This window comes from Poecilia reticulata, chromosome 7 (assembly GCF_904066995.2).
Source record: "Poecilia reticulata chromosome 7, P_reticulata-male-v2, whole genome shotgun sequence".
Classification (NCBI taxonomy): domain Eukaryota; kingdom Metazoa; phylum Chordata; class Actinopteri; order Cyprinodontiformes; family Poeciliidae; genus Poecilia; species Poecilia reticulata.
The window spans coordinates 10,447,901-10,519,989 of NC_088836.1; the positions used below are offsets into that span (position 1 = coordinate 10,447,901).

Consider the following 72,089-nt stretch of genomic DNA (forward strand, 5'->3'; position numbering starts at 1 on the left):
CCTCCTCCTTCCTTTAATCACAGTCACTGTCACTGATGTCTTGAGTTTCCTTCCTCTCTGTGTCTGCTCCTCTTTTTTGTTAATCCCCGCATCTCTTTCATCCTCCACGTTTTCCTTTTTTTCTGTGCTCATTAGTCTGTCTCAGTAAATTTCTCTCCCACATGCGACATCCACCAGACGCACACACTCTCGCAGACCTCTATCCACTTCTTAACATCCTTGTGCACACAGAGAACATTTAAAGAGCTCATAAACCCAAACTTGTCCACGTAGCAGTCGCCATAAAAACTGATGCTGGGCTACATATTTTAAAGAAGGTGTCTGTTTGGATGCATTTGCTCTGTGTTCTGTATTCAATGCTTTTTTCTGGTTTCAATTTTGTCACATTGATTTTCAACACAACACTTTGCAAAGTATTCATACCTCCTAAACCTTTTCACGTTTTGTCATATTGGGTACACACTCAACAACATGGCAAGTATTAGTCATATACTGTAACACTATATTATTATTATTATTATTATTATTATTATTATTATTATTATTATTATTATTATTATTATTATTATTATTATAATGTAAAGCACTTTGCTGCTGAAATGTGCCAGACAAATAAACCTGAATGATTAATTGACTGATCACCCAAAATAGATTTTCACAATAAACATGGTGGTGGCAGCATCATGCTGTGGGGATGTTTTTCATTAGCCTGGTGAAAAGGTGCATCTAATAAAATATATTGAAGTCATTGAAATGTCTAAAAATCATGGAAACTTCTGCACGGCCCTGTGCATTGCAAGAACGTGTGTGACTCCTACCATGTATAATATGATATTTTGTTTGAGATGTTCACTTTTTTAAAATAATTGTTATTTTTTGATTTCTTATTTCTGATCTTTGCTCACCGGTAACCAGCAGCACCAACTGCATGGTCCAGACGGTGCAGATCCGTTGACATATTCAGATTTATTGTACCTCAGCGTCATGTGAGCTTATAAAAAAAAGAAAACACTCTTGTTAAAAGAACCTAAGCCTTCCATGATTTACGATTCATGTCTAAATCAATTATGTCTCCCATATCCCCACGTCGCTCGTCTTTTACACCCTCAGTCATTCTCTCCTCTGACTTCGCTGCACCCCTCATTACACCTAAAAAGCAAAGGTCAGGAGGTAAACGGGAAAGGCAAGACGAGTTTTCAAAGAAAAGAGACTAGAGAGGAAGCAGAGAACGGAGCTGAGCGACACATCACACGTGATCCTGCAGAGGTAACAAAAACCAATATCAGTGCCTGGCAAAAGAAAGATTTTAACAGAGAAAGAAAATGTGGAAAAGTTAGAAGTTAAACTCTGCAAAACACGAAGTTGGAATGCATGAAGTGTGATTTTCCTCCTGCTTTCCAAGAGAAACTAAACGTAGTGCTGCTGTTGACCTAAAACAATCTCTCCATAGATTTTCTGTGCTCTGAGACTCTGCACTAATAAAAGAATAACAACGAAAGTCTAGCAATTAATAGACAAAACAGTGAGACCTATTAAACATGCTCCAGTTCTTTTAGCTGTTTGGATTTAATAACTGTAATCATACTTGATAGATTTACATCCAATTTTGAGTTGAAGTTTCTCCCAAAAGTAGCTCACAAACTAGTCATTCACCAGTTTGGCATTCCCGTACTTTAGCTGATTTTATCAATTTAAAATAAATGTTCAGGTTATACAGCATTATATTATCTCATATTAAGCATGAAATTTTACAAAAATTGTAGGCATGGTTGGTCTAAAGTCATGTTATCTATAATCAATATCAATGTCACCCAAGAGTTACTCACAAGACGGTATGTTCCCAGCTTTCCCAGGTCTTCAAAGTTTTGGTAAGTTATTGTAGTTGCTTCATGATCAGCTAATAAAGCTGATTAAGTCAACAGTTTCTGCCAACCCTGTTTTACTACTTAGGCTGCATACAGAGATGTTGTTCAGCTGAGAAAACGTCAAAATCTCAATATCACTGCTGTCAAATTCCAGGCTGTCAGCTTTTAGACATCTCTCCGTTTCAACAAACTTGAATGAAACGATTTAGTCATTAGCAGGATTCTGACACCTTCACTGAACCTCACTACAAAAGATTCAAACTGCTTTGAACAGACCGTTCGTGTTTATCCCCTCTACTTTATTATGTTTCTCAGCTTCAGAATACAGGCTGGTGACTTTACTGTTTATTTCTTTCATTTGGTATAACCTTACAGTCCCTTTCCCCCCCACAAACACATAATATATTACACAATTAGAAGGAGAAATTGTCCTCATTTACATTAATAAAGTTAAACCAAAAATAAAAAAAACATTTCTATCGTTGTATTGTAAAATACAATACATGACAATGTTGAATTGGTTACCTCCTCACTAGCTGATTTTTATCTTAAGTTAAACCTGAACTGACAAGAAAAGCCGTTTTAAGAACCGCTATCTAACACACTGCTCTCTGAACTCTGCAATAAAACTCGGATGAAAAACAACATGGACACACATCTGGTGTAACTGTCCGTTTGAAGTCTAGATCTGATACAGAATAGCTTAAACCTTTAATTTATGGCTCTGAGGTTCCATAAACACAAATGAAGGTGTTCTAATAAGTGGTTTAAGCAGAATAAGCTCCAGTGTTATATTTAACGACAGCGGTTGAACCTCCTAAACATGACTGTTCAATTTAATGAGCAGCTTTAGCTGCAAAAACATAAATCTGCTTTTATCTTTTATAGAGGTTTCTAATTGTGTAAATATGCGTTTGTTTTCTCTGACGATGCGATGATTCCTATTATTCTGCCACTGCTGATGAAGCACAGACCACCTCTTTAATCCCCCTTACAGCCTCCGCCCACCTTTAAGTCTGGCTCTTTTTTTTTATTACATCTACCATAACTCACAACCCGACCTGGCCTGTAACATCTTCCTCTTGTAAATGAAGCTTATTTAATCCCCTCTCTGAAGTCTGGGTGATTAATTAAATGCCACAGGACTAAAAAATGACATAGTTTGCATAGTTTACGGCCACTTGCTCTCATTGAGGGACACAAATCAAAGGTGCCTGCAACCACAAAACGCTCTCCATGTGCTCAACTTTTACTCACGTCTGTTACAAATTAAGCTTAAGTGCAGTGATGGAGATAAGCTGCTCATGTGGAAAAACAAACATAAATTCATCGTACATTAATCTTATTATATTATCTTTAAATAATAACTCAATTTTTGGATAAAGATGAGGATTTGTTGATTTATTGCTGCGATACAAATCCAGTGTGTAACAAAGTAAAGACTAAACACAGAAACGTTAAAAGGTTCACAGGTTCATGTTTAAGTTCAGTGGAATCCCATTAAAGTCATTATTAGAAAATCTTACATCTAAGAATAAAATTGCTTTCAATATTTGTGTGGTAAACATAACAGCGGGTTGTTAATAGCATTCAGTCAGAGTCACAGTACAATCTGAGGCTGGACTCGTTCCTCAGCAGACGAACTCTGAGTGGCCATGATGTTGCAGAGGATTGCTTCAAACTTAAATCTCACCTTCTAACTCTTCTGGTCAGAAATTATTTTAAGTCTTGTTATCACTGTGAAACCTGTGGCTGGCTGATCACACAAACCATGTATTATCACTTCATCTCTTCTTCCACCCCATGAGGAGGCTTACTGCTGCAGAAGGCAGCTGATTCAGGCTGTGACTTCATCACTTTCTGAGGTTTCTACTCTTCCATCTGTTTTATAACTTGTAGAATTGGATTTTATCTCAAAGACAAGAGTCAGTTTGAGTTAATGAACATCAAAAAAATATTAAATTACAAAAATTACAGACTTTTTAAACTGTAAAAACCTAAATAAAAACAGAGAGACCAAAATTATTATGAAGCTAAACATGGCAGAGAAATTACTGCAGGACTTAAATTGGTCCTTTGACCAGCCCTGCCTGAGTGTTTTGTTATTCAGCATTTTTATGACCAATAATAATAACAATAACATGGGCAAGTTCAAATCATGGCTTGCAGCAAGATTGTCTTTTTAAAGAGGCATCTTTGCTATTTATCCATAGCTGGTTTTGTACAAAGAGAATCGTGTGGTGAACATGAGCTCAGCCAAAAGGCAAAGGCTCAGTCTGTTCAACACAGAGGGAGCTGAACTAACACTCAGAGGATCTTCAAGCTAAATGATAAAAGGAACAGTACACAAACATATTCTCAGAAACTAAAGAGGAAGAATTTAATTCTTTCTTCACTATTCTAACAATAGAGAACACAGGGAAATTAAGTGAAGATGATGAGACCTGCTGACTACTGATACAATTATTGAAGCATAAACACAAAAGAAAAACAAAAAAAAAACAATCTCATGCTCCATAAAATCATTCAGAAAGAGTGTATAATATTATCTCCTAAATAACTTTTTTCTTAATGTCTAAATGTAAAACATCATGTGCTGCTAATGAATCCTTTACAGTTAACGATTCCTTGGTTTTTAAAGCACAAAGAGGAAAAATAATGATTTTGTTAAACACTGACTTTGTTATGAACTGAATAATTTTCAGATGTTAGATATGCACAGCAAAAAAAAACAACTTAATTTGCTAAGAGAAAAAAAAACAATCTCAGTACAGTGAGATAAAAGGACTCAGGACTTTTCTCTGAGGCTTTACATATTTCAACCTTAACAACCAAACAAAGAGCCTCTGCCAGGGGTTTGCAGCTTGTTGCTGATCCTTAAAGTGTGTGAGGACATCAAAACTTATCCTATTTTACACAGGAGAACAAAGACTCTGCTTTAATCTTTTGTTTTCCTTTTCCATTTTTTTAACATACCAATTGAATTGAGTGCCCTTCCTCACACTTGAACTACATTATTTTCCCTGCACTTATACACACTCACAGACACGCACACACACACACACACACACACACACACACACACACACGCACACACACACACACACACACACACCCACGCACACACACACTCTACAACCCGTCTTCGACCCTCAGGCTAATTTCCTATTTCCATGCGGCGCCTTGTCCTAATCCTTGGTTTGGCTCTGCAAAAATGGCTCCCTGAAGCTGAACCAAACACACACAAACACAGACTTTAGTACACAAACACACACAGAGACGGAGCGCAACCTTCCCATCAGCAGCCCTGAGGGAGCCCTAAAGGCCTTTACAACGTCTGGTCACACATTAAATAAGAATAAATGAATAATATTCTACAATGAAAGGAATTAGGATTCACTTGTTGGTTATTTTTGTATTAACTATGTACTGTCTTAAAGTGATTTTAAAATGATAGAAAAACTCAGCCCTGGAATGTTATTATTTAGCATTAATGTAACCAAAGTTACAGGATCAATGTTTTTATATCAACATTGTTGCATATAATGATTGTTTATATTTTCTAGTTTACTCAAGTCTTATTTTATTAAAAATGCTTTAATAATAATGCATCTTAATGTTTGCCTTTATTATTTGTTTTAGAAATGTTGTTTGATTTTGAAATATATTTTACTTTTACAATTCAGTTTGTTTTTTCTAATCTTGGTAAGTTTTCACCAAGTATGTAGAGTCAGGGTCGGCAGTCAGCAGGTTAGTATCAAAAAGTAAGTACTTGTTTTATCTCAGTCACCTTACAGACGTTTTATCCCTTTAAATCACCATGGGAACCACTGAGTTAAGCATGCCTTAATGCAGATAAAACAACATCACTCTTTTATTGTGATGACTGCATGCATGCAAATAAGCAAAGCATTTTGAATGTTTTAATGTTGAATGAACATTTTTATTTCCCAAATAATATACTAATATCATAATTCAGGCAATACCTTTACTATGTCTAATGATGGATTTGTAGAAAACCATTTTACAATAGTTTTCTCTTCTACTGGTGCAATAATCATATATACAACCAAAAGGGTAAATATGATGTTGTATGCAGCCTAAAGACCCTCTTATTCTATACCTAAGCTAGTTTGATAATTAAAGGTTTTACTGCGCTGCGGTCTTTTTAAAGCAATTTAATCATAAAAACATCCTGCAACATTTAACAACAGTATACGCAGGGCAAACCCAAGTTGCTAAAGATTAAAATCTCTCCCTCTCTAACGCCATGAAATAGTTGTGTGAAAACGGGGTCAGCAGGTAAAAGCCTCTAAAGTAACAGTAGACCAAAATTATTCAATAATCACATTTTATTTTATGTTAACAATACCATCATGCTATGTTTAATAAGGCAGACACGCAGCTGATGACCCTGGAAAAGAGCCACACCTGCACAAAATTACGTACATGTGAAAACACTTTTTAACTCTCCGGTTATAAGTCTTAATCATAAGTCAGTGGAGCAAGCAAAGAGGCAGCTGGGCTTGGAGGCAGCACGTACACACACGTTTAGTTTGCACAAGTCACTCCACAAATGCAGACCAGCGGTGGGCTCCACAGACTCCCCGGGGACTCACAGATTAGCCTTGGCCGAAGCAGCTAATCCTCTCACATACCTACCAACACATTTCCATTTTTCCCCCCCTTTTTCTTTTTCCAAAAATGTGCCAGTGAGTGGAGCATGCTGAAAGCAGCAGAGATCACAATGATAGTGAAATTTATCATGTAATATTTAAAAAAAAATTTACACTCAACAATAAAAAAGCATTTGTCATTTTTACTGAAGGTTTAGTTTAGTTTTTTATGTTAAATCATGAAAATCGGAAACAGCAGCTGAGACAGTAAAAATCCAGTTTAAAAGTTGGGTAAGTTAATTCCTATTTAAGAACGATTTAAATTTTCTTTGTGAAACCTGGAACATGGTCCAGAAAATGCTGCATTTCTTTACCGAAAGCAAAGTGAGGCTTTTTGACAACCATTTTTTTTGTTCTGCACAAAAAAATATGGATTTTTAAAAATAATTAAATAAAAGCACCAAAGTTCATCAGGAAAGCCAGCGGTGAGTCCTAACCACATACACACCCAGTCACAGTAAATTCAGAAGAAGATGTCAGGAATGAATGCTTCTGACATTTGCACTCTCACATGTCAACCCAGAGGAACATCTGTGGAAAATTCATGGCTGCAGCACATGTGTGAGCGCCGTTCAAACTTCTGTTCCTTTCAATCCCAGGAAATAATCATGTCCTCAACTTAGTCATCCAAGAAAAGTGAAAGTCTTATTATAGAGCTGGGTATAAATCAAAAATTTATAAACATCTTTTTATCCACTTTTTTAGTTTTGTTTTGGTTTACAGAGAGTTTTGTTCGAGGATATCTATAAAATGTTTGCCCATAATCTCCAGACTTGCTAAAATTGTTAACATGCAGGTGACAAACAGGTGACCTGTCGCCTGTAATATACATGTTTTTCATTCCTAAAATAGCTGATTTCAAAATGTAGTGAATCTCTGCTCACCTATAATGAAATAAGAACTCAGAGTGCAACATGAGTTTCGGCCAGTATGTGTGGTTTTCAAAGAGCAGAGAAAATCAATCTCTGAACAGGGACACAAAGAAAGACGGAGCCGTGGAAAAGAGGTGAAGGGGTTTGTCTCCAGAGGATTCACTGAAACCACTCTGCTTTACCCTTCACCTTTCTGTTCCTGCTGCCGGTTTATTCAAACCCACGTCAATAAGAAAAGAAAACTCTGCATGCTGATACACAGATGTTTATTCAAATGAGGAAGACTTAAATAACACAAAAGTTTAACATTATAGGTAGCCTTATATTTGATCCTTTGGAACATAAATGTCAAAAGCATGGAGTCTTTGCTGTTGTCTCTTAGAAATGTGTAGGTTTTCCCTTGTTGTGACAGTAAAACCTTAAACTTTAATGCACTTATTGGGATATAATAGACCATTACTAACTACTTTGTATAACTATTATGGCTACACTTAAGATACAAGTTTTCTGGGATATGATTTTTTAATTTTTGCACTTTTAAAGACAAATATTTACAAAAAAATCAAGCAGAAACTCAGATATATTAAATGGAAAATATCTGTAAATTGTTTTTCTCAAGCTATAGAATCTAAATTGGATTTATATCTGGACTGAGTCATTAATTGAAGCAGGCTGTGTGTTTGGGGTCAAACTGCTGGAAGATGAATCTTCTACAGTCAGAACTCCATGCAGCTACACACAGATTTCCCCAAAGACTCTCATGTATTTAGCTCCATTCATCTTACCACCAACTCTGACCCCGACTCTGATGAAGAAAAACATTCCCACAAGCATGATGCTGCCTTCACCATGTTTGACATATTTTCTTTCAAATAATAAATGGTCTAAAATGGGTAGAAATTAGGATAAAATTTAACACTTTGCAGTTTGATTTACCTGTTGACTGATAATTGTTTTTTCTTTAGAGAAATAATCAAAAGGAGAGTCTCTGTTTCCATTGGATCCACACATATTTAACAGAACCTTTACCTGTGTTACAAAATGACTGACTGCATTGTACGTCTCACACTGGACTAAGCCCAAATAGATGAGCACCTGCAAAATTCTCACTAGTCCCAGAAGAGCGATAATTCAGAATGAATTCAGCGTAACATGTGACGCTACTGTTGTGAAAAGTTTACAACAACCACACTTAATTCAGGCAGAAAGCTTGACAACACATAATCACTCCCCTGCTACAACTTTACCACAAGTATCCGATGGTTTTGCAGCAACTAAGCCTCCTGCATAGTAACTAAGAACGGGTCACAAAGTCAAAGGTTAAAACCACTTTGGCTCCTACTGGGAGATTTGGTTTCCTGAGGTTTGTATGGGTGTGTGAGCATGTCTTATTTAGCCACTTCAGCTCTCCATAAAAATCCTCTCCTCCTGCTGACCACTGGCTTAATATCCTGTGTGGTTTGGTATGTCGGTTCACACATGTTCCTTTTTTATTTCTCTTTCTATCCTGAAGCTTTTCTTTCTGTTTCCAGTGATATTTGGTTTTCTTACAATGTATTCCTTATTTTTCATTTTGAACCAAAAAAAAAAACTTAATTTCCTTCTTTGTTCACCTAAATTCTTCTTCTATTGGTGAAAAAACAACATTTTTATTCAGTCACTTAAATTCACTCTATTCATAATTTCGAAACTCCTAGGTCTACTTACAATTACTCTATGAAAACCCTGTGGCAAAATAAAAGCAGATTACAGTGGACTTTCTAAATTGACCAGAAAGAAAGGGATCAGTTACTTTTAAAGCATTATGACTTTTAAACCCCTAAAGAAAGAAAAGGACACTTTTAATTTAAAGGGATTACCACTCTGTCCTCACAAATGGACAGTAGCCAGCAAGAAAAAAAAACTCCAGCCACCCAGTGGGTTTGTGTCTGCTAACAACATTCTGTCCATTTGGCTTCAGGATTAACTCTCAACTCTTTCATTACCTATTGAGGTATTTTTTAAAATATTTAGTCAATTAAAATATTTAAGATGTACATTAAGTTATTGATCCTCAAATGCATTATAAAGAAAACCTTTTCAATTATCAGTGGCATTAAATTTGGACACAACAATTAAGCAACTTCATTTTGCAGAATCCTGCACAGTATTTCTAATAAAAATGTCTTAAACTGGCCTATTGTGCAGTTTGAGATGTTTTATTACTGGTTCAGCAATTTCTAAACCAGTTACAAAACAACAGTAACAAAAACTCTTCTATGATCCAAACTATATCCATTATTTGGGTCTATCTCATAATAGAGATAGTTATGCTCTTATTTTAGCCTCAGTGGCACACTGTTATTTTTTAAACTAGAAGTTAAAAATCTAAACGTGTTTATTTAATCTTACATATTTTTGTTCATTAAACAGATGTTTTTTTTTTGTAAAATGCACATGTTCTGACAAATAAGGAGTGAGAATGTGTTGCGAGATGACATCCATTGTGAGTTGGTGTGTTTCAAATAAACTTAATAAAACCCATGATGCTGATTACTGGAAGAGTTACAAGTGAAAGTATTACAAGTGAATCTGCCCTTTGTTGTCACAGCTATACCTAAAGCATGAGGCCTGTCAGCGAGAGCAAAGACAGAGAGGAGCAGATAAAAAGCAGAAATAGACGAGGAGCGACGTGGTGGGGGACAAAGACTGGATTCCCAGGCAGGTGACAGGTGGAGATGGGGGACAAATGACACAGGAGGACAAGCCGGAGAGGACTGTTGACTCAGAAAGAGGTCGGCTGGGAGGAAAGCCTAGAAGGATCAGCCTGAAGCAGCACCTTCCTCATTAATCACTGCTGGAGAAAACACAAGGGAGGGAGAGGGCTATAAATATAAAGCAGAAAACCCAGAGCTATGACAGGGTGTAAAGACTCAACTTGAAAGTAAAAGAGAGAAATACTTATTACTTACATCAAAACTTTTACTTCAGTAGCGGCAGAGTAAAGCTAAAGTGTAAGAGGTGAAATAAAAGCAGGAGAAAGATTTGAGACTCAGAGAGAAAAGATCAGAGGAAGAGGATGAATGGTGAAGAAAGAGAGAGGAGAATAAAGCTATAGAGGGAAACTGCAAAGGGGTAAAAGGATTAAAAGTAGGAGAATATAAATAAAGATGGAGGCCTCTTGGTATCCATGGAGGTAAATATAGAGAATCTTGTAATATGAGGCCTCCAGTAAAGGGGTCCACTTTTTTCTGCCCTCTTCCCTTCGTTTCTTTTCTACTCTTCTCTCCTTCTACCCCACTTCCTCTTATCCTCTCACTGGTCTTCTCATCTGTGCCCCTCTTTAGCCCAACCTCTTTTGTCCTCTTTCCCCCCCCCACCTCCTTCAACCCGCCACACACATACAGGAATTAACCTGCGAGATTTACATGAGAAAAGGCTTTTTCTTATAGAGCCGATCAGAGGCAGAACAGAATTTATTGCCATGTCTGCCTTTTGACTCTTTGTTGGCTTTAAAACCATCAACAGGAAGATAATATGTCAAACAAATTAGTGTTGCAAATATATTTGACGAGGCATTTACAGTATTAACTGTGACTGTCAGTGATTTACCACAGCCTTATTGGATGCTGACATGTCTAACCAGCTCCTTTGTTGATTACAATGTCTCAGATTTACCACACAAACATAGATTAGAATAAAAAATTCAATCAGATAAGAAATAATATATTTTACTACAATTAGATTAAGGAGTTAAGAAGAAAAGGAAGACATACTTTTGCTATTTAAGTTGAATTATATTATTTACCAGTAGAGGGCAGGAAAGACTCTCTTTTGTAAAATCACCTGAAACAAAACTAAAAGAGAATATAATAATCTTTCAACATTGAACTGTGAACTTTAGACTTTACTGCTCTATTATTGTCCACTAGAAATGAAGGTAAAACTATCTGATTGGACTTTGGTCTAAGGATTCATGAATATTTGTTTTGTTTGTTTCAAAACTTACTGGAATTTAAACAGCTCAGTGTCTTTAAATGCAGTTTTTGACTTAGTGGCTTGTTTTATCTTTTCCATCCATCCATCCATTTTCTTGACACCCTTGTCCCTCAGTGGGGTCAGGAGGGTTGCTGGTGCCCATCTCCACCTAATGTTCTGGGTGAGACGCCGGGTCACCTGGACAGGTTGCCAGTCTGTCACAGGGCAACACAGAGACACACAACCATGCACACACACTCTCACACCTAGGGGCAATTTGGAGAGGCCAATTAACCTGACAGTCATGTTTTTGGACTGTGGGAGGAAACCGGAGTACCCGGAGAAAACCCACGCATGCACAAGGAGAACATGCAAACTCCATGCAGAAAGACCGGGGCTGGGAATTGAACCCAGAACCTTCTTGCTGCAAGGCAACAGCTCTACCAACTGCGCCACTGTGTTTTATCTTTTAAACATAAAAATGTAATACAAATGATAAAGGTTCGCAATTTTATTTTTCTCTGAAAAATCAAGTATGATTTTATTATTTTGAATCTTAATTGTAGAATTTGAAAACTGGGTTAATTTCTCGCATTAACCCTCTCTCCTGGGATGAACCTTATATGTAACATTTTACTACTGAACCTTTTTAATCTCTTCTTGAACAATTTTGGCTTTAACTTAGACACACAGACCCTCGGCTGTTAGAGGTTTTTGTTGTGTGTTTAATCCTGTCACTCCACAACATAATACTGTCACTCAACATTAGAAACCACACTTAGGCACATTCACATGCACACAAACAAACAAACGCATTGTGATATGTTCTCACACTCTTTCATTTTCAACTCAGACATTCAACCTTTCACATCATGTCAACAACCCAAACACTCCTCTGTTGAGTGTGTATTAACTATAACCAGCAGCACACACTTGTTCCCTATTTTTTTTTTCTTGCCCTCACAACTGAACTTGCCTTTATTTGGTGTGTCTGTGTGTTTTAACTATGCTCTCCCCTGCTGAGTGACAAATCTTTTCACCAAAGAGGCAATCAGTCAAGCGCAGAAACACACAAACACCCAGAGACTATGCATTCAATGAAGATGAAACACTACAGTTGCCTCAGAGGTCCAAATTCATTCTCTTTTGGGTTTCCTTCTGAACCTGCAGCCGATACTTGGATGATAGCTGCAAAGTATGTGGAAAGTGATCCAAGCAAGATTAATGCTTTCGTGCGTGGATGCTACACACATAGTAGTTCACATTTAAATGACACATTTGCTATAGTTAGAAGGGCAATCTGTGATTTGGTTCACTCTGCAGGGAGTCTGTTGTCACAGTGAGGTTTCCCATGGATGGAGGCTGAAGGGAAAATCCAGATAAGACTCAGTTTCAAGTCTGACATAGCAGCTACTGAGCAACTCTAATACCTGGCGAGACGCTATTTAATATTTCACAATCAAATTAGATAAAATATCACATTATTGTCACATCGATGTGGGGTTATTTGTTGGCAACAGAAAATACATGGAGAGCAGAAAAGGTTCTCTCTTCAAGAAAAATGGATGCACCATGGATATACAGGGAAAGGATAAATCCAAATGTATTTATAGTACCACAACCACATTTATGATATAGGGAATTATCATAACACATCTATTTGTGGACATAAAAACAATCAGATTAGAAAATGTCTCTCTTTTAGACAGTTAAATATTTGATGTATCCAGTGCCTGGATAATTTTATTATTCCAAAATATACACACACTGGGATTTGTAGAAAATAGTTATTAACTATACATAGCACATGTTTATATTTTCAAAGATTTTTAATTATTTCCTACAAAAAGATAGTAAAATATTTTTTTTATCTCTGAACAAGTTAAACAAAATATATTAAATGTCTTAGAAAATATATTTTTTTCTTTTCTTCAGTTTTATCAATAAGCAAATTTGTTTTCAACACAGAATAAAAGAGTACAATTCAAAATATTCTGGATTTCATCAAATAGTTTAAATAACGGGCTAGTATTGTTAAAATTGAAAATTTACATGGTAAATTCAGAAATAATAAAAACAGTTACATTTTAATGTTACTGGTTTAAAGTAAAAGCAGAGAAGCCTGTCTTAACAGTGATATCAAACTCAGGAAAAAAATTCACGCAATACAGAATATACAGTCTAAATTTACCTAGCTTTCAGGGATGCTTTAGAATTGACGTTTATTTTAGTTCACACCTCCCATTAACCACAAACATAAAAGAAATTTCTTTGATCAAAGCATATTATAAAGAATTGTTAGTTTTGTTCTCTTTGCTCGAGTCTTTAGATTTGTCTTTGACATGCCTCACTCAGCAACGGAGAACTTTGAGATTCTGGTTCTGATGAACTCAAATAAACCCAGATATTTTATTTTGTCTTATAGAAATTCATTGCTGGTCCAAACATAAAGCTGATTATTTCACTATGCATATAATCATAATTACATTCTGGCACTTTATTTTTTTTAAATGTGCAACCTTTTGAATTTAGGTAATGCAGTCAAAAGATGTAAACCACACATAAACTTTTTTTTGTTAAATCTATAGGAAAAATAAAATTTACATCACAAGCTAATATTATGTGGTTCCAGTTTTCACATTGTCTGCACAAAACAGCAGCTCCATCAGAAAGTTGACCACAGCTTCACCATTTGTCTCTTACTTATTGCTGATCGTCCTTCAGAGCAACACTCTGCTAAAACAGTCATTCTGCTGCAACATGTGTTCCTGGTGATGCTTGTGATTAAAGTTATAATTACGCACTTCTGTCCTAAGCAGCTCTCTGATAGCAGACGGCATGTCCACGGTCCACAGCTTAACTATAACGTTGTTTGGAGTTTTCAGTGGCGTAAATCACGAACCACTCGGTGAATGCTGTCAGCAGTCAATCAAATTGTTTTGGTGCCGTGCCCTCCTCGCCATTGCTAGTAGTATTCCTGAAGTAGATATGAAGATCTGAGAACAGCCAGGCTGAGTCATGCCGGATCTACTGATGGAAAATTAATCTGGCTGAGGCGGACAGAGACCGTACTGGTCAGAGGTGGTCTAGTGGAAAAGCACCTAAAGACGTCACACAACAACATTCGAAGAACTGTCTCAATTAAGCTCAGAAGCCTCTGCCATATAAACAAAAAAAAACTAAATGAAGACTTTGGAGTGGCCTAGTCATAGCCCTGATCTGAATTGAGATGCTGTGGTGGCATGTCTTTAAAAAGCCTGTTCATGCTGAAAAACCTTCAACTGTGACAGAATTATAACAATTGTGCAAAGATGAATGGGCCAAAATTCATACACAGCTGTAAAACACTCATTTGAAGTTATTGTAAATTGTTAATTGCTGCTGCTTTGGGTGACCTCATCAGTTAAGTTTATGAGGGAAACACTTTTTCACATAGGACGATGTAGGTTTGGAATTTTTTTCTCCCTTGATAATAGACATTTATTTACAAACTCAATTTTGTGTCTAATTGTGTCACTAATATGCAAATTGTTTTAATGTTCTGAAACACTAGAGTGTAACAAATATGCAAAAAAAGTGGAATCACGAAGGGGGCAAACACTTCTTCACACCGCTCTAAGTGCTTCCAGTCTTTCTAACTTTTGCTCTCATAAATCTACAGATCACACAAAGTCACAGAACCTTTCTTAAACCAGAAGGCTGGAAAAAGCTCTGCTGTGAATTTTGCTTCAAACCTATGAATCAAGCTCCGCTCCTCTGATGATATACTGTAGTAACTTAGAGTTCCTCCCTCCCAGTCAAGAAACACACCTATTTTGTTGCATGTAGGGACTTTGATGTCTGTTTTTGTGTTTTTATGCATGGCTTTGTATCCAGTCTTGGAGCAGAGCAGACTCCAGGACTTGTCATTGCATCCCAGTCCACTATCACGGTCCAAGGTTCTACCCAGATCTTTATATGCCACAGCAATACCCACCATGTCTTCCCATTCCACTTCCCAGTAACAAAGTCTTTGCAGGCCTTTATCACAAAATACCTGGGTCCACTTTAACCTTTCGTCACTTGTGTTGCGCATTTCCAGCTTTTTGACATCATCATCAATTATCGCTTTCTTGTTGTTTTCAGTCAGAACAAGTCGTCTGCTTGCTGTGTTCTTATCAAACATAAGATCTGCTCCATCTGAAAGTGTTCAAGAAAATAAATTAAGATTTGTGAAAATTTAAACATTGACAGTTTCAGAATGTGTACTGTTTTTACCATAGTGAATCCATACATTTATATATTAAATCTGCTAAATCTGGAGAATTATGAGTCGTTAAGTATTTTGAGATTTCTTTATATATAAAATTATATTTACATATCTTTATATTGCCTGTTCAATAACCTTAATATGAATAAGTTCTAACCTTCATTTTCAGATAAACATGTTTCATCTTGTAATTAAAAATGTGAAAGAGTTGAGGGAAAAAAAAAACAGCTTACATTTATTCCAACCAGGTTTTAGACGAAGTTTTCCTTCATAGTTAAAGCTGTGCAGAGTAAGACAAGAAAGATTCATTTATTTTATTATGGGGAAAAAAAATCTGAAAGTTTTTTCGGTTATGAAAGCTCATTATTATCTTATTTACAATGCAATGTGTGTATTTAATTAATCAATTCTTAAACTAAAACATTTACATATTAAACAGCAATTTAAGTAACAGTGGGATCCCACCTGAGTGAAGTTGGCCCCCAAACCTTCTTCAAATCAGACAAAATTGGTGTCAAACGTTTGTGCTGCAAAAATTTTTGTTTGTGTCGCTATCATTTTAAAGATATAAAGAAATGTTTCTAGAGGTCATCCAAGGTCAACCATCCCCCCACCTTCTTCAATCCAGACAAAATGGGTGTCAATCAACTCGACTACGTTTGTGCTGGTTTGTGCAGCTTAACTTTTCGTTTGTGCTGCTTTGGATTTGAAGACATTAATGAAAGTGTAATGGTAAAAAGGTCAACCAGTCCCCCCACTTTTATGAAATCCAACTTTCTTTGTATCTTTAAAATGATAGCGGCACAAATGAAAATTTTTGCTGCACAAACCAGCACAAACGTAGCACAAACATTTGACACCAATTTTGTTTGATTTCATAAAAGTGGAGGGGCTGGTTGACCTTTTGACCTTTACACTCATTAATATCTTCAAAGCCAAAGCAGCAAACAAAAAATGTTGCTGCACAAACTAGCACAAATGTAGCCGAGTTGATTGACACCCATTTTGTCTGATTTGAAGATGGTTGACCTTGGATGACCTTGGATGACCTCTAGAAACATTTCTTTATATCTTTAAAATGATAGCGGCACAAACAAATAAATTTGTGCCCAAACCAGCACAAACGTAGCACAAACGTTTGACACCAATCTTGTCTGATTTGAAGACGGTGGGGGGGCCCAACTTCACTTAGGCTGGGATCCCTCATAAATACCTGATTGCTTTTAAAAAGGCTCTATTCAGACATGGTGCATCATATATTAGATTAAGCTGTTACAAATGTAATAATAGCATTATTTTCTGATTTATTTACTCACTTCACTGTCTCAAGTTTCTTGTCTGGATCCTCAACTATTGCATTGAGAGCCCTCATCCCTTTGTCTCCAGGGTGATTGTAACTCAGGTCCAAGTGTTTAAGAGATGAGAGTCTATTGGACTCAATAGCTTCAGCCAGAGAAATGCAGCCTTTCTCTGACACCTGACATCCTGCCAACCTGCACAAAGACACAATTTTGGATTAGAAAAACAGCTCACTAAAATTTGACAGTGATACAAAAGTTTAATATTTTATATTAGATATATAGATTTATTTCACAGAGTAGAAATTATTTATTGTGATTTTGATGGTTATGGCCTACAAATAATGAGAGTCCAAAATATGATGTCTCTGACCATTAAAATATTGCAGCTTACTTTCTTTTTATAACAATAAATTTATTGATTATTTCCTCATGCATTGCTTCCAATGTGACATTCTTTATTCTTTGAATGTAATTTTCTGTAAAACTCAACTATGGTTTAAATCAGAGGTGCCCAAACTTTTTGTCCGGTGGGCTAAAATCATCATGTCAATAGTAGTTGCGAGTCAAGAAATTCCATCCATCCATCCATTTTCTTTACACCCTATTTATCTGACTATTTTCATAGGACTGTTGTATTATATTGACACTTAACAATAACAAGAATTGTGAACACATAAAATGGCCTTAAATCTTATGACAAACCAGTTTATAAACTCAAAATAGTGGTGTGACGGAGGAGCCGTCACGAGCCGGGACTTAATTATGAGTCCGTGTCAACATGCGCACACACTTACACATAATCGCTAACTTACTTCTGTTGCAGGTTAAACTGATGCGGTTCATCGTGAGTGCACACGCGGTGTTCCTGCTTTAGTTGGCATATCCATCTTAGCCTGTTTTCAGTTCCAAACATTTTTCCGGTTTTGTTTTCAAGCAGAGTTATTTCCGGATTGTGGCACGCCAGGGGAGAGTCATGTGATGACGTAAGGACGTCATCGGAGCATACTGAGTGTTCTCTATTAAATTGATTATTGTATTTTTGACTACAAGTTTTATTGATTTATTTTTCTTATTATTATTGTTATCATTATTTTGTATCCTTTAAGAGTTCATTTGAGTTGGAAGTAATTGTTTGTTTTTGTTTGTTTGGTCTTTCTGTGGGCGGAGCCTGTGGCTTTAAAAGCAGGGCTCTGCGCCACAGGGAGGCAGTCTGTGGCTAGACGCCTGCCATATCACAGTGAAGGTGATGGGCTCTTACATGGAAGGTACTGTTGTCTTGTCTGCTGTTAAACCTGCCTTGGACGTCTTTGTATGCTGCCACTTTTTTGTTCACTTGAACTGAATAAATTTCACCAAAGTGATCTCTGGCCTTGGGCAGTCTTTTTTTTTTGTTTGTCCAAGCATAAGAGAACCCTGTCACAAGTGGCTATTTGTAACACTGGTTGAATTATTACTTTAATTAATAACTCTGAAAAACCTACTTGAGAGTCTCCAGTTTACAGTTCACATGTTTCAACCCATCAGCAAGTCGCATCACTCCAGCATCCATCAAATCATTATGACTCAGGTCCAACACTGTGAGATTTGAGGATGGTTTGGTTAGCACTGATGATGTCAGACCATTGCAAGATTCTTCAGAGAGTTCACACCAACTCAGTCTGTAAAGAGATCCATGAAAACAATCAAGTTAATTTGACAAATCCATGTATGATTTTCTCCTAAAATAATAAAGGATCACAGCAAAGGAACAAAGTATGAGTTTTGTTTTAAACAGTAAAATACAAGTTATTATGTTTGTGTTGTCAAAGTCCCACCTCCAATGGCAAAAGCCCTAACTCTCATGTATAATTTTGTTCACAATGAAGAACGTAATATGAAGCATTATTCTGAACTAATGAAATATAGTAGTCACTACTTGGAAGCAACTTGAGTGTTTTTACAAGAATATTTTATAACTTTCTCTTATTCAAGAGGTGAAGATTAAGTACGTATGTCATTTGAAGATTATGATTGAGTGAGTTTGTTTCATCAAGGTTCAAATTAAACTGATGGAAGGATGGCAATTATACAAAAGTATAAATTTATGCTATCCTTAAAAGTAGTGCCAAGGTAACAACACTTTTTATATGTGACAAACCAAAGGGATTATTGGCAATCATTTAATTTAATGGTCTATAGATTGAGAGTAAATGACACAATTTGCCAAACCAGGTAGCTTTCAATGCTTTACCAAAGTAAGGATGAGATCTTTTTTGCGGGAGTGCGGGGCCAATTACTGGGCCCCTAACAAATCACCGGGCCCCTTACGCGCATCTACTGAGCTGCTGGAAACTGTTGAGCGGGGGGTTGCCGCGTTTGCCTTTTGATTATTACCCAGGAAGCATTTTGGCTAAACCGAGAGTGAAACAGCCATTGGGTCTGACTAGTATATATTCCATTGGGGAAGGTAAGTTTTACATTAAATACACTTTTCTCAATAGGCGAGGGCACACTTTCTCCATCTATAATCAGACATTTAAGCAACTTGAAACCATTCCTCCCTCTCTGGCACCCATCCTCCCTCCCTGGCACCCATCCAGCCCGGCCTGGGGGCCAGCCGCTCCCCCACAGCCCCACGCTCGAACCATGCCAGCAAGCAATCAACACAAGAATCCATGGCTACTGCTCGGAGGTTGGTAGCTAATTTAAAGACTCAGTAGAATTTTTTTCACCGACAAACTGCGATTCAAGACTCAAGTACCAAGGCAAGTTTTTTGCTGGCATTCAAGTTAGCAAAGGCTAGCAAGCCTTTCTCCGAAGGTGAGTTTTTGAAAGAATGCATGTAAGAGACAGCAGATCTCGTGTCCGGAAACCAAAGGCAAGTTTGAAAAAATCAGCCTATCACGCAGGACAGTGACTCGTCTTGTGGAGCTGATTGAGGAAGATATAGTCAGCAAGTTAAACTAAAAGCGGAGTCTTTTAATTCATATTCACTAGCACTGGATGAAAGCAACGACATAAAAGACACTGCTCAGCTCCGAATTTTTATCCGAGGCTTAAATGACAGTTTTGAGATTACGGAAGAACTTTTGAGCATGGAATCGCTGAAGAGGAAAACGTGTGGAGAGGACTGTAGGATCTTGGACTTTGTATATTTGTGGATTAGTTTTTAAATAAGCAATGCAATATTTGTACGTTTTTTTTTTCCTGAGGGGAGCGTTTTAAAGCAGCTACTGGAATAGTTATGGACCGTTTTTACATCAAAATCCTAAAACACTGAATAAATATGACAATAGCTTTGCAAGAGTTTTTATAAAAATACTCACAAAGTGGTGTTTGAGACTTTAACCACTGGCATCATTCCCAGAAGAACTCTCTCTGATTTCAGGTATTTCTTAAGATCAAACACTTCAAGGTTTTCATCTGATGTCAGCAGCACAAAGGTTAAAGCTGACCACTGGGAAGCAGTGAAAGTTTCAAAAGGTTTTTCTTCTGAATTAAGATAATTTTTGATTTCTTGAACAAGGGTGTCGTCATTCAGCTCATTAAGACAGTAGAAAAGATTAAGGTTTTTATCTGGGTCACTGTTGTTCTCTCTGATCTTCTTTTTGATGTACTCTGCTGTTTCCTTACTAGCATCTTTGTGTTTTTCATTCTTATCCATCAGATCTTGAAGTAGATTCTGATTAGATTCCAGAGAGAGACCCACTAGGAACCGAAGGAACATGTCCCAGTCCCCATGTTTACTCTCAAAAGCCTTGTCCACTGCTTTCTTATAAAACTCTGAGGCAGTAAGGTCAGAGGTTGCTGAGGTGGATTCTGTGAACACATTTTCCCCTTTGTTAGTAAATGAGTTGAAGACATGGAGAGCTGCCATGTACTCTTGAATGCTTTGATGGAGAAAGCAAAACATCTTCTGTTGGTATAGATCATGATTTTCTCGTTTGATCTGAGTTAACAACCCAGAGAAAACAGCAGCTTTGGTTACATCAGTCCCACAACTGGTCAAGTCTTCTTCACTAAAGAGAAGGTTCTTCTCCTCTAGTCCTTTGAAAGCAAGTTTTCCCAAAGATAGGATTGTTTCATCATTAGTTTTATCACTGAATGTCTCCATTCCAGAGGTTTCAGAAGTTGACTGATCTGTATTATATTTTACTTTTGTCTGTCTGCGCTGGAGCAAAAAGAAATGTGTGTACATGTCAGTCAGAGTTTTTGGCAATTTATCTTCTTGATTTCTTTGAAAGTCCTCCAAAACCTTTGATGTAATGAAACAGAAAATAGGGATGTGGCACATCATGTAAACTATTCTTGATTTCTTCACATATGACAAGACTTTTTTAGACACATTCTCATCACTGAATTGCTTCATGAAATATTTTTCCTTTTGCTCATCATTAAATCCTCTCACTTCTGTCATTCGATCAACCTTTTCTGGAGGAATGTTGTTGGATGCTGCAGGTCGAGAGGTGATCCAGATTTGAGCTTTAGGGAGCAAATTTCCCAGGATGAGATTTGACAGCAGAACCTTCATTGAGGTTGGTGTTGTGACATCAGTCCATTTATTGATGGTTTTGAACTCAAGATCAAGACGACATTCATCAAAACCATCCAGAACAATCAGAATCTTGTACTTGTCATAGTCAGTTATTTCAGATGTCCTCATTGCTGGGAAGAACTGATGAATCAGATCTTCTAGACTGTGTTCTTTATCTGCTCTCAGATTTAGCTCTCGGAAAGGAAGTGGAAAAATAAAAAATATGTTTTCTGTTGCTTTGCTCTCTGCCCAGTCAAGTATGTTTTCTGTTGCTTTGCTCTCTGCCCAGTCAAGTATGTACTTCATTGAGGCAAATGTTTTTCCTATTCCTGCCACTCCAACAGTAAGGGCAGTTGTAATGTTTTGATTATTTTCAGGTTTGAAGATGTCACAATACTTAATAGTTGTTTCTTCATTTGTTGTTTTGAACTTTGCATCCTGAACTTGCATGGCTTCATTTTGAGCATTCTCTCCTTCTGTGATGTAGAGGTCAGTGAAAACCTCGTTGAGAAGAGCTGAGGTCTTCTGTCCATCAATCCCTTCAGACACACTGGTAAACTGATCTTTTAGTTGACTTTTGAGTTTTCTTTGACTTCTGATATCAGGCTTCTCTGAAAAAATACAATGTAAATAAAAATATAGATTAAATACTTTTGGGGGAAAAAAAGTTATATATTTCCATATATTCTTTTGGCAAAAAATAAAAACACGAACAATAAATGACTACCAATTGCAACCTTTGACCTGTTTCTGTGTGACAAAGGAATGTGTTGTAAAAACTAAACTTGTGCAATTTTGTGTTTATAGGGTTTTATGTAGTAAAAATCCAAGCACACAGCAGGCAAAACCTAAAACTACAGAAGTTTCTGCAGATCACTCAAAATCTACTTGGGATCATAGATTTTTGTCAAGGCAATTTCTTGCTGCTGTGTGTTGAATTAAAATTATGAGTTGTAATGTATACAGCACTGCTTATACATTTTATGGTGCAGACTGTCAGTGAACGCACCAGGAAATTCTGAGTACCTGATATGCAAAGTATGCATGCATGTTGTGTGGACCAATAAACATCAGGAGACAGATAATAAATCCACAATGTAACTCTTCTATGAGAAGCGTGTCATAAGATTCAACTAGTAAAGTGACATCGACTTCTGCACAAAGGAACAGCTCTGTCTTTCACCTTCCAACCTTGAAGAAACACTGATCAAAACTTGTTGGTGCTGAAACTCAACAGTCAGCCTAGCTCAGAGAAAGATGCTGGGAATACACATCTACATAGACTCAGGCTGGTCCTGTAAGAATTGAAAGAGAAACTGGGAGCGCTGATGTACAACTCTTGCAACGCTGAATGGTCAGTTGCTGACAAGTACCCTGGAATGAAAGGGGGAGGATTGCTCTATGTCATCATGGAAGCAGGGCCGGTATCATGTCAATTGTTTTGGGTTCCTTAGGCTCTAATTGCGCAATAAAATAAACTAAAACAGTTTAGTTACAAAACTTAAATCAATTTATGCAATCGGTTTCCCCAATTCATTTGAGCTAACTTGACATGTCGGGTTTTACAGTGTGCATAGATTTCTTTCAGAATTTTATATATATATATATATATATATATATTTATTTATTTATTTTTCCCACATTTGCCTGTTGTGTGAATGTAGCCTCAGTTATTGTTTGTTTAATCTGTCATATGTAGAGTGGAATTGCTGCTTTTTAAATATATTTTGTGTCTATCTTGTTTTTCATCAACTTTCTTCACTTTTAATAAATGAAACATAATTGTCAGTTTTTGAGTTACTTTTACATCCTGAAACCTAAGCACTACACAGTAATTTCTTTGAGACTTATTTTTATTGTATATACATATCCCTTTGGAATGGATTTATCCTTGAAACTCATTGTGAAAGTAACATGGCTAATTAATTTATAAATGTTAATATAATTTTATGTAGTTTTAACTAAAAGTCGAAATTTTTTAATTTTACTGATGACAGTCTAAATATTAGAAAAGACATTTAAGTTCAATCTAATTGCAAGAAATTAGCATCTGCATATCTTACCTCGTATTTCTGTCAGTCGGTCAATGATGCCATTTGGAATTTTCTCAGCAGCTGGAGGCTGAGAGGTTATCCAAACCTGGGCCTCTGGAAGCAGGTTTCCTCTGATAAGGTTTACTAGTAAGACATCGACTGAGGTTGATTCTCTGACATCAGTCAAAGAACTCTCTTTATACTTTTCAAAGTCTAAATGTTGATATGCATCCAGTCCATCCAACAGAAACATAATATTTAACTGAGAATAGTCAGAGATGATGATATTTTTGGTCTCCTCAAAGAAATGATTAAGAAGCTCAAACAAACTGATGTTATTTTTTATCAAGTTGAGTTCTGAGAAGTCAATTAGAAACAAAAGTTCTACAGGTTTTGCCTGGCTATAGACTTTAGCTTTGATCCAGCTGAAAACTGACCAGGTATCATTTTCCTTTATAGCCCATTCCTTTATAAATTTCTTCATGTGAAAAGATTTTCCTATACCAGCTTCTCCAATGGTCAGCACTGTTCTAGTTTTCTTTCCTTTCCCATCTTTGAAGATCTCAGAAGTGGATGTCACTTTTGTAAACTTGTTCTTCTTACTTTCCACTTCTTCAGAGCCTTTTTCTGTTCTGATGATATGTTCTGTTGTTCTGTTGTTTGGATGACTGATTTCATCTTTTTCATCATTGATTTCTTTCAGAAATCTATTTTTCAGACATGATTCTAGCTTCTTCCGTTGCTCATAGGTTTCTAATCAAACAAAGCAAAGTTATATAAGGATGTGAAATCATGTAACTCTTGAATAAAGTCAACAAAAATATAGAAGCTAAATTAAGAGTAATTGATTTAAACAAATATTCTTACCTTGACATTGAACAGTTTTCTCAATATATTCAGAAGGAATCTTATCAACTCCTTTTGGTTGAGAAATGATCCAAATATGAGCATCAGGAAGCAGATTTCCTTTGATCAGATTCGTTAGCAGCACATCCATTGATGCTGCTTTATTCAAGTCTTTAAGTTCTTTGTTGTTTACAAAGTCAAGAGGAAGTTTGCATTCTTCCAGGCCATCAAGAATAAAACATATTTTATTCTTATCATCATTGGAAACCACAGCATTTTTTTTGTTGAAGAAATCATCCAGCAGAGATTCCATGCTTTTTACTTCATTCTTCTTTGTATTCAACTCTTTGAAATCAAAGGTCACTAAAGCCTTTATGTGTTTGTTGGATTTTCCTTTTGCCCAGTCGATCATGAACAATTTTTTTTGGAATGTTTTACCAATTCCAGGAACTCCTTTCATTAGCACTGCTCGCACATTGTTGGAATATTCCTTGATGGAAAATAAATCTTCAAACTTGACTGGATTCTTTTCCCCACTTTCATCAAACTTCACAATCTCTGAGAGTTTTGGGTCATTTTCATGTCGACCCACCTCCTCAAGAATTACTTTCTTCAGGTATTTTTCTTCCTTGGCATCTCCTGTCATTGAAAAAATGTGATATGTGAATAACAGGAATAACAATAACTTCATATTTGAAACACTGTTAAAAACACTATCTTCAGAATTATTGCATAGAAACAATCTGTATTTCTTCCTGGCAACAAGCTAAACTCAGCTAAACAACAATAAGATGCATTGAACTCACCCAGTAAATTAATATGTTTACAAAATAGACATTTTTGACTTGAAACAATTGTCAGATGCAGTAGTGATGTGATCTGTGTCATAAGCAAGGTGGTTAAGATGCCAGTTAAGTGTTGTTAGGCGTATAATAAACATGGTGGGCCTCCAGATTGTACCTGTGCCCTGCGAGGCTAAGCACTGTTTATTTATTATAAATATATTTTTATACAAAGGTAACTGTGATAGGAAAGATAGATTAAGCTTGGTGGTTCACAGTAAACTGGGACTGGTGACCCCATGCATGACGCCGTCATGCACCTCAACACTTTTGTACCTTGCTGTGGACGGCGTCCACTCCCTTTAACACAAAAGTGTGCATTTGGAAGATGCTCTTGTATGGGGGAATTTTTCTGCCATAATTCAAGAGCACACATTTTCAGTCAGAAAACAGACTCTTTTATCCTCAAAACTTTTAATGTAAGCAAAATGTATTTGCTTACATTTTTATTTGGAAAGCAAGACTTCATATCTTTCTTCTCAAAACTTATGATTGTACGCAAAACTTCTTAGACTCCGCTCGGAGCAAATCTTTGCTTACAAAACTCGGTAACACTATATTTGAAGGGGTGTGCATAAAACTGACATGACACTGTCATAAACATGACATAACATCTGTCATGAACATAAAGAAGTCTTTATGAATGTTTTTGACAGTCGTCATGAAGTGTAATTCGGTAAATAATGACACTTTTAATGCAAAGTTGCTCTAAAAGTTGCATTAAAAGTCCATTAAAAGTGCCAACTTTGCATTAAATTATCATAATTTACAAAAGTGTGCAAAGTTGGCACTTTTAATGGACTTTTAATGCAACTTTTAGAGCAACTTTGCATTAAAAGTGTCATTATTTACCGAATGACACTTCATGTCAACAGTCATAAACATTCATAAAGACTTCTTTATGTTCATGACAGGTGTTATATCATGTTTATGTCCGTGTCATGTCAGTCTTATGCACACCCCTTCAAATAAAGTGTTACCAAAATCTCTCTACTCTCTTGGTGGAACTTTTCTGCCATAATCCAAGAGCACACATTTTCAGTCTGAAAACAGGATTTCATGTCTTTTGTCCTCAAAACTTTGAATACTTTTGCTTACATTTATATTTTGAAAGCAGAACTTCATGTCATTCTTCTCAAAACTTGTAATGGTTGTACAAAAAACTTATCCTCACACTCGGACTTAATCTCTGCTCAGACTCTCTGCTTGCTTTTGAAAGCACCTTTTAGCACAGTCGCCTGGCAAACTCTCAGCCAGCAGAATTAAAGTCTTGTACTGGGTGTGTTTGTTTCCTTCTAGCGGGTGTGTCTGTGTAGCTACTATTGATTGTAGCAACCTGCTCCAAACACTGAATGTACAGAGTTGGTTGGATGAAAACCAACTCTGATCTTTCTGATCTTTGCCTAAGATCAGAAGGTTGTTAGTGGTCAGTAGCAAACTGCTGGAGGATGTTTAGTGTAAAAGGAAGCAGAAAGCTGAGGCTGTTGCTTCAAAATAAAATAATCATCCACTGCCATATAAAACTAAGGCGCCAGTGATTCCACAAACTAGAGAAGAACCTCACTGAGCTTTGAACAGGATTGGTCAAAAATTATGTAAAGTTATAAAATGATGTAAAATCATATAACTCTTGAAAACAGTCAACAAAAATGATTATTTTCTGTTCAAGCTAAAGTAAATGTAATTGATTTAGACAAATATTCTTACCTTGACATTGAACAGTTTTGTTGATGTATTCAGAAGGAATCTTATCAACTCCTTTTGGTTGAGAAATGATCCAAATACGAGCGTCAGGAAGCAGATTTCCTTTGATTAGATTCGTTAGCAGCACATCCATTGATGCTGCTTTATTCAAGTCTTTAAGTTCTTTGTTGTTTACAAAGTCAAGAGGAAGTTTGCATTTTTCCAGGCCATCAAGAATAAAACATATTTTATTCTTGTCATCATTGGAAACCACAGCATTTTTTTTGTTGAAGAAATCATCCAGCAGAGATTCCATGCTTTTTACTTCATTCTTCTTTGTATTCAACTCAGTGAAATCAAAGGTCACTAAAGCCTTTATGTGTTTGTTGGAGTTTCCTTTTGCCCAGTCGATCATGAATATTTTTGTTTGGAATGTTTTACCAACACCAGGAGCTCCTTTCATCAGTACAGTTCGCACATTTTTGGACATATCAGGAAGTTTGGAAATCAGAGATTTATTGGTAAATAAGTCTTTGAGCTTGACTACGCTCTTTTTCCCACTTTCAAACGTCACCATCTCAGAGAGTTTTGGGTCATTTTTATGTCGACCCACCTCCTTAAGAATTACTGTCTTCAGGTCACTTTTTTCCTTGGGATCTCCTCCTGTAATTTTTAAATTAAATATATGTGAACAACAGGAATAATCATAACATATTTGATACACATGATTGACAACACTCTTCAGAATATATTTTCAGCAATAATCCACACTAATAACTCATATTTCCTCCTGGCATCCAGCCATCAACATCAAGTATTCAGAATTAATGTATAGAAACAATCTGTATTTCTTCCAGGAAACAATTTAAACTCAGCTAAAAAGTGATAAGATTCACTGAGTGTCACCCCAGCAAATTATTAGTTTACACTATGGACATTTTTGTCTTGAAACATCAACTATTGTCAGGGGCAGTAATGATAAGATCTGACAAATACTGGTTTAAGTATCACAAGATTTGAGGCTTTATACAGGTCCTTCTCAAAAAATTATCATATTGTAATAAAGTTAATTATTTTCCATAATGTAATGATAAACATTAAACTGTCATATATTTTAGATTCATTGCACACCAACTGGAATATTTCAGGTCTTTCGTTGTTTTAATACTGATGATTTTGGCATACAGCTCATGAAAACCCAAAATCCCTGTCTGAAAAACTTTGCATATTTCATCCGACCAATAAAAGAAAAGTGTTGCAATACCAAAAAAGTCAACCTTCAAATAATTATGTTCAGTTATGCACTCAGTAGTTATACTTGGTCAGGAATCCTTTTGTAGAAATGACTGCTTCAATGTGGCGTGGCATGGAGGCAATCAGCCTGCAGTTCTGCTGAGGTGTTATGGAGGCCCAGGATGCTTCGATAGCCTTAAGCTCATACAGAGTTTTTCGTCTTGCGTCTCAACTTTCTCTTCACAATATCCCACAGATTCTCTATGGGGTTCAGGTCAGGAGAGTTGGCAGGCCAATTGAGCTCAGTAATACCATGGTCAGTAATACCAGTGGTTTTGGCACTCTGAGCAGGTGCCAGGTTGTGCTGAAAAATGAAATCTTCATCTCCATAAAGCTTTTCAGCAGATGGAAGCATGAAGGGCTCCAAAATCTCCTGATAGCTGCTGCATTGACCCTGCCCTTGATAAAACACAGTGGACCAACACCAGCAGCTGACATGGATCCCCAGCTGTCAGCTGGTGTTGGTCCACTGTGTTTTATCAAGGGCAGAGTCAATACCTGTGGGTACTTGACACTGGACTTCTGGCCTTTTGGCATTTCCTTCTCCGCAGTATTCCTCCAGACTCTGGCACTTTGATTTCCGAATGACATGCAAAAATTTCCTTTCATCCGAAAAAAAGTACTTTGGACCACTGAGCAACAGTCCAGTGCTGCTTCTCTGTAGCCCAGGTCAGGCGTTTCTGCCGCTGTTTCTGGTTCAAAATTGGCTTGACCTTTGACCTGGGGAATGCAGCACATGAAGCCCATTTCCTGCACACGCCTGTGCACGGTGGCTCTGGATGTTTCTACTCCAGACTCAGTCCACTGCTTCCGCAAGTCCCCCAAGGACTGGAATCAGCCCTTCTCCACACTCCTCCTCAGGGTTCGGTCACCTCTTCTGGTTGTGCAGCGTTTTCTGGCACTTTTTCCTTCCCACTGAGGTGCCTTGATATAGCACTCTGGGAACAGCCTATTCATTCAGAAATTTCTTTCTGTCTTACCCTCTTGCTTGAGGGCGTCAAAGATGGCCTTCTGGACAGCAGTCAGGTCAGCAGTGTTACCCATGGTTGTGGTTTTGAGTAATGAACCAGGCTGGGAGTTTTTAAAAACCTCAGGAATCGTTTGCAGGTGTTTAGAGTTACTTTGTTGATACAGATGATTAGGTTAATTACTCGTTCAGAGAACCTTTTCATGATATGCTAATTTTTTGAGACAGGGATTTTGGGTTTTTATGAGCTGTATGCCAAAATAATCATTAAAACAATAAAAGACCTGAAATATTTCAGTTGGTGTGCAATGAATCTAAAATATATGACACTTTAATTTTTATCATTACATTATGGAAAATAATTAACTTTATCACAATATACACATTTTTTGAGAAGGACCTATAATTTAAGAAGAGAAAAAACAACTTGTTCTTCTTAGAAGCAATTAGTTTTACTTTTCCATAAAAATGTTTTTCTTAATGTACAAATGGAAACACCAACAAAAAAACAAGTAAAAACTTAACTTTACAATTAAAAAATATAATTTGACATTGAAAGTCTATCTCTTAAAAAAAATACATATATTCATTAGTCTCTAAACCCAATGGGTAAGCTTGTTGTGATAAACAATAAATCAATTGACCTCATTTTAATTTATTGGGTTTATCATTTCTTCCTCCCTTTTTCTCTGTTTATTGATGATACTGGATGAGAAAAGGTTCTACTCCGGTGCTCTCCACTGACCCTTCCCTTCCTCATTTTCTTAGCATAAGGGAGGAGTGAATTATTGCATCATGTAGTCAGATTTGCCCATCTTCTCCATCTAAATCTAATGATTGTTGATGGGCAATATAGTATACAGACTTCATAATCTGTACTCTTTCAGTTGAATAGTTTTTATTTCCACTTTGGTTTTATGTTTAGTTTTTATTCAAGTGCATTTTTGTTAATGGAGACTGAGAGTCCATTTTATTTTTAGTTTTGGTTGTTTTGTTTATTTTGTTTAACAGTTCCAGTGTTAAGTGTTCTTTTGAAAATAAAGCGTATCTATTTTTGGCAGAATGTGCTTGCATTATTATGTTATCACCATTACATCAGTTTAAAATGGTCTTCAAACAATAATATCGTTTATTGCAATAATGTTTGTGACAATTAATCGCTCAGCAAAATTTATTATTGTGACAGGCCTACGAATGGCCTTCAAAATTTATCTTTTAAAGTTATACTCACCTGTGTCAGATGTCCCAGATTGGTTGTCATTAGAAACACTGCAGAAAAAGACAAGACATTTAACCGTTTTGATTTACATTTATTTAAACAAACATGCGTTTCGTGATCATGTTTAAAATAAAAGACTGGACGATAAAGTAAATTATTTACACTAGGTCCGGGACTTCATCACATTTATTTTAATTAATTAATTAATTACATTTTAATGTGTTAAATATGAAATTAATCACTTTTTCTTTCACGAAAAGGTAGCAAAGCCATTCAAACCTCAAATACCATCTTAATTCCATGCTGCAGCAAGCACAGATGTCCCCAACACTAAAGATAGCATTTACAGTCCATATTTCTAAATAAGTAGATTTTCAACGAAGTGAAATGAATGATAAGAATGTTCCTGAAACACTTGAAAGCTGAATGAGTATAATAGCACTTTGTAAAAATCTGAATCGCCTAATTAACCAATTAAAACAATTAATTATCATCATCATTGATTCAATAATTTAGCAACAAAAACAGCTTATGCATTGGACATGTTTATTTTGTCAATCCATGGTTTTCAATAGACAAAATCACAGTGACTTTCAGTTGGCAAAACAATTTGCTGGCATCAATTCAACCTATGCAGAGTAATAATAGCATTTGTATAAAACAGTTAAATTCAGGATTTAGGATTCAAAAACTCTCAGAATTTGAAGTTTCACCCTTGGATTTGTTACTTTTAAAATTCACTCAAGAAGAGATCGAAGGTTGGTGATGAGGTAAGTCAAAACACATATTGTAAAATGTTTTATAAGACAAGCTCTAACTATTCAAAATAAGTTTTCCACTTAAAATGTCAATTCTAACAATCTGATTAAATAAAATATATGGCACTGACAAATATCTCACCTCTATGAAGGAATTGTAGGGCCAGGCGAAGAATACATTATATTACGAGAATTAAATATTATAAGAATAACATCATAATATTACAATTATTAGGCCAAATGCATAGGCTATACTGTAAATATTTAATTATTAAGAGTCAACAAATATCAAGTGAACATTTTATGTAAAAATGCAAACAATACAAAAAAATAAAATTGATGGATAAAATAGACAAGTTTCCTCCAGAAACTTGCAAAACCTGGTGATTCACCAATGGACCACCATGTTTTTGTGTTGAAAATATGTTAAAAGTGGACAGGACATTTTAATATGACTAGGTAATGCTAACTAAAGGCAAACAAAAAATATAATTAAAAGAAATATACTTTTTTTTTAACCTCACTTTATCTTAAGTATCGTAATCAGCCGTTGCATCTTAAAACAAGCCATGTATTTCAGTTTCAAACTTAAAGAATTTATTGTATTAAGTTTAAGAACTTAAATAAAAATATTTTGACCTCTTAGGCTTCTATTTTTATATCCGAAGACATGACTTTGCTATATAAAAGCAAAGGAATATTTCAAAAAATGTCTTCACTATTATGCACCTCTGTGGAAATTTATTGATGCATATTATTGAGGCTGTAATTGTTTAAGCAATGATTTTTATCATTTTTTTTAGTGCAAGAAACAGAAACTGAAGTGATGACTCACATCAGCTTTGTACTGATTGACAGTTAATCTTCCCTATAAAAAGAAACAAAGTGATCCATCTAAACACTTCCTACAGAACAACATGGTTTATAGATCTCATCCCACTTGGAGTCATTTTGTCAGCATCAGTTTGTTACATTAAAAAAGATGTTAATCTTCTGGCAGCAAAGAGTTTTTCTGTATCAAATTAACTTTTAGTCTGTGAATGCTTTTCTTGCATATCTTACCATGATATGTGTTCCGACATATTTGCTTCAGGAGACTTTGATTTGTTGTCATCCTCTGAGCTTAAACACAAAAGAAAAAATGCTTTATTTTATGTCCTTTGTTCAGAATATTGGACCCTTGTGTCAGACCCGTTTCTAAAACCAAAACACGGTATTACATGTTTCCAAAAAAAAGAATAATTTGGTTCCATTATTATTTGACTAAGCACTGTTGCCTTGCTGCAAGAAGGTTCTGGGTTTGATTCCCGGCCCGGGGTCTTTCTGCATGGAGTTTGCATGTTCTCCCTGTGCATGCGTGGGTTTTCTCTGGGTTCTCCGGCTTTCACCCACAGTCCAAAAACATGACTGTAGAGTTTGGCTACATCGAGGCTCACTGCTGGCTAAAGAAAGGGACATCCGGAGAGGCCAAACAGCAGGTAAAGCAGTGCCCAGATACCGACACTAACCCGGAAGAACATCACGGTCAGAAAGCTAAACAAATAACCCAAAAAATTATTTAAATCAATGAGCCAGCAGTGTAAGATGCTGGTTCTGCTCCCACTGCTGGATCGCCGCTACGCGCTACTGGTAGTGATATTTCACAGATGGAGCTTCGTTTCTGCTTCAGTGAACTCTTGCACTGACCGTTTGCTTAAAGCTGCAGCAGGTAACTTAAACAAAAAAGGATTTTACATATGTATTAAAACATTTGCTTTGTAATAACGTGAGATAGATAATCTCTGGAAAATAAAAATAAAAATCGATGCTTTCTCTCTGTGTTCTGCATAATTATTCTGCTCAGTCACAACCAGCCAATCAGAACCAGCATTTAATCAGCTAGCCAAGCTCTCAGGAAGTTTTGATTCAGTAACTCAGTATTGTTTAGTTTTGATGCAACCTGCATTTGACGCTGAATAAATATTTCTATTTTATTTACATTATTTGATAATGTGACATTGTCAGATTTATTTGACTTATTTATAGTTTATGAGGACCTACTGTTAAATATTATCTTACTGACTGCAGGTTTTTCAGTTGTCTTCTGGACTGAATAGCTGCTGTCTCGTACCTACAAATATTTTATAATTTATGTCTAAATTAGGTGAATTTATTGCCAGATCATTTTTCCATTTTGCCAGATCACGTAAAGCAAAAAAATTAACAGCCAATCCAGGTGATTGGCAGATATTGGTGATCGGCCTCCTCATGGCTCATCGGTATCGTAATCGGCAGCAAAAAACCTGATCGCAGCATCCCTAATTAACATGATGTGTTATTGTGGGGCAATTTCAAATGAAGTGGTCCGTAAGTGTTTGTTAGATGGGTTAAGTGATCTTCGGCCTGAAAATTTACTGACATAAGTTAAATTGGACAGTGTTTAATAAAACCAACAATAAAAACAGCTGGGAAAGTAAGGTACTGGGTGAAAGATTTTCCTTTGAAAGACAGCAGAATGGACAGAATTAAACAAAAACCACCTATTATTCAGTAACTTTATTATGTATTACTAAATATTCCTCAATCTGTCAATTTCTTTCTGAAAAACGTACCAAGATCATTTTACATTAAAATAAGAAATACTGTAATTCTATCTTCAAAGACAATATAAGTGCAAGTTGTGTCATGTATGTTACATTATTTAAAGTGTTCATATAAACTCATAAAGAACAGGGAATAACTTTCAAATTGAAGCTATCTACTTGATCTTTACTTAAACTATGTCCTGTTATCTTTTCTATTTTTGGTTATTTCATGAAGAACATATGATCTTTGCATTAAAATAATTTTCAAAAGTCTCAAAAGCTATGAACTGTGTTTTGAGCAGAATTCACTGCTATATCACCATAACTATTTTACATTGTACAGCTTTTTATTGTGTTTTGCTAAGAAAATACATGAAATATTACCAAAGTGTCTTACCTTTGATCTTCACTGTCAAAGCTTAAAGGTTCACCCTTGGATTTGTCACTTTTCAAACTCACTGAAGAAGAGCGTGCAGTATAGTGCTGAGGTAAGCTAGAAGACCAATAGCAAAATGTTTTTATAAAACAAGCTCTAACAAATCAAAATCAGTTTTCCCCTTAAACTATACATTTTTACAAAATGATTAAATAAAATATCTGCCATCAACAAACATCTCACATTTACAATGGAGTTTTAGTGCCAGGCTAATAATTTATTTTTTAAATTATAGAATAAAGACATAATTTCATGAGAACAACGTCTTCCTGTTTTTATTTTAATTATGTAAAGCACTTTGAAATGCCTTGCCGCTGAAATGTGCTATACAAATAAAATTTGATTGATTGATTGATTGATTGATTGATTGATTGATTGATTGATTGATGGTTCAACAATATAATGCTCTGTGTACCTGTCAGTATCTATTGTTATTTTTATTTTATTAAAAATTATTAAATGAATGTAATTAAATACAACAGATAAATACATGATAGAGTGGATAATGTTTATATTTAATGGTGCAGAAAAGGATTTTTGCTTTGTGCCAAAGCAATTCAAGTCTGTTTATCTTTTATTGTGCTTCTAAAATACAAATAGCCCAAAATGTTATTAATGTAAAACACTTGGTAGAACAATGTCTTTTTGATTTCCATGTGCTTGAACATCATTGGAAAACTTAGTATCCACTCTTTCAGAATCTGTAATCAACTCAAAATGTCTCCTGGTCGACTTGTTCATGGTTTTGTCATGGCTGTTCTCATTTTCCAGACAGCATCAGCTTTATTATTAGGATAAACAAAGAAAACAACAATAAGTAACATACTTTTATTTCAGGTTGTATATATTAACATGTTGTGCTATTGTGAGGGCAATTTCAAATTAAATTGTCCGTGAGCATTTGTTAGATGGATTAAGTGATACTCGGCCTGAAAATTACTGCCATAACTAAATTGGGCAGTGTTTAATAAAACCAACAACAAAACAAAAACAGCTGAGAAAGTTAGGTTCAGGTTGAAAGATTTTCCTTTGAAAAGCAGCAGGTTGGACAGAATTAAAACACGTATTATTCAGTAACTTTAATCTGTATAACTATATTTTCTTCAATCTGTACATTTGTTTCTGCAAAACATAACAAGAAGATCAAATAGATTAAATTAAGAAATAATTACATAGTCTCTTTTGGAACTAGTGTCATGTACGGAAGAGGATTAGGGCCACTAAAGAAACAAAGTTCTGACTTTAACTTCAGGATTCTGAGATTAAAATCAGACCTCTAAGATAAAAGTCAGAATTCTGACTTCATAATCCATGAGCACCGAGAAGAACCAGCTTTCAATGACCCAGATGCTAGTTGTGCAGGAGCACAACAAACTATCTACAGGAACATGTTCTGTTTAAGTAATCTTTTCCGTGTCCGAGGAGTCTTCAAAGATGCCATTTCATTAATTAAAGAACAAAATGTGAGTAATACAAGATGGATAGTTTAACGTCTAAAGTGTAATGCTATAGCTAGCTGTTAGCATGTTTTTAGCTTACATCGACGGAGGAATAAACATGTCTTGCAATGTTACATCACACGCCTTTAATAAAGGGTGTAAATAAACAGTTGTTTGCTGTAATTATCCCTGACGGGGTTGTTTTGTTTTATTTAATTGCTTGTTTATTTGAAATTTTTCTGAGGAAAATTTATAGCAGAGGCTATATTACAGATATAGCGACCAATGATTGGTGTGTCAATAACTTTTACTTCAGCGAAAGAGAAAGGTTACTCAGGTGTTCTGATCGTGGGATGTCCTCATCATTTAGCTAACACCAACTGATGTGCATTACTATGTTAGTGGTAGGATTTGGGAAAAAGATGAAAACTGTTTCATAATCACAAAATCATTTTCTTGCACTGTATGATATGTGTCATCTCAAGATTGAAATTTCATCAGACCCTGTGCAAATAGTACAGTTATTGTCCAGGAGCGGAAATGTTATAGGCTGCAGTTGTAATTCACTCAATCAAAACTAATTTTCAAAGTTATTTGTAAAATAAAAAGTCCCCCTGGTTAGGATCACTCCCTCCTTGAACTTTGACCAGAGGGTGATGTGATGTGATGTTTGCACAACCAATAAAAATGCAGAATGTTGTGATAGATTGATGGATGTAAATAAATATGCAAGGAAATAGATAAATAATGAAAATAACAAAATGACCCCATTGTTGTTCCACACAATGTTTCCTAAAGGTACAATATTTTGGGTGATATTATTGTTCTACAGTGTATTGAAGAAAATAATTATTCTATCTTTTTGCAGATTGAATGTGATGTCATAGTGCTGATGGATGACAAAACTGCCACATTACATCCCCTCCCACGGAGACTGAATTGCCATCTGCAATTTTTTTCAAAAGCAAACAACTGCTCTAAAGAAAACAAGGATGTCTGCAGACAGATCCCCTGTAAAAATGAAAGACAATTCCTACAATGTCAGATTTGGATGCCCTGATCAGACTGAACTACAAACTTTCTTTTTGCACCAAATAATTACTTGCAATTTTAGAACACAGTCATTGGATTATATTGTGCTCATCTCACTTCCAAACTTTGTTGGTCAACCAGTGTGATTATGCATCCTATCCTGTGACAACACTATTTTGTGACAACACTGTTTGGAAGCTTCTCCTGACATGTGTCCTAAGTTTCTGCGTTTCTTTATTGAAAAGGTTGGTAGTACCAGGGCTCTTATCACAGCTCCTGACTCCGACCCCTCTGTTTCGGTACCTTGCTCTGCTGCCTTCAATCAGTTTGAGCCTGTGACTGTCTCACTTTTAGAGGACGTGGTTGGCCGCATTAAGCCATCAGGTTCCCCACGTGATCCTGTCCCTCCACAATTTTTTAAAGATATTTTATCTAGCATAGTGCAGCCTGTTCTTGCAATTATAAATAGCAGTCTGTCCTCAGGTGTGGTGCCCTCTAGTTTTAAACATGCAGTAGTGCAGCCACTGCTTAAAAAACCTGGCCTTGATCCTACTGTTTTGGCTAATTATCGGCCTATTTCGAAGCTGCCTTTTCTTTCTAAGGTTTTAGAAAAAATTGTGTACTGTCAGCTGAAACAGTTTTTAGATGACAATGGCATTCTGGAGGTTTTCCAGTCAGGTTTTAAAACTCTTCATAACACAGAATCTGCTTTAATAAGAGTTTTTAATGACATCCTTCGTGCATGTGATTCTGGTAACCATGTTGTTCTGATTTTACTTGACTTAACTGCTGCCTTTGATACAGTAGACCACAATATTTTAATATCGCGATTACACCACATTGTTGGTATTGATGGCACTGTTCTTAAATGGTTCCAGTCTTACCTAGAGGAGAGAACATTTTCAGTGAAAATTAGTGACTCTGAATCATCTGCTGTTTCAATGACTTATGGTGTCCTGCAGGGCTCAATTCTGGGCCCACTGCTTTTCTCTCTTTATTTATTGCCTCTGGGTTCTATCCTTAGGAAACATGGGATTTCTTTTCATTGTTATGCTGATGATTGTCAGATTTATTTGCCCATGAAGCAGAAGGATGTCCACTCTATCAAACATCTCCTGGCATGTCTTGGTGATATTAAATCTTGATTGGCCTTGAACTTTTTAAATTGTAATGAAAACAAAACAAAGGTGATTGTGTTTGGACCCAGTGGCTCCTCTGAGTCCTCCTCTGTTGACCTTGGACCTTTGGAGGTATATTTTAAACATGTTATTACGGACCTTGGTTTTAAGGTGGACAGTGATTTTAAATTGGACAGCCAAATCAGAGCCGTGGTTAAGTCCAGCTTTTATCATTTAAGGCGATTGGCATCAGTGAAATCTTTTCTTTCCAGGCAACATTTTGAAACAGTGATCCACGCTTTTATCTCGACTCGACTGGATTACTGTAACGCACTTTATCTGGGAGTCAGTCAGTCGCTGCTCTCACGTCTGCAGCTGGTTCAGAATGCAGCTGCAAGACTTTTGACAGGAACTCGGAAGAGGGAGCATGTGACCCCTGTCCTGGCCTCACTTCACTGGCTGCCTGTATATTTTAGGATTCATTTTAAAATTCTTTTGTTTGTTTTTAAATCACTGCATAATCTTGCCCCGGCTTACCTCTCTGAGCTTCTTCACCCCTACGTATCCTATCGGGCACTCAGGTCAGCAGATCAGCTGCTCTTGGAGGTACCAAGATCCAGGAGGAAGCTCAGAGGGGACAGGGCTTTCTCTGTCATAGGTCCTAAGTTATGGAATGACTTGCCTTTGCAGGTCAGAGAGACCCCTTCACTGTCCACTTTTAAAGTTCGTCTTAAAACCCATTTATTTTACTTGGCTTTTAACTCCTGCGGGATCTAGTTTTAGAGTGTATGTTTTTGTTTTTAAACTGTAAGAGTTTTTTATTTTTTTATTTTTATTATGCTGTGTTTTCATGTACAGCACTTTGTATCAGCTGTGGTTGTTTTAAAGTGCTTTATAAATAAAGTTGGTATGGTATGGTATGGTAACACTAATTTATGCTAAAATGCAGATGTTGCCAATGGTAACCTTTCACCTGTCCATTGAACTTGATTTTTTTGACCAAAGCTATATAAGTTTCGTATGTTTCAGCAAACCGCTCATGCATTAACTCAGGGACAAGTCCAACCCTAAAAAGCTTCTAGTATTCCTACAATTTCTAGGCTCAACACTCTGCCAACGTATCTGAAGCAAATGAAGACCTTCTTGCCATACCTCTATAGAGGTGCATGACTTGCTAATGAGGGGATGCAGTATTCTAATTTAGCTGTGCTGGAGTGGGAATCCATATTAAAGTTGGAGAGTTGTAGCTCTGGAGGACTGGACTTGGTCACCACAAATTAAATTAATGCTTTGAAACTACAGAGCATTTCTACAAACTTGTATCTCTGCAAATATTTGAAGTTGTTATATTTTTGGGGAATGCTTAGTGCTATTAAAATAAAGGGAAGCTGTAATAATCATCACCCATGTGAAGATCCATCACATTTTGTATTTCAGCTCTGTAATGATTTTAAAATAGTTTAGCAGCTTTTAATGTAAATTAACAAGCTCATAACCAAACTGGGGCTACCTTAGCTGACTTATGTAAAGCTCTTGTTCAGACAGAACTAAAAGAAACAGATGTCCAACATAATTTGACCTGTATTATTTGACCTGCACCTATGAAACAGAACCGTGCCATGTAACATGTTATTGTCTCATTAAGTGTAAGAGACCATGTATAATTATTAAATGTGTATCTTTAACTATTTTTAATTAATGTTTGAAATAAATAATGGCTTGCTGTCATGCGACTGAGTTCATTTGTGGCAGTTTCTTGAATTCTGCTTTCATAATTTTCATATCTCTGAATACTTTACCTTGTGGTTAAATATTGTCCTGTAAAATGAAATATTTTCTCAATTAAATTAGCTCATCTCTCTTATTAAGTCACTGCAAACCAAGCCACATGTAAATATTGAATTTACAGCAAAATACATATTGAAGGCAAGATATAAAGGTTATAGATTTGCAAAGATGAAACATTTCATTGTTAATTTGAAAAACATGGCAATTAGAATGACCCAACTTTCAAAGAATTCTGTTAGGTCCTACATTACACATCAATTATTCAATATAAAAGAAAAAAAAAGTGAATTCTGAGATTAATGTCAGAATTTTTTTTTTCAGTGCTCCTAATCCTTTTCAGTACTTTTTGAACTAGTGTCACACACTGTCTACAAACAAAATGTAGAATTTGTGACAGAGGGCTTGAGGGAGAATTTCAAACATTAATAATACTAAAATTATGTGTATTTTAAAACCACTTTTAGACAGGTTGCTGCATATGGAAGCAAAGTTTACAGGTTCAAAGAATGGAATTGCTTTGCCAAGTAGTCTTAGAGCAAAAGAGTCTTTAAGTTTTAAGTTATGACAATATTACAGTAAGACTTTCCTCCATTTGCTTTATTCATACTTGACCAAAATCTTTTTTTTTTCCTTTAAATGAAACCTCACACAATTAAAAGTAAACACCTTACAGTTAAGCTTGCCATTCTATTCACCTATATTCTACACTTTGCATTAATTCTACAATTCACATAAAATTTTGGAAAATCCAAATGATCAGTTTACCATATCACTTTATTTCTTTTGAGGAAGATTTTCAGAAAAGATGAGACTGAAAACAAAAAAAGCTTCACTTACCTGCCACCTGACATGATCCCATCCTCTTCCTCAGACATTTTGTTTTGGATCTCCTCACTTTTCAGTAGGTCTCTTATTTTATCTTCATCTGTTACTTCATACTAGACATCTTGCTTCAAAAACACAGTCATAGATGCATGAAAAGTAGCAATCTCTATGAAAAAAGAAAATATATTTTAATGATTGTAAGCCTGTAACAGTTTTGAGCTGTTACTGCAGCTCAAAACTGCAGTAACAAACTTCTTACAGGTCACGTCTTCTGTACTCTTCTCCTAAGTATTCATTACCTTTTTAGTTCACATCAAATTCACATCAAAGTGTATTATTCTGCACTACCCTTGTGTTGTGGTTGTATATTATTTTCTACTTTGAATTGTCTTAATGTTTTTTCTCAGTGCCAAATAAAAGATGATCAAAAAACTCTGTTCTATTTCTTTAAGGACTAAGTGTGCAATATCTTGCTAACACAGTAATAATAAAACATCTGCACAGTGGTCTTTGTTTCCTTCCTATGTCTTCCAGAAACATATAGAGACTTCACAGTTTCAAGAGACAAAATAAAATGTTACATTTTATTTATTTTTATGTTCTGGTAAGTTTGAAGTTTGGCATTTTGCAGTGGTTTAAACTGGGACTTGTCATACTAACTAACACTTGTCTATTTTGACTGTTCTTTTCATACTGTTCAAATGATTTAGCCAATAAGACAGAATGATCTAGTACAGATTTGAAGTGTCAAGGTTTTTTCATTTTTGAGTTGGGGCAATCCTAGTGTGATCCTAATGTAAAATCTAGTGCAGATTTAAAAGTCTAGATGTTGTAGATTTGGAATTAGAGCAGTTCTAGTGTGGTCGAGATGCATAAAAAGGGCTGATACTGCCCTTTATTGCAGTTTCACAAATCACAAACTTGGTTTTAAATATTCTGCTATTAGAGCAAAACAGTTCAGCATTAAGAGCCAAATTAAGCTCATCATCACCGTAAAGAGCCACACAGCAATTTCAAGATTAGCTTTATACCACATTGCTAATTTTTTCTTAGTCCTTAAGGCAATAGAGCACCTGATAATGTTTAATTTTTACAAGTGTATTTAGGTTTAGTTTGTACTCTGTTACTCAAAGCAACTCTTTCACATATATGTCAGTGGAAACAGGTCAACGATTAGTCTTGTTTAAGTTCAGTAAAAACTCATTCACAGACGTGTAGCAGGAAGAAGCCTGCCCCAATATTCAAAACACCTGGCCCCTAATCACCTCATGAGGGGTGGAGAGTATAAAGGCAGACTCTCTCACCTTGTTGCTTATGCTGGCATTTGGTCACGTCATTGGGAAGGTCACTTGGGTAGCGTGCATGTTTTAAAGCTCTACATCAGTAAGTAATGTTTCTCCTTCAGCATAAGACCTACAAATTCAATATTTGACTTAAATTGTTTACATCTAGAAAACCACTGGAAGCTCCTGCTTGGTACTGGGGTGTGGCTGTGATTCACCCTCCCCAGTGCAGTTTTCACATAAAACGGGTATGTATTGTTTTATTGCACCCATACAGCTCCATAACACCAAAAATAACAATTATTTATATATAGCACATATTGGAAAGCTGATCCTCCTGCTGTGGGCTGGAAAGGATCCTCTGGTTTGGGGTAAAGTCATCCAGCTCTGGTAGGTGACAATGGTTTCCTCTGCCTTCCATTGTCTGAAAATCACCTACTAACCTTTTGATTTAATTCCAGCTCTGTCACTGCTGCAGCTCACTGGAGACCCTGCTGTTTTGTTTCAGTATTTTCTTTCATTTTTTTTGGTTACTTTATCTTGCTTCATTGGTTGGCTGTTTTATTGTCGCAACTGCTTTGTTAATTTGTTTGGTTTCTTTAGTTTTGGGTTTTCTTTGGTTTGAATTTGTTACTTTGGAACATTCTATTTTGTGTACCCTCCAGCTTCACTGCAGGAAGCAGCCATGGATTGTTTTAAACTATTCTATTAAAACATTGATTATTTTAATTGGTTAGGTTGGAGGTAACCTCATTTTAGTCTTTGGCCAAGTGTAAATTGTAGTAATTGTGTTTTTTTGTATTTGCTTGTTTGACCCCACCCCCTTGTCTCCAGGCTGAGAGCTGACGGTAGTGGGAGGGGCCTCCTGGGAGACTGGAACTGTGTTGTGCGAGTGGCCGGTGTTGGGGTTTCTTCACGATTGAATGCCTGTTCACAAGTGTTTGGGGTGATTTATTTGGATTTATACATTTATTTTAGGAACCAGTTCCCATTTGGACCGTCCTCCCCCTGCTGGTAGGCCTCAGTACTGTACACCCCCTTCCTATTGTGTTCCTTATGTTGTGATTGTCTACTTTTTAACATGAAATAATAAATGTAATCCCATTTTTTTTGGAAAAGTCTTGTTCTCTGTGGTCACGAACCTCGAGCCTACTGGCAGTATATTTCCTTGGGTGCAATTCCCAAGGTGGCGTTGTTGACAACTTCTGGTTACCCTGCTGTGAGGAGCAGAGTACCAGACTCCTACCCTAGTGTTGCCACAGACGTATAGAAAATTTTTGAGCTCCATCTGGAAAACTACTAGAAATGGAAATGTCTCACGCAAGACATTTTTGAAGCATGTAGTAAAATGTACTCATGGTTCAGATTTGTATCTATTTGAGGGAATTTTGGTGACATTTGCATATTTTACAGTGTACTTTAAACATTGTTTTGGTCTAACACCCCAAGATCATTATTGGACCTCTCTTAGCACTCTTAAAAAACTTCCTGGATAATCTTGCTCAATAGTTTTAAGAAGGCATTTATATAAACATTAATACAAGCTACCTTTAAATATTTTGAATATTAAATTAAACCTGACTCAAAGGTTAAACACAACGGGTCTGACGCACTATAACGTGAGATGTAAGGTAGTGGGAGGCGGGGCTAGAGCTGTAGTTTTTTAATGTATGCACGCTGTTGTATTCTGATTTCATTCTGCAGAGAATGAACCTCCATTCCAATGTAGTTGAAGCTGTTATGATCTTCTCGTCCAACTTGAAAAGCAGTTTTCAGGTGGGGGATAATAGCTGAACATTCTGAACCACCCCATTCAAAGTCATCTACATGGCATGCAAGAACTCTTGTCACCTTACAGAAATCATCTTGCCAGTAGAAGACCGCTGGATCAACTTTTGACACAGTTCCTCCCAGCTTCTGTATGGTTTCTTTCACCTTGCTGTACCAGAACACGGAAGCATCTGCCAAGCCATAGAAACATTTATTTAACTTCCATACGATTCCTTCGCTCTCTGCCTCTTGAGGTGGACAAAGATACACATCATGTGTTAAATCTTTACCTTGCAAAAAAGTTGCTTTGATGTCCATAGAGTTCAGCTTCCATTTATTTTGGCATATAACAGCTATGGCCATCTTTAGTGATTCAGAGAAACAAGTGGGTGAATCCTTAGGAAGTTCTTGAATGTTAATTTCTTCAAAGCCTCTTGCAACCAGTCTAGCTTTGGGTACTATGTCTCCTTGTGTTTTCTTGAGTGTGCACACCCACCTCGTTGATATGCATTTCCGACCTTCATCTTTTTCCTCCACAAATACATTGTGTCTTTTCCAGGTCTCAAGTTCAGTTTGTTTAGCGTGTGAGAAAATATCCTCGTTCACAACTAATATTTCATCTCTGTTGTCAGTATTGGTCTTGACATTTTCAACCACTTCGAGGTTGCTTACTCGTCCCACATCAATTGACCCTGTGGATCCAGCAATTTCCTCTGGCTCAGTATATTCTAAGTTGTACCAGTTTTTGAGTTTCCCACTGGCTTTTCCTGCCCGGCTTGTTATTTTTCCAGCATATTTTTTGACCCGTTTCTTTGTCTGTGTATTTAATTCCTTGTCCAGCTTTTAGTTTTATTCCTTCACTTACAGTTGTGTGTGTCATTGGGAGACCATCCTCTTCAGTTTGTACTGGATCACAGGAGGATTCGCCGTTTTCTGTAACATCAAGTGATTCATTGCTTGTTGGTGCCATCTCCTCCTCATGTTCGCTTTCAAAATCATGTTCTTCATCAAGTACCGCCACTGGTCTCTTTGAAAGGTGGTCATCCGTTTTAAATGGATTTTCGCTTTCACTTTCTTCTAGTTTCTCTTGTGTCTCATTCATTTTTCTCAGCTTAGACTGGTGTACTCTGACATACGTTCCACCATGCCTGACAAATATTACAAAACCATCTTGGCCAATAACCACACCTGGCCCTTTCCACTCCTGACAGTCTGTATGTTTATAATAAACTTTGTCTCCTGTTTCATATTTGTCATCTGTGGGTTGCAGCTGTTTTCGGAGGGCTCTTCGGATCCTCTCAGAACATTCAGCCTCAGCAAAGGCTTTTCTCATGCCATGCAGTGTTGCAGTGTGATGACCCATCCATGTATTGACATCGGTTTCCAATGCTGGAGGTCTATCAATTAGAACTGAAGGCAGGTTTGGGTTTTGGCCAAAAACAAGTTGATAGGGACTGTAGTAGCCATGTACATTGTGCATGCTGTTTTTTGCCATCAAAGCCCAGTCCAGGACCATTTTCCAGTCACATTATGTGTCTCTCTTTACCTTGAGTAGCATTTCAGTGAGAATCTGATTGTGTCTTTCCAGTAGGCCGTTGCTCCATGGACTGTATCCAGCAGTGGTTTTAACCTCAATGTTAAAATGTTCAGCCATGTCTCTTATTTCTTCATTGTTAAATTCACCTCCATTGTCAGTGAATAATCTGTGTGGTGGGCCATGAACGCTTATCCAGCAGTGAATAAAGTGTTTCACTATCTCTTTGGGTCTTTTTGTGGTGCTAATGCTCCCTGCACTGAATCTTGTAAAATGGTCAATAGAATGTAGATACCACAATCCTGGCTCAAGCTCATGTAGGTCCACAGCTATAGTTTCATTATACGTTGAAGCCCTGGGTAAACCCACTGTAGGTTTAGCTCTACTGTACCAGATGCATATTTCACAGTTTTTTACAATTTTCTTCAGGATTGTAATGCTTTCATCATCAGTGTTGCCTGAGCAAGACAAGAGCTTTTGTAGTCTGTCAACTGAGGCATGTCCAAATTGTTTATGTAGCTTTAGCAGTACTGTTTTTTTTCTCTTTTGTTGTCATGTTTTCTGTCACAGTGAGAATTTCATCTTCATCTTTTGGTGTCTCACTTTGTTTAAACTGGCTTTCATTATTGATCCTTTCCTTTTTTAAGTTTACACAATAATGTCCAGAAGATGTCAGTTCAAGTTTTACAGGTTGGTCAAACATCATTGCTTTGTCTTGAGCAATGTCCAAAACAGCACTCGCTCTCTTCAGTGATGTTTTGCTCAAAAGCATCGGTATATCTTCTGGAACTACTTCTGTCTCAATTTTGCATTTAGTTTCTCCTATTGTTGCAGGAATAGTCACCTTTCTTGTGGATTGCACCAGTTTTCCGTCCCCAAACTGCAAAGGTCTTGCACTCTTTTTATCTTTAATCTTTATCAATGGACCTTACCACAGGGGCCGCGTTTCATTGGCTAATGCCCATTTTACGTCACAGCGTAAAATGGGCACTATCTTACGCTTGCGTTTGTGACCATCTCACAAACGCAAGCTACAGTAGTAAACGACTCGAAAAAGAATGGTTCTCCACCGTCAGTGGGGTATCTGTACAGACAATGTCAGATATCCTGATCGTATTTGTGGAACTAAAATTCACAGATTTCCAAAATCTGAAACGGAATGCTTTGCTTGGATCAAAGCTTGTGCACGACCGCATTTGCAGCTCAACCGTCATAGGATCAATAAGAACAAAGGAGTGTCTGCTGGTGTAAGTAGTATTGCTTTGCTTTCTTTGTGTTTAGTGAATGAAAAAAATAAAGTCAATAATAAACACATCCATTATGAAAACCTTTTAGCCAAGTACAGCATAATGGCAGTACCGATACAACTTCTCCACCTTGAAGCCTGTCTGTTACACAGTCTTACGTTAGCTGAACAGATCAATATGCATTGTGTACCGTATCTGACATGCATTAAAGATTTTATTTTACCTGAAAAGGCTTTTTACTAAACTGTAATCGTGTTAGCCACGCTGGCACAGAGTACCGTGTATCAGGCCTAGGCATACTCGAACATTTGCCAACAGCAGAAATCACTGGTTTCAAATGTAACCATCTAAACCATGAATGCCTGACTTACCCATCCTTACAAGAACAATTGGCATCAGTGATCTTGTCCACAGCTATATTTATGCTGCGGGTGTGAAGATCTGCTGTTTTCCTCATTGACAGGTAGCATTTAGCTGCGGCGCGCACAATGTTGGAGGCATCGCGTGTCTCAAACACCTTGATGTCATCCAAAAAAGATGACATGAACTTGTTGGTTCCCCTGTCCATTGTCGTGGCTGATATTTTTTGAAAATCCGGCAGAAATGCTACTCTAATCGACTCAGAAATACTCTGCAGAGAGTCAGTTGAAATGAAAAATGCCATATTTACACATTGAAACTAAGCACCGCGAGGCTTTGTTTGTGAGACATGCAGCCACGTGGGACTTTCGAGGGGCGTTTCTGGGCGGAGCTTGGTAAGGTCCATTCTCTTTGAGGCAGCCCACTTACATAATCTGCAAGCCATTTTTCACCACACACAGTTCTTGTACAGGCAGTGTCAATCCCAGCAGATCCCAAAGCTTCTACCATGAAGATCTGTGTATCAGATGGGGATTCGTTTGAAAACAGCGTAATATTACATTCTTCAACATCATCTTTTGATCCCTCAACATTTGTTAGCTTCACATGTTCTCTTTTATTGGGGCAGTCTTTTGCCCAGTGATAAATGCTCTGACATATTGCACATTTAGTTCTTCTCCTGTATTTGTCGAGTGAATTAGTCCCTGCAGCTTTTCTTGGGCTTTGCTCCGAGTTTGAACTCCGTTCACGCTTGCCTGTGTATTTGGTGAAAAAGGCTGAGTCACCCTCTTGCGGAAGATAGACATTATCACTGAAGATTCTTTTCAAAGCCGATTTCATGTTATCAAAAGATACGGTAGAACAGGCGGTAAGAGCTAGCTGTTTGTCTTTAACGTTTAGCCCCGCGGTGTCTAAAAGCTTGAATGCTAACACTGCATCCGGTAGTTCCATTTTGAACTTACTCTTGCACTAGCACCACCACACCAGCAGGGGGGGCACACATGTTCGGAATAGAGAGCTTTATTAGAGTAAGTAGAGTTCCATGTGTAGGAGAGCGATCGTTACAGTTCCTGGTCGTGTGTTTTGTTACCGCACTAAAAATAAACGTTAAGCTTCCGAAGGAACCTTTGACTGTCTCTTGCTTGCCGCACCACACCGCTGTGAACCACGAAGGGAATTAACCCTGAAGTCCCCAACCACTTCAGCCTTGGAGCGAGAAGGAGCTCCCCTGTGCTTCCCCCACGAAGTTTGGAGGTTCATCAGGAAAGGTTAACATTACGTAACTTGTTGTACCGTCATTCAAATTCGATAATGTAATCCATCATGGATGTGTCGCCATGTCTGTCAATCCGATCAAACTCCGTGTAAGCTTCGTACTGCCAATCCTTTTCTTCTTTTAAAAACACTGAATCCAGCTTGTTTTAAAAGAACGCTCATTTCTGTATCATCGTTGAGATTTTCCACAGCGATTTCTAGCGCACTTTCTCTCGCTCTTCCTGATAGCGACAGGGTAACAGCTAGGGCCTGCTTCCTTTTGTCCAAGTCCGTAACAAGTCTCCAGATTTCAATTTCATTTTTCCAACTTTCCTAAGACATCTTCTCATCGAACGGTGGGGGAACTTTGTAATTTCCAGCAGCGGCCATCCTCTGCTACCAATGTTGACTCAATAATCACACTGCTGACGTTAGCATCCACACTTTAATGGTCGCCATTAACAGTTAACATGCACTGCTGTGCTCCTCACACAACAGAATGAAAACACTACAGCTCTAGCCCTGCTTCCCACTACCTTACATTTCACACATGCACAGTATGCTACTTACAACTTAACACATAATAAATGTTATTCATTTAAACCAGAGGTCTCATTCTCGCAGCCCGCAGGATGTTGTCTCGTGTCCCCCACCGTGTTAGGAAAATATAATATTAGTGCAGCCCACGGGGTGAGCAGACCTCTGAAGGAAGTCCCAACCACCGTTCGTCATGGCTGACATTCGGTGCTAGGCTAAGCTACACTGACTTTATGCACACTACGCTTGTAACAATAGTGCGGCGGATGATGGAACAGTCCGGTACCAGTTGCCATTCCGGTATTTTCTACCATTAACAAATGCCACGATGAAACGCAGAGAAAGGCGACTGCTATGGGCCTGCTCGTCACTCACCGCACTCTTGTGACAACCACAGACATGAATATGTAGACGCCTCATGGAGCGCTTAGTCGTACGTAACAGCGTCCGCCATCTTCAATGGGTACGTTCACACTGCAGCCTGAAGTGACCCAATTCCAATTTTTTGGCAATTCCGATTTTTTTGCCGGGGCCGTTCACACTGCCAGTAAATGCGACCTGTATGTGTTCTGCAGTGTGAACGGGCAAATGACCTGAAAGTGTCCCACATGCGCAGTAGAGGGCACCATAGCGTCAGCGTTCTCAGTGTTCTGCCAACTGCCATAAAAAGAAGTACTCAGTGTTTGCGGAAGTAAACATGGAGGTTAACGGTGGAACTTAGCTTACATATTTGAAGTTGTTGTCCAACCGGAGCAGCATATTAACAACTTAATCCTCATTATAGTCTTTAATGGTTGCTGTTTGTCTTCCCGTTTGCGCGCATTAGGACGCAGAATAATGAGATTTGTTGAGAAACAGTGTGTTACGGCTTCAGTTGGTCTCTGCCCTTTTTACCCCATCAAACAAACCTGGTGGACGTAACATTGTGGGGGCTCGTCCGGGATTTGAACCCGGCACCTCTCACACAAGGTGGTGGCTGATGCATTGTCTCTTGCCATTGATGGACCAGACTAACAGGAAAAAATGCCTAGAGAGGTCCTAGTTGCATTCCTTTTTTCAGGTTTATGTCTTTAATATAATTTAATAAATTCTATTTTCATTAAGTCATTAAATCCTTGTGTGGTCTCCTTTAATGTTACCCCATCAAACGAGCCTGGTGGACGTAACATTGTGGGGGCTCATCCGGGATTTGGACATTTACTAGATTTTGGACATTTTTGAAGTTCCATATGTATGTTGTTGGAGGTCCATGAGAATTTTTGTACTTTTGCTGGGGGGAGAGGATCTTGTTTTGTAATGGGTAAGTGCTGTCTGGTATTTATTGTTTTTGGCAACTCCATTTTAGACGACCCTGTTTGTTGTTTTAGTTTGTTATTTTTGGGTTGGACTCTAGGCTGAGGGCACCGCCATGGTTTGATGCCTGAGGGGTTTTGGCCTGGAGGGATTTGCTGCCAGCGGTATCTTGGTGCTTAAAGTGCCTTGGAGGAAGGCCTGAAGACTAGGCTAAGGTTAGTCAGGGTTTTGGCACCTAGTTAGCTGAAGGAAAATGGAGACTTGCCATTTGTTTGTACCAGTCATGCATTTCTTTGTGGTTGTTGTTTAAATAATTTGGTATATTTTGACTTGTATCAATTTTTTTTTCGGAAGTTGGTTTGTTGGGTTAGTTTGGTTTGAAAATGAATACTGAGTTCTTTTTTGTCTTCCCCAACATTGGAACTATTGGAAAAGCTTACAAGGGAGCAGATTCGTCAAGTAGCTGAACACTTTGAAGTTGATCTTGAAGCTGCAAAAGGATTAAAGTTACCACATCTAAGGAGTTTTTTAAAAGACAAACTTATGAAACTGAATGTCTTTACTGTCTCTCTTTCAGATGCTGATGAAACTTCCATTGGTTCAGATTCTTTAACTGGTGCCTCAAAGTTGAAAGATGAATTGTCAAGTCCATCAACAAAGCAGTGCTCATCATTCTGAAAGCCAGGGGGCGCTAGAGCGTTTTCACCAAACCCTGAAGGCATTGTTGAGGGCATACTGCACAGAGCACTGGGAAGAAGGTCTGCCTTGGCTACTTCTGGCAGCTCGTGAAGTTGTACAAGAGCACAGGGTTCAGTCCAAATGAACAAGTGTTTGGGCATCATGTGCGTGGTCCTCTTGCTATTCTAAGAACTAACTTGTACCGTTGACATAGTCTTAACATCAAACCTGTTAAGACTATGTCAACGGTTTTCGTCACAGACTTTTCTTGGCTGGCAAACTAGCTTCTGAGAATCTGAAAAAGGCTCAGAAGAAAATGAAGCGGTGGTTTGACCAGAAGGCTGTAAATAGAGTGTTTCATCCAGAAGATAAGGTGCTTGCCTTACTTCCCATTCAGGGTTCACCTTTTCAAGCAAAGTTTTATGGCCCGTATTCTGTGTTGAGACAGGTGTCGGCACAAGACTACATGGTTTCTACCCCAGAATCGTAAACGATCAACTCAGCTTTGCCATGTAAACTTACTGAAACCTTACTTTGGTTGTACTTTGGAAGAAAAAGATGTGAAGGCAGTTGCTGCTTCTGTGAAGGCAGACTTGAGCTGCACCGCAGGCTTGGATGAGGATGTGCAGACTCCAGATGACGCTGTGTTCCAGCCCAGACTTAAAAACTCTGAGAAACTCGCCATGTTTGCTGGTTAAAAAACCTGACGGTACTTATAGATTCTGTACCGATTATAGGAAACTGAACAGCATTACAAAGCCTGACTCCTACTCACTTCCTCGGATGGAAGATTGTGTTGATCGGGTTGGAACTGCAAGGTTACTATCAAGTACCCTTGTCTGCTCGAGCCCAAGAAGTTTCTTCCTTTATTGTACCATCAGGATTATACTCTTACACTGTAATGAGTTTTGGCCTTAGGAATGCACCTGCCACTTTCCAGCGGTTGATGAATCAAGAAGTGGCTGGATTGGAAGGTTGTGCTGTCTACTTGGATGATGTAGTGGTCTTCAGTGACACCTGGAATGAACACGTGCTACGTATCCGGAAGTTGTTTCAGCATCTTCAGGATGCTCGTCTAACTGCGAACTTGGCTAAATGTGAGTTTGCAAGAGCTACAGTGACTTATTTGGGAAAAGTTGTTGGGCAAAGACAAGTAAAACCAGTAAGAGCTAAAGTCCAAGCCATTGATTTCCCACCTCCTTCTTCAAAAAAGGAGTTGATTAGGTTTCTGGGGATGGTGGGTTACTATAGAAACTTTTGTGAGAATTTTTCCACTGTAGTGGCTCCATTAACTGACCTATTAAAGGCTAAAGTCCAGTTTAGGTGGTCATCAGCTTGTCAGAAGGCATTTGAAAATGTCAAGTTCCTGCACCAGTTTTGTCTGCTCCAAGATTAGACCGGCCATTCCAGGTACAGGTAGGTGCAGGAGCCCTTTTGTTGCAGACTGACGAAGAAGGTGTTGACCATCCAGTGTGTTTCTTTTCTAAGAAGTTCAATCAACATCAACTTAATTATTCAACCATTGAGAAAGAGGCCTTGGCTCTTATTTGGGCACTGCAGCACTTTGATGTGGGTGGGCGTGCGTTTCCTGTTGTGGTATATTCAGATTATAACCCTTTGACCTTTTTGCACTCTTTACAGAGCCCCAATCAGCGGTTGACGCGATGGGCCTTATTTCTACAGCCTTACAACCTTGAAATTCGGCACATTTGAGGCACTGAAAATGTTCTGGCTGATGCATTGTCTCGTGCCATTGATGGACCAGACTAACAGGAAAAAATGCCTACAGAGGTCCTAGTTGGGATCCTCTGATTTAAAGGGGAAGATGTTACAGCTTCAGTGGGTCTCTGCCCTTTTTTCCTTGTAGGGTTCTGCAGACAGGTCTCTGCAGGTGATGCGTGTTGCCCTGATTGGTGCTCTGCAGCTTTAAAACTGCCATGCATGCAACAGTCAGGAGGCTTTTCCTCCTCTCTCCTCAGACACACATTTGGTTTGGTTTGTATCTCATGGTTGAGATTTGTTAGGTTTGTTTTGCATTTGCTTATTTCTGGTCAAATATAGGTTCTGCTTTAATCTATTGTTGGCTTCACATTTCAGGCATTCCTTTCTTCAGGTTTATTTCTTTAATATAATTTAATAAATTCTATTGTCATTAAGTCATTAAATCCTTGTGTGGTCTCCTTTAATGTTACCCCATCAAACGAGCCTGGTGAACGTAACAAGTGACGTTCAGTTTGGATGAATACGACCTGGACGTTGGGTCATATTTGAATCGGATACGTATCGGATATGGGTCACATTTGAAACAGAATCCGACCTGTGCTGTTCACACTGCCATGAAAAGATCGGATACAGGTCGCATTACGTAAAAAAAAATTGGAATTGTGTCACTTCAGTGTGAACGCACCCCAAGTGGCAGCAGGGCGATCGTAGCTCCTTAAGTCCTGTGCTGCCTGTTCAACTGTTTTACGAAACAAACTGGATTAATTGGCATTACCTTTCACAGGTAAGGATGAAAGATCAGAATTATTTGACTTTGCAGCCAGAAATTCGTTTCTAAACAAACAAAAAATATTTCCTATGTAGCTTAAGTGGCCCGAAGTAACCGCTGATTGTTAGCATAGCAGCTAATGTTTTTATACTGTTTTCTAATGAGAGAGAGCTGATGAGAAACCGCTGTTAGAGGAGAAGTTAATTAAAAACCAGAGGATTTTGTGAGGAAAGATCAGTCAGGATCAGAGCTGGAGCTGCTGTTCTTCAGTCTGTTTTCCAGCTCAGCTTCACAATGTTGGTATTTAGCTATAAAGATGCTATGAGTCAGAGCCCAACATGCTGAAAATGTCTTTTTCTGAATGTGAAGGAAACATATATGTATTTTCTATTACAGTTTTGGATCATTCATCTTTTATCTTTGGCTTTAGCCTGTGAACCAGGACGTCTCAGAAGTCATTAGAGCTCTCCCGGTGTGACCAACAGACTGAAGCCTGTGGCCAGTGTCCCCAGTATAATAAATAAGTGTTTTATTGTTTCACTTTTTGTGTATTTTTAAATGTCTCACTCTGAAGTATTAGTGTATTAATGCAGCTTATGTAATGAGATAAAAATAATTTACTCTGTTAGAATTATTTTCACTCTTTGCTGTCAATAGCAGAGTTGATGTATACTGTAATAAATATTTTTTCTCTTGGAAATAGTAAGAAAAATATGTAGCTTAATGTTTCACAATGACTGATTTAGAACAATGCATTAAAACTATTCTTACATGTACCTTTTCCCAAAAATGTTACTAAAGTAAATGTAACCAGTACTACTCATTTTTGGACATAGATAACAAAATTAATATCCTGTACACTCTAAAAAAAGATGTGCTAAAAACGAACACAAAAAAGGTGTTATTAAATTAAAAGCATATTTTGTGTTAATTTTACACACTGTGTGTTAAAATGAAAATAATAATATGACATGCAGTATGTGTTGAATGAATCTGAATGGCAGATTCAGATTTGTGAATCTGCCATTCATGAATGGCAGATTCACGAATGGCCATTTGCCGAACAACACCTTTGCCATTCAGGCGGTAATTCATATCAATGACAACTAGTGTGAAATAAAATTTTATTTTTAACATTCCTTTTAATTTATTTTTAAACTGTGGTTGTTAATTTAGTATTGTCATGAGATTTAATAATTTTTAAGGTATTTTTGGGGGAGTAAATTAACACATAATGATTATCACTTTTCATTAAATTACTACTATTCTTACATAATTTTAATACATGGTTATTTAAACTTGCTAAGAAAATATTCAGCCATTTTTTAAATATTTACAATAAATTAGTATAGGCTACTTGTCAACACGCTCAAAGTGATATAGACTATTGGCACATCATTTAGTCAATATTACCTGTGTCCAACAGCATTACTCAACTCTCGGTTAGCTTGGGGGGAAAGACTGTTGAAAGTTCTTTGTGTTTTGCTGTCATCATTCTAACACCTGCGCAGCTCTGCATATCAGCAACAAGTCTGACTTCGCCGAAACACGGAAAAACACGTTACGACAACTGGATTAACCAGTTGTAACGGCTGAAAAAAGTGCGGGAGGCAGAGGGCACAGATACGGGAAGTGCGGGAGCCCCTGTTGCATCAAATCGAGATGGGACTATCAGAAAGTGGATCACTACGAAGGAAAAATTAAAGAAATTGCTTACAGTCCGGTGGTGGGGGATAGCTAACTCTGTGGGCAGGTAATGCCCCTCCCCCCACCCACTCATGCCGCCGGGCCTGTACCTAACGTCTCTTTTCCTAGACCTGCACACTTCTAGAGCTTGTTTAACAACATTTCACAAGCTACGGTGTACATTACACTGATTTTGCCAGTGCTGCTTTCAAGGACCGTAGGACATTTCAGTGTCAAAGATCCGTCAAAGAGCCGCAGATTCGCCATCCCTGGAGCACACTAACCCTGTCCAGGTTTGAAGAGTCTAGATCAGTGTTTCTCAACCCTGGTCCTCACGACCCCCCTGCACTGCATGTTTTAGACGTACCTCTATTCCAGAACAGCTGATTCAAATGATTGCATGACCATCAAGTAGCCTACTGCAGAAGCCTGTTAATCACCCAGATACAATTCAGGTGTGTGGCAGAAGGGAAATACTTAAAACATGCAGGACAGGGGCTGTGAGGACCAGAGTTGAGAAACACTGGTCTAGATGTTGTTTTGTAACTACAACATCTAGACTATAGTGTGATTCAGATGCATAGAAAGTGGTGAACTCAACCTTTACTGAAGTTTCACAAATCACACATATGTGAAAAATCCTATTAAAAAAGAAAAATCTAGTCCAGGTTTGAAGAGGCTAGGTGTTGAAATTTTTTTAACTAGAGTTGATTGAAGATGCTTAGTTAGTGTGTAAAATTAGGTAGAATTTCACTTTAGCGATTTTCCCTAATCGAAAGTTGCAATCGGAAATGAATTTCAGCTTCGTAAATCAATCAAAGAGCAAGCGCCAAGAGAAACCACTCTCAGGTCAATGTGAGGACTTAAAATCAACAGCCAGGCGCAACAATCTAAACATTTATGGAATACCATAAGAAGAAGAGAAGAATGATGCTTACCTCGTTCAAACTATCGCAGAATATGGATCCCAGTGTGTATTGTTGTTGCGCAACACCTCCCTCCCCTTCTCTCTCTCTCTACTTCTCCTTCTCAGAGGAGGGAGATGTGCAGCCAGCTCTCCATCTAATGGGTAATTTGAGTTTTCTAAATCTGATGGGATTTTACCCTGTTCAGAACTGAGTAAACTCTGTTTAAGCTGGCGTCGAGAAAGACTAGCCTGGTTTCTAACGACCTCCCCCTCCAGATGTCCCACCCTTCTTCACCCTGTGAATTAGCCAGATTGAGCAGCCTGCAATCAACTAGTTTCACAGAGCACACCTGTTAAAGGTCACTCTTTCTCTTTTTTACAACGTGCACTTGTTACTGAACCAGGTTGGTTTTAGTGACTCGGGCGAGTCCCAAGGGTGTTGTTTTAGTTTTGGCTAAAAGCAACCTATAAAACATTTTCTACTTTTTCCTCCCAGAATCAAACTTAATAGCTATTTTATGACCATCAAAGAACTTTAAGGCGACTCATTAATTGAATGTCCACAACGTCTTTTAGATTTTCTTAATGCTAATTATTTTATTAGTAAGGCAATTACAGCTACAGCTTAATTCAGTAGCAGAAATAATCAAATAAGTAAAATCAATAATCTAGCCTATCTTTCACTAATGCTGACGCTGAGAACTAAAAAAGGGAAACTTTGAGAGAGACGGACAGAGTTTGGCATTTTGAACCCCAGAACTGGCCTGATGATGAAGAAGGTGTTGCAGCAGCAGGAGGTTCCCAGTACAGGAAGAGTACTGACTTAGAGCGGCAGGTCTCGGGCATCAGGGTGACTTCCTCATGTGCGTAGCGGTCCTCAGCTTCTTGTCTTGCAGCTCTGTAGCTCCCTTCTCCTCGTCTCACAATCTCCCTGGTCCCACGGACGGAACACACCAGTTCTTCCTCTTTGCCTTTGTTCTTTGCCTTTGTCTTTATCTTTGTCTTTATCTTCATCTTTGCCTTGGTCTTGGTCTTCGTCTTTGGGGTCTGAACCAGCTGCTGAGAGAAGTGCGATTTGAAGCCACATGTTGCGGGGCTAACAGGTTGGTCCCCATGTGCAGAACAGTCTCCGGTTCTGTGGCCCCGGCTCTTCTTCAGCTGCAGAGTTCTTTGTCCATCTCAATCTTGGCTCGAAGCTGCCTGAAGGATCCAACCAAAGATTCCTCTTTTGCACCCACCTTATAAAGGGTTTATCCACCTTTTTGGTGTGTTTGCATTGGCTAGCTTTGTTGCTGTGCCTGCTCATTGGTTGACTGCTTGGACAGATGATCTCATATCCATCACCTTGGAGACCTCATGACCTGATGTCTGTTCTAATGTCCCCGAGTTGCTCAACAGTTCTCCTATGCCTGTTGCTTGCCCAACATTTTCTTAGGAAAGTTGAAGTTTAGCAATAAGGCCTTGGTCACCTCTGCTCTCCTATCAGTTCCTCCTTTCCCCTGACTTTTTACCTACCATCTACCTCCAACACAACATCAGTGATCTTAAATTACATTTACAACATTTTACACCTTTTCAAGTTAAATGTCAAAATCACATTTATAACCTTTTAGTTTATCTGATTTAACATTCATTTATAATGTTATAATAACCATAACTTATTAGTTTTTATTATAATCATAATTTGAGTTATTTCAGACACTTCTGATTCTAATTATCTGATACCATGTTACAGTTACTTGTTTCACTTTTAAGTACTTCCACAAGTGTAAGAGTAAGTGTAAATATTCTTATAATCAAACCAACATCAACCACTGGTTAAACCAATATTAATTATTTTACTCTAAAATAATTAATTTTACTCCAATTTTGGATAAAATTTTGAGTAATTTTATCCAATTACTCAAAATGTTTAGATTTTATTCTTTAAAAACCTTTAATGCTTTAAAATAAGGAATGGTCTGAACTATTTTTATACTGATGCAAGATAGAAACTTCCTCTTTATTAAGGAAACCAGCTCTTCCTGTTCCATGACTCTCTTTCTGCCTGACTATGATTTTTTATGATTAAATAGAAAAAAGTAGAATTAAAGCTAAATTTGCAGGACACAATAACAACACACACAACCAGATTAATTTTATTACAGTATGACTCTACTGTTGGGTCTTGATGTCACCTGTGTAATTAATTTTAAGGTAATTTTATTTATTATTACTATTAAACTAAAATCTCCAGCATGGGGAAGTGGGAGGAGCTCGACTTTTCTCGACACCCCTTCCTCGAGGTCAGACCTTTCACATGCTGGGAACCCAACACCCTCCTGCAGGTCTGCGTCCTCATCCCCTGGAAAGAGAAGATGGTCATCTGGGTGTGAAGATCCTCCATCGTCACCAAGGCCTTAGCAGTCTGGGATGTGAAGATGCAGATCTTCAGTTGTCACCAAGGGCTCAGCAGTCTTCAAAACTCCACTGCTCTTTGACAGTATGGAGAGCCATTTCAGCCAAAATTAAATAAATAAATAAATGGGTGAAATAAATAAAAAATGAGCTCCTCATTTTTTATTTTTTTTTATTTTATCTAGGCACAGACTAGATCATAGACATCAGTACGCTGACGCCTGAGTCCTACGTTACGTTGCAGCTGTCTTGAATGTGCAGCAGGGTGATTGGCGTTTCATAATTCATGTGCCGTGTGGACTCGTTTCAACAGTTTCACAGTACAAACTGGATCCGTTTGCATTACTTTTCACAGATCTGTGAAAAGTAATGCAAACGGATAAGAATAATAGAAAAATAACAACGTAATTTTTACGAGCATAATTTCTTAACTTTACAGCCAGAAACCAGCTTCTAAACAATAGAGAAATATTTCTAAATTGGCCCGCAGTAACCACTCTGATTGTTACTTTCTTAGCTTAGCTAATGTTTTAATGCTATGTTTTCTAATGAGAGAAAAAGGGAAAGGGAAAGTGTATTAAAGACCAGGAGGTTTTGTGAGGAAAGGTCCAGTCAGGATCAGAGCCGGAGCTGCTCTTCTTCAGTCTTCTGTTTCACAGTTCGTCTCCACAATGTCAATGTTCAACTATGAAGATCCCACAAGTTGATGCCCCACCATGCTGAATATATATATATATATATATATATATATATATATATATATATATATATATATATATATATATATATATATATATATAATTTTATTTTTTTCAGAATGTGAAGGAATCAGATATGCTTTTTTTTTATTACATTGTAACATAATTTCTCTTTTATTCTTGGCTTTAGCCTGTGTCAACCAGGATGCCTGGATGGGCTGCTCCCAGCAGACTGAACTCCTGCCTGTGGCCAGTGTTCCTGTATAATATAAATAAATCTGTGTTTTATTGCACACTTTTTTCTCTCACTTTTTGTGTATTTTTAAGTGAAATATCTCAATATGAAGAACTAGGGCATTAAGACAGCTTATGTTACTAAATACAAATAATTTAATCTATTAGACATGTTTAATAAATTGTCTATGTTGTCCACAGAACAGATGACATATAGTGTAATAAATATATTTTTCCTGAAAAGTAAAAATATGTAACTAATGTTTGACAATGACTAATTTTATGGGGTTTCATTTGTGTCAAAAATAAGTAAAAGTCATATGTGTAGATGTTGTTGGTCTATGTTGTTGCTGTGTCTTTGGTAGATGTCTATGGTCTTAATGCTTTATGGATAAGTCAATGTTGCATGTACATGTTGCATATGTGTTTGCTGCATATGTAGATGTGGCATATGTTATGACTCTAGCTGCGTCGTAGTTATTACTCACTGTCATCTTGTCAATTCATCTGCAGTAAAGCAGTGAACCCTTCACAGTTGTTTGTTGATGCTACTGTCCCCTGTTGTTTTTAATCCAGTTTAGCATTTTTTTTATGTCTAATCAATCAATCAAATTTTATTTGTGTAGCACATTTCAGCAGCAAAGCATTTCAAAGTGCTTTACATAATGAAAATAAAAACAGCATGTGACATTGAATAAAGAATGAGAAAGAGAAAGAGATGAAAAAAGAAACGGTGAGAAAGAGAAATAAAAAAATTAAAAAGTAAGATTAAAAACTTTAACATTTAAAACTTCTTTAGTCAAACCACAATTTGACAAGGACTCAAACTTTTAACACTTCTTTACATAAAAAAGATTAAAAAGGCATTAAAACGTAGACAGTGAGAAAAGAAATTAAAAGAAATTAAAAACATTAAAGACATAAAAACATTGAAGACATCAAAACCCGCACTCTAACCCTAATTTAGCCATAAGCAACTCTAAACAGGTGGGTTTTAAGTTGAGATTTAAAGGCACCCAGTGTTTCAGCTGTTTTACAGTTTTCTGGAAGTTTGTTCCAAATCTGTGGTGCATAGAAGCTGATTGTTGCTTCTCCTCGTTTGGTTCTGGTTCTGGGGATGCAGAGCAGACCAGAACCAGAAGATCTGAGGGATCTAGACGGTTGGTACAACAATAACAGATCTTTAGCAATTTTTTTGTTTAAATTTAGTATTTTTCTTCAATAGCTTCTTGGATATGTGACATATTGACTCAATAGCAGTGTGAACATTTTTACAAAAAGGGGGGCGCTGGGATGCCTTTTGGGGGCGTTTGGTCGAAGGTAAAGTTTACACCTTGAATGCAGAACAATGTCAGTTTAGACTTTGAGCAAATTGGTAAAACTGTATTGTGTAACATTAAATCATGTTTGGCTGCAACTGTATCGATGGCAGCTCTTCTTCTATTCAGTGTTTGTTAGCTTCTGTTAGCTTCTTGGCGCAGCTCCTTTCTCCTGCTACTTGTAGCTAAAATCACGATACCCTCACTGTGTATCCCTCCGAAAAATGAACCCATTTAAATAAAGAAATCCCCCAGGGGTGTTAGAAAGCGTTCATTTTATAGCGTTAACACGGTGCTGTAAGTGGTCCGGTATGAAACGGGGGTGATGGAACAACACAGCACTTTTAAATTTCAATAATCAAAATGCAGAAATTGTTTCCGTTGTTTTAAAAGGTTTATGTCAGTCTGACTTTTCCCCATCGATACGCTACCTGACCGCCCTGCACCTTAGGGGTTAAAAAAAAAAAAGACGCACACATTGCGCAAAACTCTGAAACAGGAGAAGCGGGACATAAAACGAAGCGACGAACTAGATGTGAATTATGGCATAAAAACAGAGAATCCGACACTAAACAGTGAAAAATCAACACATGATGTGAAACACATGACGATTAGGAGGCGCAGCAGAGTGAAGATTACGATAGTCAATAAATGATAAAATAAATCTAGCAACAGGAAAGAAACTAAAGTGGACATAGCAATGAACCAGGAGAGGATAATACTAATCAAAGGAAACCAAATGGAAAATATTGAAGAATTAACTAAGAAAATAAAGTAAATACAGAGGAATAAACTTGTATGGCAAGATCTTTCGAGCAATAATTAATACAGAGACTGTATGGCAAGAATAAACAGACACTATTTCCAGATAAAAGGTAAAATAATATTGTTGAAGTGCCATGGGTTTGTTGAGACCATATCTAGTACTGAGAATGAATATATCTTACAGACCATAACAGTAAAGAACTGATCACTTATGTTTTTAATTAGATTTGATATATTTATTTCTTCAATATTATTTTTCATATCAGTGTTAATGTCATAACGCTTTCAATTTGACGCATTAGGATTTGATTAAGAACCAGATTTGTTCTTTGTAATTTCTGTCCAGTAAAACTATTAATCTATAAATCAATTGACAGGTCTATATAAAGATATAATCCATGTTCCTGTCTCATATTTGTATGGCATTAAAAGGACCTGGAACTTTGTTTTTCCACTGAAAGCTCTGGTTTGCACAGTAAATGCCATGTGGGTGAAGTTTTATGGATGATACTCTGATGTCACATTCTCCTGAAGGCAGCACAGAGCTGCACCACCAGAAACTGACAAACACTGAAGAGAAGAAGAGCTATGATTAATGTAGTTACAGTTCTATCCATGTTTTAATGTTGCAGAGCTCAGTCGGTTGCAAATTGTTAAAAGTTTAAACTGGCATGTTGAACATCTTTTATCTAGTAATTTTGTGGAATAGAAACTAGAAAATGGCCCAAAATAAGAATATTTTTTCCACACTGATTGGCTGCTGCTAGACCTACCGATTTTAACTTGAATGTTCATTGCATTTTTCGTAGATGCCTGTGAAAATAATTTCTATTCCCATGACTTTTTTGTTCTCTAGGAAATTATATTTGATGATAAATACAGAAACAAGCATAAAAATAAAAACATCTACAATAGTGATAGTAATATTCAACACATTCTCACTCCCGACTCGTCATATATTGACGCTTGGGCAGGTTCCCTCAGTGTCACATGTTGACGCATGGGGTACCCCCTTTGTTTCAATACAAGAAGGGTTCTCTCATTGAATGCTGTACCGCTCCCTAAGCGTCCGAAATTGACGATCTAGGAACGAATAAGATGACGAGTCTATTCTATTTTTAAAAACCTTTATTTACAATTTATGTGTTAGTTTGAACAGGATATTAAGAATATTTACTACAAATACATGTCAGACGTATTGGTCATAACACTTTAATTCGGTATTTAAAAATAACTCAGTAAAATATAAAACCGGAGGATTTTTGTTGTGGTTGTTTGTCAGCTTGATTTAAAAGCCTTTTTTTAATATACCAACTATTTTTGAGTATGATATCAATGATTTACACCAAATAAATATAAGAAAAATTAAGATGTATTTTCTTTTGTGATTGCATGCCAACGTTCTGTAAACGTTTTAATATTTTTGATTGAAATAATAAAAATAAGAACGGATCCCACAAAAACCTAAGAAAAAAAATAAGCTGACGTCATCAAATGCGACACTTACACTCCGGTGAGTAGAAATCTACATCTGTCAAAATGTTTTTGTACTCTAAAACCAAAAATAACTCCAAAGTGTTACGTTATAAAGTTACTGATGGTAGTTTTAGGACTTAATGGCAGTAGGATTGTGAGGCGAATGGTTGAAGACAAGTTTGTACAAATTTTTGCCGGAAAATATACGGTGGAAGCTAGCTAAATTAGCCTCCCGGAGGCTAATTGTACCTGTACACTGTACCTGTGCTTAATACGTTTAATTAGCCATGATAGAGTGACATAATCGTGTTTATAGTCATGCTTGTTGTTGCCACTTTGTACAATTGGAGGGTTGCTAAAAACATCAGTGCCCCTAGGCTGTGGTGATCTTTAAAGTTTTGTTTATGAACCCTGTCTAAATACACTGAATACACTAGGTCATTTACTTGAATTAAAAATGAACTTGCATCAGTACAGGCAAATTTCCTTGATCTTGTTCCTGTTTCTCCTCCTGTTGTCCCATCCTCTCAGTCTTTTCAGAAGAAGTAAATACCCAGAAGCACCTCTCCAGCTGCCTCTCCTCCCACTCCGTCATCTGTCTCCCCCCATAGATCAGCCACATCTGCATTCATGTCACCTGCTGACCATGCCGTCTCCTTAAGTCAGTGATAAGAAGAGAAAGCATAAGTTTTGTTTTTTTACATTCATGCACCCAACATGTCAACCTCTTTAGCACGATTCATACCTGTGGAGATCCCAGTTAGAATTTGTGATTGTCCATCAGAGTGTTTGAGGATCAAACCAGGACAGGCAGTCACTGTGGTATGCTCAATGGTATGAATAACAATTCTTTGAATGACTCAAAACCAAAATATAAAAAACTATATTATCAAAATTTAAATAACTGTCTACTTTGGCTGTGTGAGTACCTTGACATACATATCCCAGAAGGGCTGTCTGACTCCATTTTTGAGTGGTTATGTTCTTCAACATTTTGGTGTAACTGGTTAAACACACTTGAATCAAATGGCTGAGGTACCACCTCAATAATTTAGCATTCAGATCATATGAAGTCCTGGTAACATCAAAATGAATTGAGTGAGATGTTTTGTCTCTCAATTTTCCATGGCAAAGCCCATGAATGTAAGTAAGGAACACTGACCAGGCATTTAATAACCTTGCTGGTACCTACTGCATAAACATCTTTGACACAATTGATATTGTTTGTGCAGATACAGATGGACACAAAGCTTGCGCCAAGGCTCATCGCAAGATCAAAAAGGAGAAAACATCTTAGCATTGGCTTTAGGCAAAAGAAGGTTCAATGTCCAAACTTGTAGAAAGTTCTGGATGGTTTATTTTCCCATTTCAGCAAGCAATTACAGAGTTCAAACTTTTCTTTGTTCTTTCTGCTACCTCTCTTAGTCTGGTAAAAACCATAGGCCCCAAACCCAAATGCCTGCTGGTCTTTTCCCAGGCCCCTACATTTGTAGAAAGTGGACCAATTGACCTTTCTTTCTGTCTTAAATAGAAAATAAATAAGAAAAATAAATAAAATCAACAATTAACCTACAAATAAACTCTGTAAATAATACAAACAAATCTAAAATAACAAAATTCAAATGGATAAAGAAATAAAGAATAAATAGCTCCAACACTGTCCATAAAGGCGCATTCACAAAGCGGGCGACCCGACTGAAGGATGACTGCAGTTGCACCGGTAACGCACAGCCCTTTCTTTGAGTTTTGCTCAGAGCACCAGGACGATCAGTCCGGGGAATCTAAATGCTATTAAACCATCAACATTTCCCAGCAGATCAATATGATCTCTGATAAATCACTTTCTCAGAATCCTTCCATTGGTGATGTTCTCCATCAGAGCCAAAGCGCTCCACAATTACGTGGCTCACCTTTGCGCAGCTACTTAAATTCGTGTGATTGTATACACACCTTGATCACCTTAAAAATAATCAAACCTGTTTGCCGTTAATTTGCTGATGCAAAACAGTTCTATTTATTTTTTTGGTGAGAAGGAAATTACCTCGTACCATTTCATGCTTCGGCTTACAGACCGACGCGTTACATCTTTATGTGACAAAAACTGAGGGAAAGTACTATTTATATTCAAGTGAGGTTTTCACATACTTTTGTTTTTATTTTCTTTATTTGGTGTGTGTGTGTTTTCTGAAGATAAATGCGGTTCAGTTTCATTGTTTATGTTTAAACTATAAAATATTAAACATAAATAAAAAACATCGGGTTTGATTCTTCTTGGTCTAAATAACATTGAATGTCACCAGATTTCAGTATATTTAGGTGAGTTTTGACACTTTGAAGTTTGATATTGTTCACAGGAAAAGTTTGCATGACTGCCGCACATATTCACGCCAGGAAAATATGGAGTGAAAATTCCATCCATCCATCCATCCATCCATTTTCTTGCACCCTTGTCCCTTAGTGGGGTCGAGAAGATTGCTGGTGTCTATCTCCAGCTAACGTTTTGGGCAAGAGGCGGGGTACTGGAGTGAAAACTATGGAGTGAAAATTGTCTCAAAATGTCTGTGCGTATTTTCATTCCATACCTTTTTTGACATAAAGAATGTCAACGTAACAGTCCGACTCCGGTCGGGGGGGAAGAGCCTTACGCGACTGGACGGACGATGGTCACCCTTCTCCGTTCGCGCACAGCATGTTTGTGGAGAACGTGGTGCTAAATGACCTGCAGACACCTGATTCTAGACCAGTGGTTCTTAACCTTTTTTGAGGTACCGAACCCATCAGTTTTATATGCGCATTCATTGAACCCTTCTGTAGTGATAAATAAAATATGATTCCCCCCCCAAATTCAAGACATAAGGGTGACCCAACTAGAGCCTAGTTGGGTAACCCCAAGATCACTAAGTCTTCTTAAAAGGTAGAGTCTCTGAGAACAGTTCTTCAAAATATAGTCAGTGTTTTCAGCAAAGTTGAGCTGACTGTCCAGGAACAACCCAAGGTATTTAAAATTTGCCACAGTTTCAACAGTTTGGCCATTGAGAGAAACTGGAACCACTTTAAGGTCTTGTTTAGATTATTTAATTATCTCTACATTCTTAAGAGAATGGAAAATTAATAATAAATAATAAAGACTTTGCAGTATTCTGATTTAGTAATGTTATATTAGTTGTGTTACCACCCCCACGCCACTAGAGGCAGTACCAACCCTGAAAATATGCAACTATGGAGCAGATTAAGAAGTACACCGAAAGCTACAGAATTTGGTAAAAACGGTGAGCTTTGCTGAAGTAATTAAAGACACAAGTTCAAATCCATGCTGAGAGTGGAACTCCTTCAATCAGTGCTCCTCCGCAGCACTGATTGGCTAAGCAATGTAACGTGATCCTCTGCAGCAAGTGATGGCAAAGCGGGGCGTCATTACGACTTTACACAAGTGTGTCTTTACCTCCGCGGCAGAGGCTCCGCCGAACCCCTGAGACCGATTCATCGAAACCCTGGGGTTCGATCTAACCCAGGTTAAGAACCAGTGTTCTAGACGGTCGGTAGGTAGGACAGTCAAACTTTATTAACAAACCAGAGTTCTGACAACTATCCCAGCATGCACCACGCTCTTCTTCTTCTACAGGCGAAAATGAAGTCGGCGGCTGCTTACCGTAGTTGCTAGACCAGTTGTGGTTTAATATTGGTCCATATATAAGGCGCACCGGATTATAAGGCGAACTGTCGGCTTTTGAGGAAATTTAAGGTTTTTAGGTGTGCCTTATATTGCAAAAAATACAGTATCTCCTTTATCATTAATAAGTTTAACAAATTTCCAAAATTATTTCTTCAAATAGTGAAGTAGCAAAAAGCAAAAACACAACATAGAAAACATGTTGTGTAATGTAAAATAATACAGAATACACTGACATAAACTACTGAAACAACAGCTAAAACCAAAAGGTTTGTATTTATTAGAAAGAAAGATTATATTTCACACAAAGTTACAGAGCCTTTTTGAAGCCATGAACCTGCAAAAAGCTCCTTTGTGAATAAATGTCTTATGTTAATACTCAGTGGTGGATTTTTTTTTTAGCCTTCACAATTTTACTTAGTGCTGCACTTTTAGCTGCTGTATAGAATTACACTTTCCATCTGCCAGGGATCTGCAACCTGTATCTCTGGAGACGCAAGTTGCTCTAAGAAGACCTTAGTCCTCAGCGTGGCCATCACAGATTTGATTCCTGACCTGATGACCTTTGGTGCATGTCTTTCAATACCTGCTTTCCTGTCTAACTATTCTCAAATGAGCCAGACTTAAATTTAAATAAGGACTGATTTAAATTTTTCAAGTTAAATCAACTTCATAAAGTTGGATACACTTATCTGCATTACTTGTTACCGGTTGAAGCAATCTAATGAAGTTGATTCAACTACTTTCTTTTTTCAGTGTATGTCAAGGTATAATAGTCTTTATCTATTTGATCATTTCACACAGTAGCTGTTACTCCTCAGGGCTAATTAACTGGTTTAACAATGTTGCCCAATCATGTCATAGAGAAACTGCATTCTTGTTTTATGTGTCTTTCATTTCCTTATTAGACTCCATCAAATGCTAAGCCAACTAAATATAAGCTATTTGACAGGTTGTAAACAGGTTTTCTTTCAGAAAAACATGGAATCATTTTTTAACTCTCTTCAGTTTTAGTAATCTTAGGGTCTTTTCTAAAAAAAAAAGCATACAGTACAAAGCATACAGTACCTATAGAACGATACCTCACAATGTTTAAAACATGTTTCAGAGAGATGTGTAGTGTTTCTTCTGCTTTACATAGAATTTAGTAGTTTTACAGCTTATAAGAATCACCCCATTATTTTGTAGAGACCATCTTTAGTTTAATTGTGTCCAGGTTCAACTGTCTCGTTGCTGTAGTTATAGAAAAATGTTTTATGTTATCACAAATTTAATTTCCCTAATTTATTTTTGGGCTTGTTTGTCGTCTTCCCGTTTTCACACTCTCACCCTCCTCCTACCTTGGAAACATTTTGTTCTTTCACCTCTCCTCCAGTACTTTTCATGACAGTCAGTCACGTATGTCAAGGCTTCATCAGCTCAGTTCAGGACTGTTCCCCCTCAGGGTTAACTGACTGGTTTGTAGCCAGCAGATTTAACTGCCGACTCAAGGAAACCACAGCCGTTCTTTGTCACCTGACAGCCTGATAATGTGGGCACAAACCTACACAGCAAATTTGGGAGTGTTCCATCAACTCCTACAGAGTTGAATTCAACACTTTGAAAGTGTCTATATTGGCCCACTCTGGACGGTGTAGAAATTACACTTTTGAAGTGTTATTTGTGATATAGTTAATCAACACTCAGAGTAGTTGAAATCAAACACACATCAGTGTTGACTTACCCAACACTAGTGTATTTTGTCAAAAGTTAACACTATAAATGTGTCAAACTAATTTGATGTGTGCAAATAAATGTTTATGTTTGGTAAAAATGAGTTATTTAATTTAAAAAAGTCTTTTAAACGAAACTTTTTTTAAAAGGAATCATTACAATTCCAAAAGTTTTGATTACAATTTTATTTTACTTAACTGAGGTTAGTTTTTTTTCTCCATTGAATAATTGGGAAACAAATTAAACTTCATACTCTGCAAACCAGACCCTAAACTTAAAGTCTGGATTGAGTTTTTTCCCCTTCATTAATTACACACTTTATATCTATCATGGTAATTCACGGTGAGTTATTTTTAATTCTAAATGAATATCCTTGTTGGACTTTTATTTAAGTATCTTCCTTCAAGATACATTAACCTAATGCTAGAATAAATGCAATGTACATTATGCAGCAAAGGAAATTAGAAGATTGGACATATATCCATTATGGAGATGATCGATTTTGGACGGGCAATGTGCCCTTATTGCATAAGCGATACTAAAGAATGACTGATATCATTAAGGATACAGGGGAGAAGCTTTTTAGTTATCTAGCTTTGCTAGCAAAGTCGTTAGCTAGCAGCTAACGACTGAATCTATCAGTCTAACGACTAACGACTGAATCTAGACCCTGAATCTATCAGGGTCTTCAACAACAGCCTAATGTCTGTATGAAAAAAACACTGAATCGATAGATAAGAACAATTTTTCCTCACCTGGCTGTCTCCTCCCGCTCAGTGGTTCTTCAGAGAAAGACAGACGCAAAAGCCTGTCAGTGTCCGTTGTATTTCATTACCTCTCTGCTTAAACCGCGACTCCGTGATGAAGCAGAAACGATACTTCAACGTTTTCCATCATCTGACAAGTAGCAAGTCTACTCCACTTTATTAACCAAAAATGTTTTTTTTATTCACCAAAAACTGTTCTGTAATCTGGAACGTTTGCTACGTTGAGCTCCAGTTTGCCGCTTTATCTCACTGCGCAAGAGGCAACTGCGTCACGGGCAAAAGGTTAAAGGTAACAAGGTGACCGGCTTATTATGTTGTACAAAAAAGAAACAAAAAGCAAAGAATTTTAGCACATGTTTTTATGTGTCAGAAGAGGGCTTAGGAAATAATAATTAAAAAAAAAACTGACCAAAAGGGCACTTGGGGGCAAGGAGCAAGAAGGGCAGGTACTCAAGCACCCCTAGCTCCCCCCTCTGCACGTGCCTGAACAGCACTGACAACAATATACAACAAAGGCCATGCATTCATGATACTTTGCACTGAAGGTGAAGTGTGCTTTGAAAGTTCATTGGAAGCGGCTATGGATTCTCTTGTGATCACTGATGGTGAAGTGTCTTGGTGTTGCTCTTGTTTTCGCAAACATGAAGGTTTGCTGTTTTTCCTTCCAGCCTGGAAGGAAAAACAGGAAATATAACAGAAACATTACGATAATAAATATTTTTAAAAAGTAGTGTGAGCAAAACTAATCAGACTCACCTGTGTGTGTCACCGTCATATTAATTCAAATTACTCTGCCCACCCGGTTTACAAGCATAAAAAAGTCAGAAATAATTACTTAAGAAATTAGTCAATTTTAGAAATTTTTTTTGGACAGCATTAAAAGTCATTTTCAACCTGTCTGAAGAAATTTGTTGAAGTCATCATAACAGGATTCAGTCACCAATATGACAAAGGAAAAACATTTTGGCAGTTTTTAGATATGCCACAGGTACAAAATACCAGAGTCAAATAGCTCAATTGCCTCCTCACTGTGTAGATATGTTCTCCAGAGTCTTGCTAATCACCTAATTATTGTATTCAGGTGTGGTGCAGCAGCGGCACACCTGAAATGTTGCAAGACAGTGGTCCTCCAGGACTGGAGTTTGACACCTGTGGCTTAGATCAAGCCAATGGTCCAGCACAGCCACTCCCCCATTTTGCAGTCCACAGCCAAAAACTTAAAGAAAATGACCCCGCAGCTAAATAATGTTAACTCAAATGGCCTCCAGATTTTCCTGACAGTTTTAATGTTTGGTTAAGATAATAGTCATATATACCGTAATATCCAAACAAATAAATGTACGTTAAGCAAACTATGTATGTGAATTGATACTCTTGCGTAAATGGAAAAATAATGCCTCCATAAAAAAATAGTTAAAAAGATGATAATTTTAACATGGAACTTACCTTGTTATAATAAGCTCCAGACAAGACACCATACTGCTGCCTCCGCTCCTCAGGCAAACATGTGAAGCAGGAGCGGAACTAGACGGCGTGGGCCGGGGGGCGGGGCTAATGACCGAGCTCAAATAATAAAGCTCATGATAATTTAACTTTACAACATAGACATGCCCGCAACAGCGGAGCTAACAAGTTTCATCACCAGAGAGAGCAACTCTGTCATTTTGAAGTCCATCTGACATGAAGTACAACAAACCAAGAGAAGAACAGAAACAAGAGGCTACTGGTCACTAATGATGAAACAACACAAATTCAAAACATGTTAACGTAGAAATGCTCTAGCTAGTTTGCCATTTGTTGCCAAGTGACGGATGATGACGTTGGTGACAAGCTTTGCCCAGAATGCATCTGGAGACAATAAGGACAATTCATTTGTAGTTTTGTGTGTCATAAAGTTAAATATAAGAGTGAAAATAAAGCCAGTCATGTGGGACATTTTATTTAATATTTTACACCCACTATGTCACTAAAATCAGTCAGTCTGGTGAGGTTTTTAGAAACCATGAGTCACCAATGGATCAACCTACTATATAACTTACTACAGTGCTCTCCTTTCACAATTCTCATCAGATGTGATAAAAAAAAGTATTGGCTCCCTGAAGTTATGTTTTGCCTCCCATCTGGGCTCCCTGTAGGACCAGGCTAGAGGTCTGCAGCAACCCCAACCCTACCTGTTGCTCCTTTCTTGATGTAATGTCACAAATATGTTACAATTGTGAGAACTGACACCAGACTGAGTTACTGTTGGTGTTAATTTAATAATCAACACAGAACTGGATTGCTTTTTGTTTAAAGAACCTATTTTTTTAAGTTAAAGCAGAGGGTCCCAAACTGTGGGGCGCGCTCCTAGGGGGGGCGTCGTGCCATTGCAGATGGGGCACGGGGTCTGGATGAAAGAAAAAGAAACATGAACGCTGTATGCACTCGGTTTTTACCTTAGAATGGCCAACTCTCTGTTATTCCTATGTCAATTTGATACAGTAGGGGCTTCCACACTTTCCATGTCTGTGTTCTCTGTTACTTTTATCAGCAGTTAAAACTGTTTAATTCGTTGTTAACATGTGGTAACCTGTTTTTCCGAGCTGCTTTTAAACGCAACATGAGCGCTCGCGCTGGGTTTACACCTGTGCGGCAGTGAAGGAGACCTGCTGCTGCAGAGAGCTATGCAGGTGTGTTAGAATCATGGCAGCAAAACGCAAAGAACTTTTCACAGCTTTTCCCCCAAACTAACCGACTGAGTTGAGTAAAGTTGTTGGATGCAGGCAAGGGCGTAGGAACGAGTCTGTCATTGGGGGGGACGCATATCGGAAAGCTGACAGATCAGTAAATATTTTGAGCAGAAATGTCAAACAATTATGCCATCAACACATCAGTAATGCGTTACTCTAATCTGACCCTTGTTTCAGAAACAAGTATTCTAACATGTTACTATTTACAATCCAATAATCAGGATTCCAGGATGAACACTCACTTTAGCATTTGCCTCACAACTAGCAAGCTACATATTCTGGTAGCACAGACAGGCTACCAGATTCTGATATATCTTATTGGTCAAAAGACATATGATTATTGGTCAAAATGCACTGATATAAATTGACTTGCAGTTGAACTCGTTCTACTTCTTTCTAAAACCAAAGTAAAAAACAAATAATAAAATAGGACTCTGCAGTTTTAAACTCAATCAGGCAATTTGACCAACAAAAATAAAATCTAAAAAACAAGTTTTGTTCTTCTTGAACAACTCTCTACATCAGTGCAACAGTTTGATCTACAAAATAAATAAAAATGATACTTTTCACGTCTAACAGACACCTTAGCTCCTCACTGTTAACTCAGTCTCACTTTCCAGCTCTGCATTCAGTAACTTACCAAACATGAGCCATAAAAAACACTGAGGCAAAAAGCCTAAATGTTTGTTTTCCTGTCATTTTTAGCCGCAAACATTTAACTAAAAATATCTACAGATATGTGTTTCTGTCTCTGCCTCCCTCTGACTCTCTGCAGCCTGATGTTCCTGCATGGATTCATGGATTTACAACAGACACTACAGTAATGTACAGAGTCAGAATGTGAACCAAATATAAAAAGTATGTTTTTATCATACAGAATGAGAATTTAAACAACTTCATTTTCAGATGTATAGACGCCGCCGGCCTTACTCTGAGCCGTTTATAGGGGGTGGGGTAGGGGGAGGAAGCGCTCTGCTGAATGCGCCGTTGTGCGCCTTCAAAATA

The 72,089-nt window shown here is 37.4% G+C and overlaps 1 long non-coding RNA gene across 1 annotated transcript; it reads right to left on the reverse strand.

Moving 5' to 3' along the window:
* Positions 1-16,941: 16,941 nt before the first annotated feature.
* On the reverse strand, positions 16,942-20,571 carry LOC103473530 (uncharacterized). Its single transcript, XR_014088389.1, has 3 exons — positions 20,226-20,571; positions 18,402-18,578; positions 16,942-17,112 (listed from the first exon to the last, which is right to left on the reverse strand). It is a non-coding gene; the product is annotated as an uncharacterized LOC103473530 (long non-coding RNA).
* Positions 20,572-72,089: the final 51,518 nt, after the last annotated feature.